This window comes from Lissotriton helveticus, chromosome 4_1, assembly GCF_964261635.1.
Source record: "Lissotriton helveticus chromosome 4_1, aLisHel1.1, whole genome shotgun sequence".
Lineage (NCBI taxonomy): Eukaryota > Metazoa > Chordata > Amphibia > Caudata > Salamandridae > Lissotriton > Lissotriton helveticus.
This window is the reverse complement of record NC_136063.1, coordinates 2,814,074-2,886,162: the sequence shown is the minus strand read 5'-3', so window position 1 is coordinate 2,886,162 and position 72,089 is coordinate 2,814,074. Positions and strand designations below refer to the sequence as shown.

The following is a 72,089-nucleotide window of genomic DNA, read 5'->3' as shown; positions in this document are numbered from 1 at the left end:
TCATTTATCGGATAGGGTCTGCACGGTACCTCAGCACGTTTGACTTGACGTCTGGGTACTGGCAGATCGCCTTGACTGATGGGGCAAACGAGAGGTCAGCATTCTCCACACCAGATGGGCATTTCCAGTTCCGTGTTATGCCCTTTGGGATGAAGAATGCCCCTGCCACCTTTCGGAGGTTGGTCAACCAGGTTTTGGTTGGACTGGATGAGTTCAGTGCTGCCTACCTGGATGACATCGCAGTGTTCAGTGTCACTTGGGAGGAACATCTGCGCCACCTCTGGGAAGTGTTGAAAGCTTTTCAGGTCCTGAAAGCTGCCATGTGCACGGCGCCCGTGCTCCTGGCACCCAACTTCTCCTAAGAGTTCATCGTTCAGACAGATGCTTCATATCATGGTGTGGGGGCTGTTCTATCACAGGTTACTGAAGAGGGCTTTGACCAACCTGTAGCCTTTATCAGTAGGAGATTACTTCCACAGAAACAGAGGTGGAGTGCTATTGAGCGTGAGGCATTTGCTGTGGTCTGGGCACTGAAGAAGCTGAGGCCATACCTGTTTGGGACTCACTTCCAGGTTCAGACAGACCAAAGGCCCCTCAGATGGCTGATGCAGATGAAGGGCGAGAATCCAAAGCTGTTGAGGTGGTCCATCTCCCTACAGGGTATGGACTTCACGGTGGAACACTGCCCTGGTACAGAACACGGTAAAAAGCTGATGGTCTGTCCAGATTTGTCCGCCTTAGTAATGTGAACTCCCAGGAGGTAGGGTAGTTCTCCCCACATTTCGGCTGGAGGGGACACGTGGGGACACGTGTTAGACCTGGCACTATTGGCGTGGGTCTCCCTTCCATGTTTTCTGTTGCCTCATGTGTTTTTGCTGGTGTTAGACGCTCAGAGCACTGTGCCACTGCCAACCAGTGCCACAGTGCAAGTGCTCCCTACTGTAAATTGATGTATTGATTAGTGGTTCCCTGATTGGATGTTTGGTTTACTTGTCAAACCCTAGTACAGTGCACTGAGTGTGCCCAGGTCGTGTAAATCCAAATTCTGCTAGTGAGCTTGCAGCACTGGTTGTGCCACCCACAGAAGCAGCCTTGTAAAATGTGTCCGAGGTCTGCCATTGCAGTGTGTTGGACCTGGGCCTCTTGGCAGGGTCATCCCTAAACTTTTTGCCTTCCTCCAATACTCTCTCTGACCTGTTTTTGTTGGTTTAATGACTCTGGACACTTTACCACTGCTGACCAGTGCTAAAGTGCATATGCTCTCCCTACTGTAAAGTGTACATGTGATTGATGTCCATGATTGGTTCATTGGATTTACTGTTAGTCCCCAGTAAAGTGCACCAGGAGTGCCAGGGCTTGTAAATGCCAATACTGCTAGTGGGCCTGTAGTGCTGGTTGCGCCACCCACAGAAGCAGCCTTTTAAAATGTGTCTAGGGTCTGCCATTGCAGAACCTGCGTGCAGTCTGGTACTGTCATGCTGGCTGGGCAAGTGCACACACTTGCCAGCCCCTAAACCTTCCCTTAACTTCATATTAGTCACCCCTATGGTAGGCCCAAGGGCAGGGTGCATTGTAAGTGTAAGATAGGACATGCTCTGATGTGTGTGGCATGTCCTAATAGTGAATTACTGCCAAATTCGTTTTTCACTATTGTAAGGCTACCAGTTCCCTTTAGGCCAGATGGGCTGCTGGAATTATTACACTCTATAATCCCAGCAGGCTCAGGGAACATGGTAGAATTTAATGTTTAGTATGCCTGAACTCAGAATAATAAAATACTTCTTTTAGTAAAGTTTATTTTAATATCCTGTGTTTGCAAATGCTACTTTTAGAAAGTTAGCATTTGCTTGCCTAACCATTTCAGCCCGCCTCTGCTCTTGTGTGTATCTGACTGTCTGAGTTGTGTGAGTGACAGGGCTGGGAGTTGACCGGTAGTGAATAGCAGGATGACACCTTAGTGGGAGATGGGAGTTTCCCCTGAATGATGCATCAGGCTGTGCTCTGCCTCCACAATGCTGGCTCCGCCCCCCTGGGGAGCGACTGATGACTCAGCCTGCACCTGGCCCAGGAAGGACCGAAGCTTGTCAACAAAGTGCTCCTGGCTACCCCTGTCCTCACAATGCTGGCTCCGCCCCCCTGGGGAGCGGCTGATGTGCCTGCCCTCACACTGAATGCAGAAGCAGAAGTACCCACCACAAGTGCTCAGGGACTGGAGCAGTTATGCAGAGGCCCCCCTGGCCTGCTAGAACAAAAGAAACTGGGTATAAAAGTAGGAGCCCTGCTCCTTGTAAATTAGATCCTGTTTGCGCTACAGAAGAAACTCTGCCCGAAGAGAAGGACCTGGAAGGACTACAAGGAGGAGTGCTGTCTCTGGCCTGTGTCTGGTGCCTTGCTGCCAAAGGAGAGGAAAGAAAAGACTACAAGAGACTTTTGCTTTATTGAAACTTTGTGCCAAACTCTGCTGAAAGATCTCCAAGGGCTTGCCTGTGAACTTGCCCCCTGACCAGCGCCCCAGGAACAGTGGGCGCTACCCCTCTGAAGAAAAGCTGCTGCTGGCGTGTGCTGTGTGTCTTTACAGCGCCAAGGAAAGGAGAGTTGAGAGCGCTGTGCCTGCCGCCACGCTCTCTGACAGTTTGTGCAGCTGTGCCCCTTCCCCGACCACCGTGACTGTGGCCTGTTCGTGTGCCAGCCGCAAAGTAAGGATCAGCCCCGCGCTGGTTCGAGCGCCGTGACTGTCCGCGCTGAGCCGCCCTTGCAACGGAAAGGGAGGACCTGCCCGGTCTGAGCATCGCCGCCTGTGTGACCCCCGAGGTACAGGCTGCTCCGCAAAGACCGGCACTGCCAAGATTGTGCCCTTCGTAACTTGGGCGCTGAGACCCCCTGGCCCCCGCAGCTGGAAGTGACTCGCTGCTGAGCCGTGCCTGAATTGTGCCTCGCGCTCCGTGGAGTGCATCCCCCTCAGCCCCGCCTGCCTGCAGCTTCCCTCTTCAGTGTGAGCGAACCTGACCCCGGAGAATCCTGCCCCGCATCTGCACCGCCATCCCGGGTGCCCTGTGACCTGCGCTGAGACTCGCAGGCCGCCGCACCCTCCAGGAAGACAACGCGACGTGGGACAGATCCCCGGACAGCCGTCCGCTCCAAGACCTTCGAGAACCCCAAGGTACAGTGACTTTGCACCACACCGTGTGAGCTTGGGCGCCCCGGGAACCTCGCCGCTGCTATCAGCTTGCAGCGCGAGCCGCCCCGGAGTCAGAGGCTCGCTCTGCTCCTGGCCCCCGAGGCCCCGCCTGACGCTCTCTGTGGCCCGCGCCCCCTCCCCTAGAGTCAAGCCCGAAGGGTGACTCAGAGCAAGAGCGGAGACGGCGGAAAGCGCCTAGAGGCCCTGCAAAACACTGAACCTTGTTCAAAACCCGGGCACAAGGCCCACAAGACTGCATTTATTCAAGAACTGTGCCTTTTCATAAAGAGTAACTGGAACCTGCATCTAAAGTAACCAAGACTGTATTTACAAGCCTGCTTGAAATTTATATAAAGAGTATATATTTTTACAAAATACAGTTTGGTGTCATTGTGTGGTGGGTTGGTGTTGATGGTGTAATATTGCAAATGTTTAACCCCAAGTGCCCCAGAGATTAGCCTAAGACTGCTTAAGCCACACTACCTAGAGGGTAAGCAGAGGTTGTCTTGAAGGTAACCCTCAGCCCTGACGGGGAAGAGAGAGTCCCTGCTTGTCGCCAGTGCTGCACTGCGCCAACTAGAGACTCCCCCTTCCTACATTGGCAGCAGCGAGAGGATAGCGGATTTACGTTTGCAGTGTCTTTACCTTAACTACTGACCATTGCACAGTGATGACAGTCCAGTAACTAAGCCACAGACTTTTTGTTGATTTATGTTTTGCGAGAAGAGATCTCCATGTGTTTTTGAAGTCATGCCTGTGTCAGTGAAAATGGAAGAGGCAGCATCCATTTCTTCTATTGACTGTGATTGGGAGAAACTAGAAAACTACACTGGGAAACAGCTCAGGAGCTTCTGCAAAAATGTGAACATTTCCATGACCGGACTCTCCAGAAGGGAGCAGTTCCAAAAGGCGCTGAGGGCCTGGGTCAAGGCAAGGAATGCCCCTGGAAAGGATTTTGAATTTGAGGATGCAGAACAGCAGCTGGAGGGACCCCTGACTCCAGAGTGTAGGGGTGCAACCTCCCCATTGGGTAGCAGTGTTTCTGGCCAAGGTCTGTCGCCAGAGGAGCTGGCGGACAGACAGGCAACCCGAGATCATGAATTGAAGTTGGCAGAGCTGGAAATAAATGGGCAACTGGAGCTAGAATCTAGGAAGTTAGCCCTGGAAGTAATGAAAATGGAGCTTGCGCATGACTTAAGAATGAGGAAACTTGACTTGGAGCTCGAGGGGCTTGAGGCCAGGAGGGCTTCAGCCCAGCAACAAGAAATATGTGTAGCTCAGAGATTGAGCTTTGCTGAGTTGGAGGTGGAGTCCAGCTCAGATGGTGGCAGCAACATTCAGGTATCTAGTGCAGACAGCATAGCGCGCGCACCTAGAGATATGGCACCTGACTTGGAGGGGGTTAACATACACCAGGAGGTTCAAGGGCATGAGGTAGCTCCAGTAGTGCGCAGCGTCCCTGAAGGGAATAGGGTAGCTGGCGTAGGAGTTCATGGTCCTAGTGGAGGGAGGGTTTCCCCCATGGTTGAGGTCCTGGTGGGTGAGTGTAAGGACCGCCCAGAAGAGTGTGGGTTGTGTGACAGAGACAGTCCTCTACTGTCTGGCCAGTCTCAGAAGGATGGTGTGGAGTATGTGTGTGAGGCGCTGGATGGTGAGGTGAAGGATAATTTGGTTAACCCTGCTAGGGGGCTGTGTAATCCAATTGTGGGAGAGCATACTTTAAGTCCCAGTTTTCCAGAGCTATGCCAACACCTGTTTGAGAGTGAGTTCTCTGACCCCAGGGAGCTCATATTGGAGGCAGACCTTGTGGTGGATTCCAGAGGGTCTGGAGAGGCATTGGGGTGTGATCCTGTGGGGGGTGGCTCAGGTATCTTCTAGCCCAGAGTGGTGGAAGTGGCGCAGAGTAGCCCAGCTAGGTCCTGTAGTAGTGAGAGGGGTGTAGGGCCTCACGTCCTGTCCTTAAGGGGAAGGAGTGAGAATGGGTTTTGTCCCGGTAGTGCCCAACCTCAGTCTCAGAGCCTGGATGGTTCTTTAAGGGAACACCAGGTGGGGAGCCTAGGCTGTCCGGATGAGTCACCCGCTGAAGGGGATCCCCCAGTGGCTAGAGAACGTAGAGGCCCTGTAAGCAGAGCTCCAGTAGTTCTGGTGTCTGGCAGTACCGCTCCAGTTGGGAGGGTGCAGAAGTCCAGAAAGAGGGGCGAGAGGGGGAAAGAGTCCCCAGTGGAAGAACCAGTGGGTCAGGGGCCAGCCAGCAGGGCTGTGTCCCCAGTGAATGACCATGGTGACACCACTTCTGTCCTGGGGGATCTTCCCACCCTGTCAGAGAGACAGGGGTTGGGAGATCTGCGCCAGGCAGACTGTCGCACGACACATGAGCTATGTGCCACCCTCAGGGGGGGCATGCGTGCTCCCCGGGAAGTCCTGGTGCGCCAGGCAATGGTTCAACTGCAGGGTTGGGTCCCTGAGTTGGAGAGCCAGGTTCAGGTGTTGTCTGACCTGGAGGGTGGGACCACTGTAATCAGTGTCCTGACCCATGACACTTCTAGGGGTACCACTCAAGTTGGGAGTGGGCAGTACTCTGGAAGGGGGTGCAGAGGGAGGGAGTCCTCGCCTCTGACCCCGGGTCAACTTGAGGGTTTAGACCCTAGGGTTAAGGGCCAGGTGCAGGGTGTCCCCCCTGACCTGGTGCCCCAGTTGCAGGATAGCACCCCTGAACTGGTGGGCGAATTGTGCAGGTCACCTGCCACAGGTGCCCTGACAATTCTGGAAGGGGGTACCACTCCAGGTGGGAGGGTACAGAGCCCCAAGGAGGAGGACCGGGTGTGGGAGAGGCCACCCCAGTCTTTGGTACAGCCGCCAGGTACAGACCTGGGACTGGTGGGTCAGGGCCAGGATGACATACCTGACCTGACAGGAGGGAGAGTGGACAGAGGGTGCCAAGCACCTGGGGCTACTGCCCCCCGCTCTCTGAGGCCACAGAGGTTTGGGAGCCCTGAGAGGCATGAGGCCTGGGTCTCAGCCCTGACTACTGTCAGTGGCCGCTATGACTTGATGTCTGTCTGTTGGGACACACCTGGGAGCAAGTTAAGGTTAGAGGCTGCACAGGTGGTGTCCACAGAGGAAGAGAAGGGTGCCCCATGGATTAGCTGGGTGGACCCTGAGAGTATGGACAGAGGATTTGAAATAGGTTCAGTTTGGCGTAGAACTGGAATGTGCCCCTGCTGTTGCGGGCCAGGTCCATGTTCTATCGCCCTAAGCAGGGAAGCCCATCACAGTGGTGATTGGTCTACCCTGCGTTTTGGCTGGAAGGGGGTTGTGTTGGACCTGGGCCTCTTGGCAGGGTCATCCCTAAACTTTTTGCCTTCCTCCAATACTCTCTCTGACCTGTTTTTGTTGGTTTAATGACTCTGGACACTTTACCACTGCTGACCAGTGCTAAAGTGCATATGCTCTCCCTACTGTAAAGTGTACATGTGATTGATGTCCATGATTGGTTCATTGGATTTACTGTTAGTCCCCAGTAAAGTGCACCAGGAGTGCCAGGGCTTGTAAATGCCAATACTGCTAGTGGGCCTGCAGCGCTGGTTGCGCCACCCACAGAAGCAGCCTTAAAATGTGTCTAGGGTCTGCCATTGCAGAACCTGCGTGCAGTCTGGTACTGTCATGCTGGCTGGCCAAGTGCACACACTTGCCAGCCCCTAAACCTTCCCTTAACTTCATATTAGTCACCCCTATGGTAGGCCCAAGGGCAGGGTGCATTGTAAGTGTAAGGTAGGACATGCTCTGATGTGTGTGGCATGTCCTAATAGTGAATTACTGCCAAATTCGTTTTTCACTATTGTAAGGCTACCAGTTCCCTTTAGGCCAGATGGGCTGCTGGAATTATTACACTCTATAATCCCAGCAGGCTCAGGGAACATGGTAGAATTTAATGTTTAGTATGCCTGAACTCAGAATAATAAAATACTTCTTTTAGTAAAGTTTATTTTAATATCCTGTGTTTGCAAATGCTACTTTTAGAAAGTTAGCATTTGCTTGCCTAACCATTTCAGCCCGCCTCTGCTCTTGTGTGTATCTGACTGTCTGAGTTGTGTGAGTGACAGGGCTGGGAGTTGACCGGTAGTGAATAGCAGGATGACACCTTAGTGGGAGATGGGAGTTTCCCCTGAATGATGCATCAGGCTGTGCTCTGCCTCCACAATGCTGGCTCCGCCCCCCTGGGGAGCGACTGATGACTCAGCCTGCACCTGGCCCAGGAAGGACCGAAGCTTGTCAACAAAGTGCTCCTGGCTACCCCTGTCCTCACAATGCTGGCTCCGCCCCCCTGGGGAGCGGCTGATGTGCCTGCCCTCACACTGAATGCAGAAGCAGAAGTACCCACCACAAGTGCTCAGGGACTGGAGCAGTTATGCAGAGGCCCCCCTGGCCTGCTAGAACAAAAGAAACTGGGTATAAAAGTAGGAGCCCTGCTCCTTGTAAATTAGATCCTGTTTGCGCTACAGAAGAAACTCTGCCCGAAGAGAAGGACCTGGAAGGACTACAAGGAGGAGTGCTGTCTCTGGCCTGTGTCTGGTGACTTGCTGCCAAAGGAGAGGAAAGAAAAGACTACAAGAGACTTTTGCTTTATTGAAACTTTGTGCCAAACTCTGCTGAAAGATCTCCAAGGGCTTGCCTGTGAACTTGCCCCCTGACCAGCGCCCCAGGAACAGTGGGCGCTACCCCTCTGAAGAAAAGCTGCTGCTGGCGTGTGCTGTGTGTCTTTACAGCGCCAAGGAAAGGAGAGTTGAGAGCGCTGTGCCTGCCGCCACGCTCTCTGACAGTTTGTGCAGCTGTGCCCCTTCCCCGACCACCGTGACTGTGGCCTGTTCGTGTGCCAGCCGCAAAGTAAGGATCAGCCCCGCGCTGGTTCGAGCGCCGTGACTGTCCGCGCTGAGCCGCCCTTGCAACGGAAAGGGAGGACCTGCCCGGTCTGAGCATCGCCGCCTGTGTGACCCCCGAGGTACAGGCTGCTCCGCAAAGACCGGCACTGCCAAGATTGTGCCCTTCGTAACTTGGGCGCTGAGACCCCCTGGCCCCCGCAGCTGGAAGTGACTCGCTGCTGAGCCGTGCCTGAATTGTGCCTCGCGCTCCGTGGAGTGCATCCCCCTCAGCCCCGCATTGCCTGCAGCTTCCCTCTTCAGTGTGAGCGAACCTGACCCCGGAGAATCCTGCCCCGCATCTGCACCGCCATCCCGGGTGCCCTGTGACCTGCGCTGAGACTCGCAGGCCGCCGCACCCTCCAGGAAGACAACGCGACGTGGGACAGATCCCCGGACAGCCGTCCGCTCCAAGACCTTCGAGAACCCCAAGGTACAGTGACTTTGCACCACACCGTGTGAGCTTGGGCGCCCCGGGAACCTCGCCGCTGCTATCAGCTTGCAGCGCGAGCCGCCCCGGAGTCAGAGGCTCGCTCTGCTCCTGGCCCCCGAGGCCCCGCCTGACGCTCTCTGTGGCCCGCGCCCCCTCCCCTAGAGTCAAGCCCGAAGGGTGACTCAGAGCAAGAGCGGAGACGGCGGAAAGCGCCTAGAGGCCCTGCAAAACACTGAACCTTGTTCAAAACCCGGGCACAAGGCCCACAAGACTGCATTTATTCAAGAACTGTGCCTTTTCATAAAGAGTAACTGGAACCTGCATCTAAAGTAACCAAGACTGTATTTACAAGCCTGCTTGAAATTTATATAAAGAGTATATATTTTTACAAAATACAGTTTGGTGTCATTGTGTGGTGGGTTGGTGTTGATGGTGTAATATTGCAAATGTTTAACCCCAAGTGCCCCAGAGATTAGCCTAAGACTGCTTAAGCCACACTACCTAGAGGGTAAGCAGAGGTTGTCTTGAAGGTAACCCTCAGCCCTGACGGGGAAGAGAGAGTCCCTGCTTGTCGCCAGTGCTGCACTGCGCCAACTAGAGACTCCCCCTTCCTACACAGAGCCTGCATGTAGTCTGGTACTGTCATGCGGACTGGGCAAGTGCACCCACTTGTCAGTCCCTAAGCCTTCCCTTACCTTCAAGTTAGTCACCCCTACGGTAGGCCCACGGGCAGGGTGCATTGTAAGTATAAGGGAGGACAAGCCCTGATGTGTGTGGCATGTCCTAATAGTGAATTACAGCCATTTCGTTTTTCACTATTGCAAGGCTACCTGTTCTCCATAGGCCAGAATTATTACATTCTATAATCCTAATAGGCTCAGAGAACACGGTAGAAATTTGAGTTTAGTATGCCTAAACTCAGAATAATAAAATACATCTTTTAGTAAAGTTTATTTTAATATTTTGTGTTTGCAAATACCACTTTTACGAAGTAGGTATTTGCTTGCCTAACCTTTCAAGCCCGCCTCTGCTAGGATGTGTATCTGCTGTCTGGTTTCTGTGAGTGGCAGGGCTGGGGAATTCCAACGGGCACAGCTAGGTAGCCCGGTGGTGAATAGAGAGATTTACATCCAGTTGGGTGGGAGGAGTGCACCTGGGCTCTGAATGGGACTGTGCCTTTCCACCACAATGCTGGCTCCACCTCCTGTGGAGTGTCTGATGTCTCTAGCCTGCTCCTTGAATAGAAAGTCAGAATCATGAGGGTGAGGGTGAGTGAGGGTGAGTGAGGGTGTGTGAGGGTGGGTGAGGGTGAGTGGGTGTGAGGGTGTGTGAGGGTGAGGAGGTGTGAGGGGGTGAGGGGGTGAGGGTGTGAGGGTGTGTGAGGGTGTGTGAGGGTGTGAGGGCGAGGAGGTGTGAGGATGAGGGTGTATGAGGGTGAGTGAGGGTGTGTGAGGGTGAGGGTGTGAGGGTGTGTGAGGGTGAGGAGGTGAGGCTGAGTGAGGGTGAGAGGGTTGTGAGGGGGTGAGGGTGTGTGAGGGTGTGAGGGTTGTGAGGGTTGTGAGGGTGAGGGGGTGAGGGTGAGTGAGGGTGGGTGAGGGTGGGTGAGGGTGGGTGAGGGTGTGAGGGTGAGGAGGTCTGAGGGTCCGCAGTAAATGGTGGCAGTGCAGACATCATAAGACCGAGAGAAGAGACTGCGTGGTGACTGTTGGTCAGTTTCAGAATCAGGATGGGCAGAGTCAGCACAGTGTGCGAGGGATCAACATGTCTAGAGGCAAAGCAAGCGGATGTAGCATTGCAGCTAGCAAGTCGAGTGTTTTAAAATTGTGTCCCTAGAGAGATAGCAACACAGCAACAGCATTTGAGGAGCAAGGCTACTGTACACAAGCACGGTAGGCTTTCACTTTCGTCCAGAATAAAAAAACGAGAAAGGTGCAGAGAACGCCGAACAAAACACGGCTTCCCGTGAAATGGATGCAAAAGAACCCAAGCTCTCAGGATTGCTGTGGCGGGGAGTGGGAGTGCAAACCTTTGAAGTCCGATGGGGGGCGGTGAAGCGGGAGAGCATAACTTATGAAGTCTGATGGGGGGTGGGTTAGCGGGAGCACATACCTTTGAAGTCTGATGGGGGTGGGGTAGCGCGGGAGCGCATTCCTTTGAAGTCTGATGGGGGAGCGGATTCCTTTGAAGTCTGATGAGGGGCAGGAGCGGATTCCTTTGAAGTCTGATAGGGGGGAGATGGAGCGGATTCCTTTGAAGTCTGATGGGGGGCGGGAGCGGATTCCTTTGAAGTCTGATGGGGGGTGGGGGAGCGGGAGCGGATTCCTTTGAAGTCTGATGGGGAGGCGGGAGCGGATTCCTTTGAAGTCTGATGGGGCGGGGGAGCTGGAGCGGATTCCTTTGAAGTCTGATAGGGGCGGGGAGCGGGGTGGATTCCTTTGAAGTCTGATGGGAGGGCGTGGGAGTGGGAGCGGATTCCTTTGAAGTCTGATGCAGGGGTGGGGGTGGGGGAGCGGGAGCGGATTCCTTTGAAGTCTGATGTGGGGGCGGGGGAGCGGGAGCGGATTCCTTTGAAGTCTGATGGGGGGGCGTGAGAGCGGGAGCAGATTACTTTGAAGTCTGATGGGGTGGGGGAGCGGGAGCGGATTCCTTTGAAGTCTGATGGGGGGCGGGGGAGCGGGAGCGGATTCCTTTGAAGTCTGATGGGGGCCGGGGAGGGGGAGCGGGAGCGCATTCCTTTAAAGTCTGATGGGGGGCGGGGGAGCGGGAGCGGATTCCTTTGAAGTCTGATGCCAAGGCACAGACAAATGGTGGTGTGTGATTTGGCTGGCGATGTGCACGCGCATCAGATCAAAGGAAGGGTGGGAGGGACATTGGCGAGCGAGGGGTGAGGGGGTGTGCAGTCTGGTGAGCTGAAGTGGCAGCAGAGGTGGAATGCGGCGCGCGCGCACGAGCGCGTGGTTGTGCTCACATGCACTGTGTCCGATCCGCAGTTTTGTTAGACTATTTAGGTCGCCTACTATAATCTCGCCAACAAGCATTGCTAAAGCAATGCCTTAGGCTCGAACTAATCAGCCCACAGCTGGACCTAAGTCAGCGGCTTATCGTTCGCTGCCCGAAAGCTCGTTTTACCAATCTGACACCAGAGTTTATATATGTATGATCTCTCTGCTGCAAGGAAAGGGCCGTCTGACGGGTTTGCCAGAAAGGATCATGATCATATTTCAGACAATAAAAACCTGACATTAATTTGTGCAAAAATGTGTGCAGGGGCTCAAAAATTTTCTTCAGAGCCAGCCGATGCGCACTACTCATGTATGGACAGATTTCTCCGTCAGTGACTGATATGCATTGCTACTGGGGTTATTTTTAGTGTGTGGGCAGCAGAAAATGGCATTTCAAAAAAGGAAAAATGCTGCAATAGAACTACAGCTGCAAAACAAGGAAGTCTAAACTCTGACAGGATTTGCTGCACAATAAAATTGTTCATTATTAAAAATATAACTCTTCTATACTCAAATTTACACATTAATACCAGCAAAAAGCGCATACATCCTGTCAATAAATGCTATTGATGTGTAAACGGGGGGTAATTTAGCATCATCATCTATTAATGGACTGTAATGTGAGTACTAGGACATCGCAATTCGAAATCTTCCTTTTATCTCGTGTCGTGCAATCGCCGCTCCCGATTATCTCTTGTTCCCCAATCCATCCCAAACCCATCAATTGATATTTCAGAGCCCATGTATTTCACAAACGGCTCAGTAGCACTGCTGATAAAGGTGTGTTTACAGGTAATAATACGGCAGAATGAATTTGAAAAGCAAAACAGAAAATGTTTAGGTCTTTATTTACATTTAATTGGTAGGGTTAGGGGGTATAAAATATAAGCGGGGCAAAGCCCCATAGCCCTAAGGGACGAACCGCCCCTGCCGGATTGTCTCACCCATCTCCCCACCCTAGACCAAGAACACCTCCCTCTTGCCATGAGGGACCATTATATAGCAGCTCCATGCCGGCCTCCCTCACACTCACTAAGTCAACCCCTCATCAACAAACCAGATGCAGTCCAGAATGACCTTACAATTATAGACCTATACCAAACCTCCATCTCCATGCCAAAGCCATTGAAAATTGTGTGCTCTCACAAGTCAAAAACACATAGAAAAAGGTAACCTGCACAACACCTTCCAATCTGGGTTCAGGAAAGGCTGAAGTTCAGAGACTGCAATACTGAACACCAAAGACAACCTACATAGATCTCTGGTCGAAGGCCAGGCCTGCCTCCTAGTCCTCTTGGACCTCTCGTCTGCGTTTGATACGGATAACCATGGTATCCCCTTAAACACCCTCTCTCAGCGGGCAGGAATCCATGGAACTGTCCTTCAGTGGTTTGCTTCTTTCCTGAACCAGCGATCACAGCTAATCAAGCTAAACAACTCCTCCTCAAAACCAACTCCACTCTCAGAAGGAGGGTCAGCCGTGTCTCTTGCCCTATTAAACCACTCTTTGGAGCCTCTTGCAAGATTACTGAAACAAGCTAGAATTGCCTATAATCTCTATGCAGATGACACCCAACTATATATTAAAATATCGTCAGGTAAAGACATCCAGCACCTAAACAGCATGCTCTCCACAATTTATCCGTACTGACTAACAATCCTTTTAAGCTCAACGCCAGCAAAACCAAACTCCTGTTCATCAACCGAAAGAAAAGTTATTTCCCGTAGATATTTGGCTCAATAAACTCACTGCATTAAACTGCTAACTATCCCTTTCCAACTCCTTCAAATCTCTGGGGATTACACTTGACAAAAACCTGAACATGAAAAAGCATATTAATGCCACTGCTAAAAATGCCTTCTACACGTTGTAACACCTTAAAAAAAAAATCAAACCCTTCATTTCCATCGAAGACCTAAAGACTGTTGCGCAATCCATAGTCCTCTCCAAGCTGGACTACAGGACCGCAATGATCACAGGTGTCACAAAAACACGTTTAGCCCCTTTGAAAGCTACACTCAATGCAGTGGCCAGACTACTGTCGGGGGAGAGTCGCTTTGACCACATTACTCTCAAGAATCGCAACTGGCTACCAATAGAGGCAAGATGTATATTCAAAACTGCCTGTATAAGCCATCAAGTTCTCTACACAGTTTACCTTGCAAACAAAGTATCAAAAGCCGAACAAAACAGACTTCTTCGAAGCTCCAACAGGTTTCTCCCGATTCAACCCAAATTTAAGAAAGAAAAATCCTGCACGCGCTCCTTCTCGTAAACGCGCCCGGATTCATTAACTTGCTGCCTTAGGATTTGCGTGAAAATCACTCATTCCCTCATTTCAGGAAAAACTTAAACTTCTGCTTGTAAATAAATACCTATCCCCCCCCCCCTAACATCCTCATTGACATAATGCGCTTACCCCACATCCTACATGTACATTTGAGCATCACTACCTCGGGCAAAAACTGTGCCCCTACTCTCCCCATCCTCGTAACTCCCTACAATACCTACCTCTGAAATATATTGTTTACATATCCCTCTGTCTATTGTATACTCCTTTTTAGGTCTCGCCTGTCGATGCGCATGCGCATCGAGCTTGCGAGACTATTGGGGCTTAAACAGTCTTTAACCAACTTGCAAGGAATCGTGGCGATTCCTTGCAGTGCCCGTGAAATTCAAGCTTAATGTGCATGTGCATTGAGCTTAAAAGTGCGTGCACATGCCCCCAGCCGCCTGCTTGCATGTATTTTCCCTCAGCCGCACTCCTCCCACACCCCCGCTCCGCCCCCTCCCCTGCCTGCCGTGTCGCGTTTCTTCAGTTCCCTTAGCCGCACTCCAGGCCCCTGCTGCTTTCACACCCTCATGCCGCTCTCCCCGCTCCGCCCCCTCCCCTGCCCGCCGTGTCGCATTTCTCCTCCCCCTCCCCACAGCAATGCCCTCCGTCTTGTTTTACCCGTTTCTTCTTTTCTCTATCTGTCCCGCGTCCCTTTCTCTCTTTGCCTCGCAGCGTTTTTTTTTTTGCTTCTGATGCCCGTATGTTTCTTTACAGTATCTCAAGCATGCCAAAAGTTCTTTTGATTTAAACATAAAAAACGACCATGTCTAGAACTTAAAGAGCAAGAGATTAGTGCCTTTCGTTTTTAAACTCTGATTTCCTCAAACAAACATGAGCCCGCGTCCCTTTCTCTCTTTGCCTCGCAGCGTCTTTTTTTTGCTTCTGATGACCGTATTTTTGTGCAGGCAACCGAGGGGTTCATTCATGGCTGGCCGGTGGCCGGCCGTACTTTCAGTTTCCTGCTTCTCCAGCTCCTTCCTCTCTGCTGGAAACAGACAAAAGGCGCCAGTGGTGCACAACATAGACGGAGCCATCCGGCTTAATGATTGCTTTGGAATTCCATGTGTTAACAGTAAACAGACCAGAGGCGCCAGGAGAGCACAAGCCACACAGAGTTGCACCCCCACCTCCCCCTCTCGCCTTAGTCAAACGAGGTGTTTGTAACCAAGGCTGCGTCTTCTTTGGTGCGTTTATAATGTACATGGGATGTTTGGGTTCATGCTGGGTAGCGCTGCAGCCATTGACTCTCCCCCAGCCCTACCCTCCTTTGGCTTCTATAACGCACTGTTGTAGTACTGTTAAGGTGGGCTAAAATACAGGCACTTTCTTCTAAACTAAACATATGTTTGTCGTAATCTCTTTGTTTTAAAGTGCAAACAATGTTTTAAAATGCTGCCGCTGTTAGTTACACGAGGTGTTTGTAACCGAGGACGCTTCTCCACATGATCGCCTGCCTCTCGCACACATGTGAGTGCGTTTCAACTATGTTTTATTAGTACCGTGCTGTGTGTTGGCTTTTTCATATGTTGTCATGGGTCTATATTTTTATAATAATGGCAGCGCTTTAGGCAACGCCACCTGCAGATAATTACCCGGACGTCTGCTGAGGCAATCAGCAGCGCTGCTCTCGAAGAATAACACGGGGGTCCATAGCAGTGCCACGCGACCGGTCCGGCGCGCTCTCCTCCCTGCTACCGGGGGCCAAGACAGGCAGGGATATCCTTAAATTGCACAGCCAACGAAACTCCAGGGAAAATGTGGTAAGGGGATAAACAAGGGCACGGCGAAAACATGGCAACAGTCACCGCATGCAAAACTCAATTGCTGTTTAATTTCCTACCCCACCACCATACACGCATACAACCACTCACACATACAACCACTCGCACATACAACCACTCACACATACAACCACTCACACATACAACCACTCACACATACAACCACTCACACATACAACCACTCACACATACAACCACCCACACATACAACCACCCACACATACAACCACCCACACAACCACCCACACAACCACCCACACAACAACCACTCACACATACAACCACTCAAACAACTACACACACAACCGCACACACAAACACACACATCTGTCGCACACACATCTCACACACGCAACGCCACTCACACACGCAACGCCACTCACACACGCAACGCCACTCACACACGCAACGCCACTCACACACGCAACGCCACTCACACACGCCACTCATCCACGCAACGCCACTCATCCACGCAACACCACTCATCCACGCAACGCCACTCATCCACGCAACGCCACTCATCCACGCAACGCCACTCATCCACGCAACGCCACTCATCCATTTGAAAAACGAAAAATGTCAAACTCTTCTATTGCGAGACCTATTGCATTTTCAATGCTTGTCTATATTGTTACTGTGTATTTATTTACTCTTTATGAAACTCATATCATTGCTGCTATTTCATTAACATATCCCACTGTATATCGTTTCATTTTTTTTATACTGCACTATGCATTTTTATTGACTCTTTATGTAACTTGTGTAATTGCTGTTGTGCTAAATCTGTAAAGCGCTCTGATACCTTCAGGTCCTGTTTGTGCAAAAGAAATGTCGATAATACATGAAATAAATAAATAAAAAGAGGCAGTTCTGGTCCTCGAATGAAGAAGCTCTAGCCCTACAGAGACATAGCCCCATTGGCCCAGAATAAAGCAGCTCCTCTGGGACTACAATATCGACAATCACATCATAAAAGGAAGCAGTCGTGGTCCTGAAATGAAGCAGCAATGTTTCTATGAATAGTTTGTTATTTATTAGTTTTGCTCGTATAGTGTTTTCACAAAAATAAAAGAATGTGTTTAGAACAGAATGGATATTTTTCTTTGCCTGTGACTAACATTTCTGAATTGTTTCCAGCAACAATAACTAGCAAAATTAAAGCTGAAAGACAGGAGGTTGGCTATGCACAGGTGCTCGGTGCCTTACAATGCCTCAGATTCAAAGAACCCTATAATCCTATCGTAGACAATAGGACGCATAAGGGGGTACGGTTCCCTCACGCACAGCACTGCAGGTACATGACATATGCACACCTCCAAGAATGTTTATCTGCTCTCCTTTTGTAAAATGTAAGATGAATTTAAGAATTTCATTTTGGCATATGTTTTCCTCATTCCGGGGTAATGCCACATTTAGCAGGAGCCTGTCCTAATGTGTCCTAGGCAGGCACTGCCTCTCACAGATGCAGTCAGCTGAAACCTCTGGTCTGCACTGCGAGTTCTCTCTCAAACAGTTTGAAGTGTTTGAATGGAGATCTTGGTAAAGACATTATCACATTATGCACACGATAAAGTATCTTTCCAACACGTCTTATGCAAACCCCAGCATGCACTCGGACAAAACCCTTACCCACTTTCTCAATATGGGAGTATGCCAAAGCATGAGATTGCAGAAACCCTGATGTCAGGTTCTTTCCACACAAATCACATGTCAGAGGACACACTCCCTTGGAGAGTCTGAGGAACAAACAACACTCACCCTCTGCGCTCTCGGCTCACGCATCCCTTGCCACAGCCTGCGCAGTTACACGCGTGCTCACAGACCTAGTGTTTCAGAGTTGGTTGTGTCTAAGTGGGTCTTCTGATGTAAAGTGAGTGCTTTCCTGCGGTGAAAGCCCTTCCTGCACTGGTCACATGCATACAGTCTCTCCCCTGTGTGGGTTCTGTGATGTATGATCAGCTGTGACTTGTGGTTAAAAGCTTTGCCACAAAGGGAACACAAATATGACCTATGAACGGCGTGGACTTCCTGATGGATGGTGAGGAGGGAGCTTGTAGTAAAAGTTTCCTTGCATTCGCGACACGTGAATCCCTTCTGGCCTCTGTGGTACCTCTTCTGATGCATGGTCAGAAGTGAGCTGCGAATGAAACCTTCCTCGCAGTCTGTGCACTTGTACGGCCGCTCGCCGGTGTGCAGTCTGCGGTGAACAATCAGATCAGAGTTCCGAATAAAGCTTTTCTCACACTCCACACACTTGAAGGGCCTCTCTCCGGTGTGCTTTCTCTGGTGAAGAACCAATTCAGTCTTCTGGTTGAATCTTTTGCCACACTCAGCACATGTGTGCGGTTTTGCTCCGGTGTGGATTCGTTTGTGAATGTTGAGGTATGCATTGGTTTTGAAGTTCTTCCCACACTCGCTGCATATGTAGGTGCACGGATACGGCTCTGGGGAGATTAATAATCTGACATCGCTGCCACATCCAGCCATCTCATCGGCTCCATCTCTGGCTGCATTTTCATCACACAGTTCTTGGTCATTTGCAAAGCTGGCCTCCACCGGTGGTGAACACGGCTTTGCTTTTGCAATTTGAGACTGTGGTCTTTCAGTCTGGTCCCCAAGATGGCCGAGGGATCCATTCTCTGTTGAAATACAAGAAAGATCACACATTAATTCATGTATTGATACTGTATCGTTCACAGCATATCCTGACGCTATGTCCTCCGTTACCAAAGATGTGTGACTCATTTACTGCAGCACCATGGAAGAGACAAAGTGTCAGAAGCAGCAGGGACCATGAGTGGTGGGCCCTCCATCCTTCAGTATGCACACGATCTAGAATCGCCCCCCACACAACTACAGTCAGGCTCAGCACAAACACACACCCTCATAGGACTTGAAGTGACACCCCCCTTCTATGGAGGGCACCTCTTATGGGCTTAAAACCCACTCCCATCCCTAGACAGGGATAAAATAGGTGAACGAGGTCATGGGACTAAAAAGCCCACTCCCATCCCTAGACAGGGATAAAATATCTGAAAAAGAAATGGGACTAAAACCCACTCCTATCCGTTAGGCAGGGATAACCATGCCAGAAACAAGGGGATAAGGGACTGAAACCCACTCCTATCCATTAGGCAGGGATAACCATGCCAGAAACAAGGGGATAAGGGACTGAAACCCTCTCCTATCCGTTAGGCAGGGATAACCATGCCAGAAACAAGGGGATAAGGGACTGAAACCCACTCCTATCCGTTAGGCAGGGATAACCATGCCAGAAACAAGGGGATAAGGGACTGAAACCCTCTCCTATCCGTTAGGCAGGGATAACCATGTCAGAAACAAGGGGATAAGGGACTGAAACCCACTCCTATCCGTTAGGCAGGGATAACCATGCCAGAAACAAGGGGATAAGGGACTGAAACCCACTCCTATCCGTTAGGCAGGGATACCCATGCCAGAAACAAGGGGATAAGGGACTGAAACCCACTCCTATCCGTTAGGCAGGGATAACCATGCCAGAAACAAGGGGATGAGGGACTGAAACCCACTCCTATCCGTTAGGCAGGGATAACCATGCCAGAAACAAGGGGATGAGGGACTGAAACCCACTCCTATCCGTTAGGCAGGGATAACCATGCCAGAAACAAGGGGATAAGGGACTGAAACCCACTCCTATCCGTTAGGCCGGGATAACCATGCCAGAAACAAGGGGATAGGGGACTAAAACCCACTCCTATCCATTAAGCAGGGATAACCATGCCAGAAACAAGGGGATAGGGGACTGAAACCCACTCCTATCCGTTAAGCCGGGATAACCATGCCAGAAACAAGGGGATAGGGGACTAAAACCCACTCCTATCCGTTAAGCAGGGATAACCATGCCAGAAACAAGGGGAAAGGGGACTAAAACCCACTCCTATCCGTTAGGCCGGGATAACCATGCCAGAAACAAGGGGATAAGGGACTGAAACCCACTCCAATCCGTTAGGCCGGGATAACCATGCCAGAAACAAGGGGATAGGGGACTAAAACCCACTCCTATCCGTTAAGCAGGGATAACCATGCCAGAAACAAGGGGATAGGGGACTGAAACCCACTCCTATCCGTTAGGCCGGGATAACCATGCCAGAAACAAGGGGATAGGGGACTGAAACCCACTCCTATCCGTTAAGCAGGGATAACCATGCCAGAAACAAGGGGATAAGGGACTGAAACCCACTCCTATCCGTTAGGCAGGGATAACCATGCCAGAAACAAGGGGATAAGGGACTGAAACCCTCTCCTATCCGTTAGGCAGCGATAACCATGCCAGAAACAAGGGGATGAGGGACTGAAACCCACTCCTATCCGTTAGGCAGGGATAACCATGCCAGAAACAAGGGGATGAGGGACTGAAACCCACTCCTATCCGTTAGGCAGGGATAACCATGCCAGAAACAAGGGGATAAGGGACTGAAACCCACTCCTATCCGTTAAGCAGGGATAACCATGCCAGAAACAAGGAGATAGGGGACTGAAACCCACTCCTATCCGTTAAGCCGGGATAACCATGCCAGAAACAAGGGGATAGGGGACTAAAACCCACTCCTATCCGTTAAGCAGGGATAACCATGCCAGAAACAAGGGGAAAGGGGACTAAAACCCACTCCTATCCGTTAGGCCGGGATAACCATGCCAGAAACAAGGGGATAGGGGACTAAAACCCACTCCTATCCGTTAAGCAGGGATAACCATGCCAGAAACAAGGGGATAGGGGACTGAAACCCACTCCTATCCGTTAGGCAGGGATAACCATGCCAGAAACAAGGGGATAAGGGACTGAAACCCACTCCTATACGTTAGGCCGGGATAACCATGCCAGAAACAAGGGGATAGGGGACTAAACCCCACTCCTATCCGTTAAGCAGGGATAACCATGCCAGAAACAAGGGGATAGGGGACTGAAACCCACTCCTATCCGTTAGGCCGGGATAACCATGCCAGAAACAAGGGGATAGGGGACTGAAACCCACTCCTATCCGTTAGGCAGGGATAACCATGCCAGAAACAAGGGGATAAGGGACTGAAACCCACTCCTATCCGTTAGGCCGGGATAACCATGCCAGAAACAAGGGGATAGGGGACTAAAACCCACTCCTATCCATTAAGCAGGGATAACCATGCCAGAAACAAGGGGATAGGGGACTAAAACCCACTCCTATCCGTTAGGCCGGGATAACCATGCCAGAAACAAGGGGATAGGGGACTAAAACCCACTCCTATCCGTTAAGCAGGGATAACCATGCCAGAAACAAGGGGATAAGGGACTGAAACCCACTCCCATGCCAACAAAACATATATGAGGAAAGCATTAAGCGATGTTGACAAATAGCAATAACACACTGTAAATGCATAGATTATTTTTCCTAAAACATTTTAGCATTACATACAAAAGACATGACACTGAAAATGCATACATTACTTTTTCCTGTAAAATAAAACATTTTTGAATTCAACACTGCACGGTGCGCCTGTCAACGCGATGATAATAAAGACGAGGCATTTCAAGGAACCAAAGATTACTTTTTAGGAGCTCCAGGAAACTTGTGACAGGAACGAACATTTCTGGAAAGTCGAACCCACAGAAGATGATGGATCGTCTCTAATTTAAAAATGTAAAAGATGAATTGCAACTTGAGACATTAGATGGCAGCGTAACCTTGTGAAAGGCACTGAAATAATAAAACTCAGTTCCTGTTAAAATGACATCGTCGCTCCAATAAACCTCTTGCCAGCCATAAATAAAGAATACATTACAAACTTTTACACCGTGAATACAATGTATTCTCCTCACCAGATGGCTTCCAATCGGCAGTCAAAACAAAATGTGGCAAGATGCAGTCACAGTTTTCATTTTGCTTACATCACTCGCTTCTTTAAATCTTTGATACAGGGTTGACAGTAAGGAGGCAAACTGATGGCAATGTTTACCACACTTGTAGAACAACTCGAGTGTGCCCTCAACAAAATCCTGAAACAGTCACGGTGAGGTTATTTAATACATTGCTCGCTTCTTCAAACTTCAAGAAGTCTTAAAAATCACTTCCAGAGCCCATGCAGCTGTACAGCCATAAATTTAAAACTGAATGCCTTTCGCCAAAAAGTACATTTTAACCCCGCACTGGTGGGCAAAAACACAAACAGCCACTGATTACCTTCTTTTCTTATGCACTGTATACGTTTCTTGTTGCAGCATTGGCTTTCTTGTGGCTTAGAAGACTGTAAATGTAGTAAGTTCTTAACTCCAGATCGTCGCCATAAATGTAGTGGGCTGGTCCCACATGTTCAGGAGTCATGCGTAGACGCTGTAGACGTGGCCAGGTAGAAGTAGATATAGTTTATTAAGTTCTTAGATGTAGATACAATAAGCCCCACCAGGAGCAGCCTCCTAGATGTTCAGCCCATCCTCAACTGACCACACTCACACCAGGCACCGAGCACTCCACTCACACTAACATTCTAACCGGACACTCACACTGGCTGAGCAGCTGGATGGAGAGGAGTAAATGAACATAAGTACAACCTGAGGATACTACAGCTTTCTTGACAAAGGTTTCAACTAAAGTGAGGGAGAACACAAAGGCAACTCTTTTTTTTATCCTGTTATGGCCTTGATCTGTCTCAGGCCAGACACTTCCAGTGCAACGTACCACACCGATGACACCAAAACTCTAGATGAATTCTTGCAGGAATTAAATTCAGAAAACGAAAAACATTCCAGCAACTACTCACTACCAAACATAAAATGACATTCTTATTGGTGCACACTTTTAAGCAAGCCACAGAGATGACATAACGGAAGTCATCAACACAAGGAACCTTGATACTCTGTATTATGTTGAGTCTACGCGAAAGTTGTTAAGGTTTTAATATATAAATAATAAATAAATTAATCTATATGTATACCTTGATGCGCTTTTCATTAGAGACGCATCAGTCATCACAGCATCCTGGCATAACTTAGTAGAACTTCTCTTCGGACACTTACCCTTTTGTTCCACACCCTGCTGCAGCCTTCCACATGATTGGCCAGAGTTCAGCATCCATGTTAAACATCTGTTATTCAGCGCCTTGAGACCCTAGCTAGGATGATACGTGCGCTATACAAATACACATGTTATGTTATGTTACCCAAGCAAAACCAACCTCATCCATACATCCTGCATTCCACACTCCTACAGCACATTTATTGACACAGAAACAAACAAAATGTAAGAAACTGTTCTAATTGTCTTCAACAAACGTAACTGCTCATCACAGAACAAAACCAATCAACAAACTCCTAACAGGCCCGTCTCACTACCATCACTACACTGGTACCCACGGGGTGAGCACCTTTCACCGGGGATAGAATAATTTCACCATCGTTTCTCCATGGATAGCATCATTTCACCATGGCTAGCACAGTTTCTCCAGGGCTAGCATAGTTTCTCCAGGGCTAGCATAATTTCACACAGCTAACATAATCCAATTGGGATTACCATTGTTTCCCTGAGGCTAGCATCATGTCAGGAATCAGGAAACTAAACAGAACTCTACCATTCAGATTGTAGGTGGATTGCAAAAAGGAGGTGTAAAATCAGCTAATCAGCTGGTTACTGGAGACAAAAACTTATCTAGGAGATCCTTATGGCAAACATGGTCTCTTAAAATGGGGCCTAACTTGACTGAAGGTTACTGTTCCAGTGACTCATTTGTTGAGGCTCGAGAGCAGCGTGAAGTGCGGGCGCAGCCTGACTAGTGGCGCACTCCACTGAAGTGTCCTCATGGAGTAGCAGCTTTCCTTGACATGGCGCGACTAGAGTGGTGTTCAGGGTTAGCTTGCGTAGCGCATGTGCGGTGGATAGCATAGGGATTAGTGCCTTGTCTTGCAGCGTGTCTGAAAAGTCACGCAAGTCTTCTCCTGGATTTATAAATTCAGTCCGAAGTCCTGTCATAGAATACTCTCCCATCAGGCAATAAATAGAGTGAAGTGAAAATACTTACCAGAAAGTTCCAGGGACCCCTTGTTGCTCCAGTCACGTAAGTATTCTCAGAGAAAGAATGACAGACTTGAGCGACATGTTAAGCATTTGAGCGAATTCTAATTACTTGAGCAGGTCCATTTTATGCAACAAGAACTTGTGAGACGTCTAATGTCATTACCGTACATCTATTCTTAGCATAAGGAATAAGAAAACTCTCCCAGAACTCAGACTAGGTTCTGACTCTCTAGAACAGAAGAGGCGCAAAGGCTGTTAAAAGGGTCAGGCACATATTTAATAATAAAAAGAGCGTATCAGAAGTTTCTAGTGCCCAAGTTAGAAGTGAGTTCATGTTTTTTGCTTGCTTCACAGTGCACAGTGCACAAATGATCTCTTTGAAAAAGATAGCACCACAAGGAGCCTGATAAGGAGACTTGTGGCAGCCCCAAGCATTAGACGAGCCAGTCTCTTCTTTAGCTCTCCTTCCCCTTTCCCCCCTTGGAGTCTCCTTTAATCTCATTAAGTCATTACAGAGATTTGAGGGGTTTTGAGAGGGTTATTGGGTAGAATCGTCATTCTGCTCCACTGAAGACTGGCATTTAAAAGATACGCTTCTGACATCTTTTCATCAGATCTAGTGCGGAAAATTGAATTTTGCCTTGTTATATGTGCCTACGTGTTCCCCATTCTATGTTATATGTGCATGATCGATTTAAGACGCAATTATAGTTGTGTCCAACTCTAGTATGCCAGTATCCAGTTCTCGTGAAAGCAACGAGTATTAGGCCTATGTTGCCACGTTTTACATTATGCACGTTAATTCACCGCATTGTCCCCGTTTCTAGGCCTCAAAAGGGCCCGGACACCAGATTCAAGCTCCAGTCTCCTGAACCCACTCCGAGGAGCGATGCAGCCCCCACCTGCATCCCTGACCCTTCACTTACTTCCTGCCGCGCAGCGCGGTGCCCGGCCTGGCTCTGCCTGCCAAGAATATGTTATGCCTCCAGTCATCAGTTCAGCTCTCCGTCTTCACATTCCTAAGCTAACGAACCGCATAAACAGCTTCAGCTATAGTCTAGTCTTTCTGTCTCCATGCAAGAGAATTACTGTATTAATATTCATAGAAGATTCATAGCACACGCAATACACGAAGAATATATGCATGCACCAGCCTTTGTGTCCAGTAGCCTTTGCTCTGATAACTTTTAGATTCTATCAACATGTACTCCAAACACCAGATACCAGATATGTTATAGGCACATGTCGTCCTGACACCGCAGACTTTAGTCTCCTCTTCTAGTGCAGAAGTCATAGCCCCCAGTTCTCCCCGGTAACACGTCATTGCCCGTTTGCGCGCACCACTAGGTTAAAGGTCCCAGCTACTCAGGTAGCCCCCTCCATGTTTCCGCCCACTTTATGACACTTCTGTGACGTTCACATCACATGTCTACGTACACGCCCTGTGCACGCCTTCTTTTCACGCCCATGTGTTCTTATCTTACGTTTGTCATAAGTTACGCCTACTGTATGTAATGTAATAGAAATGTCTTACTATATATATGTTGAATTGTGATGAAACGGGTGCAGCTGCCTTCCTTCCTATTTTATTCCAGGCTGTCCCGTTCCAGTCCCTTCCCCTTTGCCTGAATAAAGCCTGTTCAACTCGGATACATCGGATCCTGCCTCTTATTTATTGAGCTATCTGTTATTGTTAATATATTCAAAAATAGTACCGGTAATTAATTATTTATTTACCACATAAATGGCGCCCGAACAGGCACGTGCCCCTTCCTCACGCGCTGGCGATGTACGCAGGTCCCCTGACCCTCTGCAGCCGTGACGGAACTCTACTGCGCACCGGCAGATATTTCTGCTTCAAGTCTCCCTCAGGCCCACGGAGGAGACGGAGACTGCGGTCCGGCATCCAGACGAAGCGGTGTGGAATGCGGTTCGTCCCGACCAGAGCCCAAGCCGAGAGTCAAGGTCCGAAGTATCCGGAGGCCCACCTGTTTCTGAAGTTCGAAGTTCGTAGTCCGACGTCGTAGCAGTCCAGTCCAGTCCGAGGCCTTCCAGTTTCCGCTTCCCGGTGAGTACCGTCGCGGGGGAAGTATCTAGACAGGATCATTAGTTTGTTCCTGGTCCGTTGGGTTTGGGTACACAGATCCAGTCCGAAGTATTCACCTAGGTGGGTATGGTATGACGTGTCTCTTTATGGGACCGGTATGTTCTGTACTGTTTTAGCAGTGCATCCAGTAATTCTAGTAAGTTTCGTTCTCGAGAAATTCATGTGTTCTGTTTTCAGTGTACCAGGTAGTATTTCTGTTCGAACTGTTATTAATGTATTTCTATGTCGTGGTATGAGTGATTTGTTTGCCATATTATTACTGTGATTATCGTGTATTGTGTTCCAAGTGTATTACCGAAATGCCTCTGTTCTCGAAATTACGTCAGTTAAAGACCAGAAAAGGGTTACTCGAAGAAGCAGTTCCTGTCCCTCCTAGGGACAGTCCAGGACATTTTATGTATCACAAGCATGGCTTAGATGCCATAATATATCTAGACTTATGGGCGGACTATACCAAGGAACTAGAAGAGAAATATAGATGGCCCGTATCAGGTACATGGGATGCCGAGTGCATCATGAGAGTAGAAGAAGCATTATGGAAAAAGAAAGCCAGACAGTCCCAGAAAGATGCCATCGAGTTATGGCGCAAAGAATCTCATAAAAGAACCGAAAAAGAATTCAGAAAAACAGAATTAAGTAGGGAATCCTCAGAAAGAGCCCAAGAAAGGGAATTAATAGAAGAAGGTGAACGAGTTAGAGCAGAACAGTCAGACAGACAGAGAAATGCCCTTATTAAAGGTATGTATCCTCTTCTTGCCGAGGGCTTGCCGAAGGCAACCCCGGAAGCACCCTGTAATTTACCGCCACCATTGGTCCCGATTAAGCTACGTCATAAACCGACCGCAGCTGACATATTTCTTTCGTCCTATTTGGACGACACCGTCCCAGCCTATGCAAATCCTGTTCCGCCTGCTCCCGTTAATAATGTAATTCCTGTCCCGCCAACTACTGTTCCCGGGGGTCAAGTTCATATTCCAGCACCCCCGGACCAGCCCACAGTAAATGTACCCGTTTTACCAGTCACTCTGCCAGCCCGTACAGTATTAACTGACGATTCCAGCTCAGGAGGGGCTGAAGGAGGTGCTCCTATCACCCCGCCTCAAGTTAGACGACTGACGCTGCATGACGTAGCGTTACAGTGTACGCCAAAAGTGGCGACATACACAGATCTCAAGCGACTTCTTACTGACTGTATATATGATCCAGTTACAGGCGAAGATCACATGATCTTATATTCAGTACGTTTAAGACGGGTGGCCAGCTTTTTGATCACCCTGCCTGATATGAAGGAACATCTAAACAGAATATATTGTTTTATCCGTACAGGAGAGAATCCAGGAAGTATTCACGAAGCTATGTCACAAAGGAAAGCCGAGGTTCAACTTATGATTTTAAAGTTCTTGATTAACTGTTTAATAAGAGAACAAGATTATCCAGATAAAGACCAAGACGAGATGAAAGTCCTGACCAGGTGGGGTGACAATATAGCCGATGGAAAACACAAGACACAAGGTAGTGTAGAGAGTATGTACAAGAAAATTCGTAAGGAAATAATACGTATACACCAGAAAGAGGAAGCAAAACGAGCAACCGAGAAAGAGAATGACTCTTCCAGTGAAGAGGTAGACAGCGAGAATCCCTCCAGAATAGCGTATGTAGGTAGAACTAGACTTTCCGACCGACATTCACGCCTAGATTACAAGAAAGCTTTTCCTCCTCCAGTACCAGAACAGTGTTCTCTTGAGCAAGTATTCCAAGCCACCGATCACATTCTGAAATTACGAATAGGGTATAGCGAGTTTAGTACAATGCATGAACAAGAACTAGCCCGATCAGCAGTCCGATGGACTAGTGATTCTATCACATTTCCAGATGAAATAGTGGCCCAAATGTTCCTGAAACTGCCCCCAGCCGAGCAACGTCTGGTGGGCACATATATGATTCAACACCTCATTACACTGTATGAGGAACAGCATTCTGATCCAGGTCCGCTACATGATGTACTGAACGAGTTACTCCAAAACTAATGGAAGGGTATAGGTACCGATTTAATTAGTGTCATATTAGAACAGCGCCACAAGTACCGAACGTTTCTGAATCCACATTTTGTTCATGTCTCATCCCCAGAAAATAAATCATTCTACATAGACAGACAGAATCCGTTACGAGAAGTACATCCAGTTAAGGTAGAGGGGGGTGGTCTAGAACGAGTATTTGTTTACACCCCTATCACGAAAATAGAACTCCTGGAAATGAAAAAATTAATTCCCTGTCACGATAAAGATCCAGCAGGGTTTCACCGTGAATTAAAGGACATGCTCCGTATGGGAGAATACACGTATCCTGATATCATTAAAATGTTAAAGGTCCTGTTGCCTGCGGGCATATATGAAAAACTCAAAGAAAAAGAATGGGAGGTGGGAGAGAAAAAGATAGATTGGACAGCATTAGAAACTGAAGATAATACACGAGTACCAGGTACCGGTCTTGGGGATAAAGCTAAAGCTTTGCCCGAATTGTTAATACAAGTTTTGCCAAGATTACTAGCCACGAAAAAGGAAGATTGGGATGCCATCTCAGCCTGTAAACAGAAACAAGAAGAAGATACTAGTGATTTTTATTCTAGATTTGAGAAATGTTTCATTATTAATAGTGGTCTGAAAACAAGTAGTGAGTCGTATCCCCATCTTTTTGTTACCAAACTAGTCGAAAATTCAAGTCCACAAGTTAAAAATAGAGTATTGAAAGTCGAAAGTACTTGGCAAGCTAATACTCCGTCACAAATGCTCCAGATGCTCCAGTATCACCAGAACAGAATCAGGGAAGAGCAGGAACACGAAAAGAGACGTATGAAAGACACGAAAATGAAAGTATTAGTTGCACAATCTGTTCCACAAGACAGTCAGAAGAGGGGTCCAAATCAAGCCAGTCATCCGACAGCTCCCGCTAAAGGGACATGCAATTACTGTAAACAGCCAGGTCATTATATAAACGAATGTGCAGTTCTGAAACACAACATAGCTACTGGTAAGACAAAAGAGAGACCACGTCCGCATAGACAAGAACAAGTTTCACAGACTTCCCAGCCACCGCAGAATGCACAACAGACAGCTACAGTACCGCAGCCTATCGCTGCAACACAACACGTTACACAGCAGATGTACCAGTATGCACAGTCAGAGTATCCAGATTATCAGCCGTATTCATGAAACAGCCTAGAGAGGGAGGTAGGCTTGCCTCTCATCGAGATTCCTGTAGATCAAGAGGGTCCCTATGTACACAGTCAAGTATTAGGGAAAGACAGAAAGTTTCTGATTGATACAGGGGCAAGTAGGACTACCATCAGTCATGACGAGGTTCCAGGGGCTCCGCTCTCAGGCTCTAGAAATGTTTCCCTTGGATTTTCAGGAAAGCCTATTGTTAATGAAATATCGAAACCAGTTACTCTAGAAGTCGGTCCATTGTCCCGAACTACAGACTTGTTACTCACGAAATCATGTCCAGAAAATGTATTAGGCATTAGGACCCTGAAAGAATTAGGAGCAGTAATATGCTGCTCCCCAGAAGGGGTGCGATTGTTCCTGAGAGATTTTAAAGGTCATTATGTATTACGTGATTTTGATCCAAGATTATTGAATGTACCGCAGCATTTATGGGCGCAAGGTCCAACTGATGTAGGTTGTATGCATATCACACCCCATCGTGTTACCCTGAAGCCAGGTGTTGTATTACCACGAATTCGACAGTACAAATTGCCACCTGAGGCTGTAGCAGCCTTATCTAAAATTATTGACGAGCTTATTGTTCAAGGAGTGGTTGTAGAGACTGACTCCAATATATGTAATTCTCCTATCATTCCGATTCTGAAACGTACTGATCCAAATGCATCTCCAGTTTATCGATTAGTGATTGACCTTCGAGAACTTAATAAATGTATCATACCCCAGTACCCAGTGGTTCCAGATATTTCTTCCCTATTGACAGCAATTGATTCTGAAGCTACGTTCTTTACAGTTATCGATCTCAAGAACGCATTCTTTAGTGTCCCCATTCATCCAGACAGCCAGTTCCTTTTCGGATTCTGTTTAAATGGAAAAAGCTATAAATTTACACGAGCTCCTCAAGGTTTCACAGAAAGTCCTAGTATTTATAGTCAAGCACTTAAAAGACAACTAGACAATATTCACATGCCAACTGACACTGCCCTGCTCCAGTATGTCGATGATCTACTGATCACAGCCCGTTCTGAACGTGACTGCGAACGTGCGTCACTTACAGTCTTGTATTTCTTGGCCGAGATGGGGCACAAGGTGTCCCCTTCCAAATTGCAATTCTGTGTCCAGCAAGTGGTCTACTTGGGACACTTACTGTCCAAGAGGGGTAGGCAGTTGACACCTGACCGTATCCAGTTAATAGCACGTCTTCCACAGCCCAAGACACAGAAGGAGGTACGAGCTTTTATCGGCCTCACTTCTTACTGCAGACAATGGATTCCTCAATATGCATTTTTAGCCAAGCCACTGATACAGTTAACGACACAGGAGGCAGCGATATCGACTGTCCTCCCTTGGACCCAGGAACATACACTTGTTTTCAATGAATTAAAGAAAGCTTTATGTAATGCACCTGTTCTAGCAACACCGAACTACAGTAAGCCTTTTACACTTTTTGTTACTGAACGTGATGGTACTGCATTATCTGTTCTCACACAAGATCAAGCAGGACAATACAAGCCCTGTGCTTATTTTTCTAGCACATTAGACCCAGTAGCCCAGGCTCTGCCTGCGTGCCTCAAGTCAGTTGCAGCCACAGCACTAGCTATCAGACAAAGTGATTCCATAGTGTTAGGACATTCCCTGACAGTACAAGTTCCACACTCCGTGGAAGTTCTTTTAAACCGAACACAGACCCAGCACTTGACAATTTATGAACTGACACTGTTTCAGCCACACATAGAAATCAGACGCTGCAACATTTTAAATCCAGCTACATTGTTACCGTCAGTTACTTCAAATCCTGCCACACATGACTGTGTGGAAGTTGTTAACACTACGACAAAACCAAGACAAGACTTGACAGACATTGCATTACCTAATCCCGACCTGACACTTTATGTGGATGGTTCATGTATAAGAACAAGTACAGGAGAACTAGTAGCCGCGTATGCAGTGACTACTGAAACTGAAGTTATAGAAACACATCGTATTGACACCCTGTCTGCTCAAGCAGCAGAGCTTGTCGCTCTGACCCAAGTCTGCATACGTGCCAAGAACCTGAAAGTTAATATATACACAGATTCACGTTATGCATTCGGAGTCGTACACGACTTTGGAGTACTCTGGCAAGAAAGAGGTTTTATGACTTCTCATGGAACCAAGATTCAGCATGCCCCCCTCATTCAAGCTCTGTTGGATGCAATACATTTACCGACAGCTATCGCCATCATGAAGTGCAAGGCACATACGAAAGTCACTGACATCATTTCCCAGGGTAACGATCTAGCAGATCGAACAGCCAAGCTTACAGCCCAGACTCCAGACATTCCAGTTAACACGACACCGACACACATTCCAGATCAGACTACTTGTATGACCGTTAAGGACCCTACACAAGATGTGATAGATATACAGTTACATGCCACTCCAGAAGAAATCAAGAATTGGTCTGAACAAGGAGGGGTCCAGACAGATCAAGGATGGTTGACGAAGGGAAAAGCCACATGGTTTCTCCCCGACTCTATGGTTCAAGTCATTATTAACACCGCACATAGTCCAGCACACTTAGGAGAAAAAGCCATGTTAGACAGTATCCAGAACCTCTGGTTCAACAAGCATTTACGAGCAGCAGCCAAACAGAAAGTGCGTACCTGCATGATCTGTTGTCAGTTCAATCAAGGTAAAGGTATCCCGGTGGAACAAGGTGGATTCCATCCTCCTGACCACCCTTTTGAAGTCCTCCAGATGGATTATATTCAGATGGAGCGATGTCGAGGTTTCAAGTATGTTCTCGTAGTTGTATGCGCTTTGTCCAGGTGGACAGAAGCATATCCAGTTCTAGATTACACAGCTGCGACCACTGCCAGGCAGTTGGTTCGTGAGTATTTCCCCCGCTATGGATTACCTAGGGTCGTGTATTCAGATAACGGCCAGCCATTCTCATCCGAGCTCATGAAACAAGTTTCCCTTCTGTTAGGGTACCAGTGGAAGTTCCATTGTGTACGCCATCCTGAAGCAGCCGGTCTCGTAGAGAGACATAACCAGACTCTGAAAATCCGCATCGCCAAAGTATGCGCAGAGAAAGGCGTAGATTGGATGGTAGCACTGCCAGTCGCCCTTTTTTATATGAGAATGGTAGCTCATTCCCGTTCAGGTCTATCTCCATATGAGATAGTGTTTGGTCGACCCCCAAATATGTGGGGTACACCTAGACCAAGTACAATTACCGATGTTGACAGTAATATGCTGACAGATTATTTGGCCGCCTTGATGTCTGCACTACAATCTTGTCGTTCACAGGTTGCCGCTGCATTTCCAGACAACACCGAAGTGAAACCGCACGAGGTCGTTCCAGGTGACTTCGTCCTTGTGAGAAATTTTGATCGTTCAAGTCCGCTGGAGCCCCGTTGGAAGGAGCCCCGCCTTGTTCTTCTCACCACCCGGACAGCAGTGAAAGTCGAAAACAGAAAAGGGTGGCTACACGTGAGCCACGTCAAGAAATTCCATGGACTTAAAGCAAAAACTTTTCTCAAAGGCTGCCCCGTTCTCAAGGACTGCCCAGACACTGAATCTAAACTTCCCCTGTTAGAGAAACCTCCGCAGCAGGAGTATAAAACAAAGTTGAGGTCTAGTAAGTCAGCCAGTTTAATTGTCTAAGTCCCTCTCGGGTGAAACGGTTAGACAGGTTCCTGACATGTATGAGATAGACCCACACAGTGAGAGAGTTAGTCAAAACTCTAAGAGAATACGTTATCAAAAGAATCTTCGAAGTAGATGTATTATTACTCTTGTATTTCTGATATTTCTGAGTCTTATGGTTACCTGCATAAGTTATGCCTTACATTTATGTTTTCCTATTTCACATGTACATATGTTTTCTAATGTTACAGTAGAGCACACATTTAGTGACCTGCCTCCTCACGAGTTATCATATCGTCTTGCTATGCGTAATAATACTTTTATCCGAATGCTGCACTATTCACACCAGACCAGCAATGCCACTAATTGTTGGGTGTGTGGTCGACTCCCCCCTTTCCAGACATCGAAGGGAGTTCTGCCACTCTTTCCCTATCCATTTTCACACAATGGTTCGTGTGGAGCATGGTCCACGTTAACGTCATCCTCAAATGATATGTCCCTTCTGAATAGAACATGTTTCCCAGACAAGCAAAGTCTTTCCCATAGAACAGGGTTAGATCTAGAAAATGAAGTATATGATTTAGGTAATTATTCCTCGAATTTCATGGTTCTGAATGTTCAGTCCGAGACTACTCCAGATTTGCCTGCTATTTCAGTTCTACCAGTTAAAGGCGAATTATGTGTCAGAAAGAATGGTTCTGCACATGTAGGACATAGTGATTGTACTACTATGGTCGAGTATAGTGACAGTGGGAAATCCATTTTCAAAGCCTCACGTCATTCTTATTTTGTGTGTGGTCAGACCGCATATGTACGTCTGCCCCTAGATTGGGATGGAACATGTTATATTGCCTTCCTACTGCCACCAGTTTTCCTAGCCCCATCCGATTATCACAGAAACACACATCTAGTACACGTTAGACATAGAAGGGAGACTGAGTCCCCAATTGTCGATCAAACTGAAACTGCCTTAGAACAATATCAAGACTTCAATAAAGGTTTCTTTTTCTTCATAGGTCCTGTCCAGAATAGTAAGTTAATACGTAGGCTAACCAGAACCCTTGAAGCAGTAGTGAATGAGACTACTTCCGCTCTAGGTAACTTGACTGAAGAGCAATCTGCTATTAGATTTGTCGTGCTCCAAAATCGTCTCGTCCTTGACGTCATACTGGCCGATAGGGGAGGAGCTTGTAGAGTCATCGGATCTAGTTGCTGCATTTTCATTCCTAATAACGCGCCGTCTGTTTATTCAGCTATAACCAGACTTCATAAAATTGCCCATCAGTTACACCAGAATCCAGGCACCTGGACATGGTCCGGTTGGCTCTGGAGTATAATATCTGCCTGGGGATGGAAAGTATTGTCATTACTGGGTATAGCAGTAATGATCATATTCAGTTGCTGCCTCTGTTTACAATGTGGCCCTGCGATTTGCGGCTTGTGTGCTACCTCTTGTATTCCTAGTCCTAAGTCCCGTTCCAAGACAATTCGAGACGAGCAAATGATGCTATATGAACAGATAGATGGAATCATGAATATTGATGTTTCCTGAGGGAAACGTAGGGCACAAGGAGGGAATGAGGAAAATTGAATTTTGCCTTGTTATATGTGCCTACGTGTTCCCCATCCTATGTTATATGTGCATGATCGATATGCACATATCCCCCTATGATCGATTTAAGACGCAATTATAGTTGTGTCCAACTCTAGTATGCCAGTATCCAGTTCTCGTGAAAGCAACGAGTATTAGGCCTATGTTGCCACGTTTTACATTATGCACGTTAATTCACCGCATTGTCCCCGTTTCTAGGCCTCAAAAGGGGCCCGGACACCAGATTCAAGCTCCAGTCTCCTGAACCCACTCCGAGGAGCGATGCAGCCCCCACCTGCATCCCTGACCCTTCACTTACTTCCTGCCGCGCAGCGCGGTGCCCGGCCTGGCTCTGCCTGCCTGTCTGCCAAGAATATGTTATGCCTCCAGTTATCAGTTCAGCTCTCCGTCTTCACATTCCTAAGCTAACGAACCGCATAAACAGCTTCAGCTATAGTCTAGTCTTTCTGTCTCCATGCAAGAGAATTACTGTATTAATATTCATAGAAGATTCATAGCACACGCAATACACGAAGAATATATGCATGCACCAGCCTTTGTGTCCAGTAGCCTTTGCTCTGATAACTTTTAGATTCTATCAACATGTACTCCAAACACCAGATACCAGATATGTTATAGGCACATGTCGTCCTGACACCGCAGACTTTAGTCTCCTCTTCTAGTGCAGAAGTCATAGCCCCCAGTTCTCCCCGGTAACACGTCATTGCCCGTTTGCGCGCACCACTAGGTTAAAGGTCCCAGCTACTCAGGTAGCCCCCTCCATGTTTCCGCCCACTTTATGACACTTCTGTGACGTTCACATCACATGTCTACGTACACGCCCTGTGCACGCCTTCTTTTCACGCCCATGTGTTCTTATCTTACGTTTGTCATAAGTTACGCCTACTGTATGTAATGTAATAGAAATGTCTTACTATGTATATGTTGAATTGTGATGAAACGGGTGCAGCTGCCTTCCTTCCTATTTTATTCCAGGCTGTCCCGTTCCAGTCCCTTCCCCTTTGCCTGAATAAAGCCTGTTCAACTCAGATACATCGGATCCTGCCTCTTATTTATTGAGCTATCTGTTATTGTTAATATATTCAAAAATAGTACCGGTAATTAATTATTTATTTACCACACTAGCACTGTCTTACCTTTCTACCACTTCTCCTATCACACCCCTTTCCCCCTTGGCTCCTGCTGGTCTGCGTACACCTTCAACCACCCTACAGGAGGTACGCACGTCCTCCTTCCCTAGGCCAAGCTACAGTCCCCTACGTATGGATTATCTGACTTTACTGCAGAACAAACTCGCTGCTCTTTCATACGTCAAAAATTCTCCAAAAATGATCTGGAAAACTCAACCCCATCTCCAAACCCCAGTGGGTTACTAACCACCTATCTCATACCGACATCCACTCCCTTCTGCTGGCTTATACCTCTACTTACAGGGTTTCACCATCATCGCCCGTTACTATCAAGACTATTCCCTCCAACCCACTTAGAGAACCAAGTCGCAACTACAGAACCTTAAACGAGTACAACCTACTTCAAGCTCCCATTAGTCATTGACCCACAATCACCTCATGCTCAACCCCCCTTAACACCCCTTACAAGAATGACTCAAACAACTCACTGCTCTCAACTGCGCCCCACACGTGATCGATTCCACTAGATATAAAACTGGACAAATACCTGAATATGCAGGAGCATATCAATGCCACCACCAACTAAATGTAAAACCTTTCTGGCCCTGGATGACTTTCTGCTAGTAGTCCAATCCCTGGTCATCTCCCGCTTGGATTACGGGAGCGCTACTCTGGCAAGTCTACCCAAAGTAAGGCCGGCAGGGCCCGACTGGGAACCAGACCAGCCCTGGCAAAGTGCCTGGACGACGCCCTTTTGCCAGAAACTAGGACAATCTTCAAAAAATAATTAAACAAGCTTCTGTTGAATGGACTCCTTCACTAGTTATACTTAATCACTGTGCGAGATCACTCACCCTGCAGACTCCTTCTGGACCATGGATCGTCCACGCCGCTGTGGTTTTCTGCATCTGTTTGTTGTGTTTGTATTGCTCCCTGCACTTTCCTTCATGCTTTTTTTGAGTTATATGTGACCGGACTGCTTTATGTACAGCGCTCTGATACCCTGATGGGTCACGTTCGCACTTAATAAAACTCCGCAAATAAATAAATAAGGCTAGCATCGTTTCACAAGGTCTACTGTTATTTACCAGGGTGAGCATCATTTTACCAGAACTTTGCATTATTCCACCAGGGATGATATCATTTCACCAGGACTATCATTATTAACCAGGGTGAGCATCTTTTCACCAAGGCTAGCATCATTTCACCAGGACTAGCACTGTTTCATCAGGACTAGCATCGTTTCACCAGGACTAGCACTGTTTCATTGTGTATCATTTACTTACCATCATTTTACCAGGTCTATCATTATTTACCTGGGCGAGCATAATTTCACCAGGGCTAGTATCATTTCACCAGGTCTACCATAACTTTACCAGGAATATCATTATTTACCAAGGTGAGTTTCATTTCCTCAGCACTAGCAGAATTTCCTCGGAGCAAGTATTGTTTCACCAGGGCTGGCATCATTTCACTAGGGGTGGCAACGTTTCACCAGGGCCGGCAACGTTTCACCAGGGATGGCAAAGTTTCACCAGGGATGGCAGCGTTTCACTAGGGATGGCAATGTTTCACCAGGGATGGCAACGTTTCACCAGGGATGGCAACGTTTCACCAGGGATGGCAACGTTTCACCAGGGATGGCAACGTTTCACCAGGGATGGCAACGTTTCACCAGGGATGGCATTGTTTCACCAGGGATGGCATCGTTTCACCAGGGATGGCAATGTTTCACCAGGGATGGCAACGTTTCACCAGGGATGGCAACGTTTCACCAGGGATGGCATTGTTTCACCAGGGATGGCATCATTTCACCAGGTATGGCAACGTTTCACCAGGGATGGCAACGTTTCACCAGGGATGGCAACGTTTCACCAGGGATGGCAACGTTTTACCAGGGATGGCAACATTTCACCAGGGTTGGCAACGTTTCTCCACAGCTGGCAACGTTTCACTAGGGATGGCAATGTTTCACCAGGGATGGCATGGTTTCACCAGGGATGGCAACGTTTCACCAGGGATGGCAACGCTTCACCAGGGATGGCAACTTTTCACCAGGGATGGCAACCTTTCACCAGGGATGGCAAAGTTTCACCAGGAATGGCAAAGTTTCACCAGGTCTAGCATCACTTTGCCAGGTCTATAATTTTTAACTAGGATTTTCAATAGGGCTAGCATTGTTTCTAGTATTGCTTCACCAGGGCTAGCATAAGTTCACCATGCCCAGCTCTACAACACACCAAACCATTCACCCGTCAGTGGAAATGCTCCAAACAACAATTCTTTTCAAACACTTCCCTATTGACCAGCCATCGCCATCGCCAGCCCTCGGGCACTGGGCGTCCGATCCCCAACTTTAACCAACAGTAGCTCTTTACTATACAAGCTGCAGTTAAAAAACTAGTGCATGAATGAATTCTAATTCTCTAACCAACTTGCTGCAAACTCTGGAATACTAAATAAATCCCAGCAACATCAGCAGATGATGACCGACAAAACCCAGATATCCATCACTTCAGGCCGTCTAAAGCGATCTACTGTAAGGCATCCATTTAAGACGATGCTGGTAACTACAAGGCACTCTCAACACTAACAGAGGCAGTACCACACCCTGCCCTGACATTGAGAAAAGTAACATGAATCTCTTACAGGATAAAGTAAGCAAGATGAAACCGTACAAATGATAGGAAAAAATTACATTTCTCAAACCTCTCCACTTGATATCTCAGCCCGTGCCCGAAATACAAATTCAATTTAATTTTTAACTAAGTGACCTCCCCCTCCCACAAATTCAGTGCCCACTCTACCCATTATGGGCTATTTTTCCTGTCCGTATGCTGCCATATCCCTTCCCACTCACTCTCCATTGTCAGTGTACTCACTCAGCTCCTCCGTTCACCTCCTGGTATCACCTCGCTCTCCCTGGCAGTCCCGCCTTCCCACCATTGTCAGCATGCTCACTCAACACCTTCCATTATCAGCTCGCTCTCCCAGCTGCACCCGCTTGCTCTGCATTGTCAGCGTGCTCACTTAGCACCTTCGATCACCCTGTTGTCACCTGTGCACTAATTGAATAACATTTTTTAAAGGAGCGGGTCCTACAGGGAACCCAAATCCCCACCCTCATGCTCAACCTGCTCCCTTATGGGCTCTGGGACCGCGTCTCCAAGTCCTGTAATGCCTGTAGCAACATTTTCTTTCATGCTGAGGGCGGTCAATCAACTTTCTCGGTACCACAGTGCTGACAAGGCTCAAGGGAAAAATGATTTTTGGGACAATCACAGACATATTTTGAATTTCCGGAAAAACGCTGGAGAGATGCATTAGGGAGACCGAAAATAAGTGTGTCACAGTGGTCAATGTGTGCCAAGACAACAACGCCAACCACAGCTTTATCAGCAGATTCAAGTAACTAACGAGGGTGGGACCCTTGAGTGATGCCAGACTCATATCAATACTTTCTAGCTTGATCTGAAGGGCTTTAGGGACACCAAAAGTGAGAAGTTGCTGAAAAAAAGCAGCAACCTTTTTGATGCTGACCCTCTGGCGTCAATACTGCTAGATAGTGAATTAGAGTCACGGCCACACCAGGATCTAACAGAATCAGGAAGGCCGATGTCCACTGTCCAACCTCAAGCTCATGTGAATGACAGCCAATAAAGCAGCCCGGTCCCACGTAAAGGATTACATCTATCCTGGTAGGTATCAAGCAGATTGTTCAATTCAATGTAGGTGTACAGACAGCTATTTACCCCTTTTTCCAAGATTTTAACTGGGTATGTATTAGAAGTTGGGTTCCTGGTTGACTGGGATATGAGGCCTGGCAAAGCAGTAACCTCAATGCTAGTCAAGGTAAGGCACAAGTAAACCCTAAATAATCCTGTGATCACTCTCCGATAACTTGGCAAGGATCGGTCAGGCTTAACACAGAGGCAATGAGTAAAGTATTAGTGCAACACTTCAAACAGTAAAACTGAAAATACCTCACAAAAGGAGGCGTTTCTTACTAATTGGTTGCTGCACACGGCCGGGCTCGGCTCCGCTGTGGTGTTCCTGGCCGGGCTTGGCTCCGCCGACCCCTGTTCTTCGCTGTGGTGCTCCTGGCCGGGCTTGGCTCCGCCGGGGGCCGTGGAAGACTACAACTCCCAGCAGCCTCATTGCGGCAAGGACGCTGCACTCGCAATCAGGAAGCGCCTGGAGGCGCATAAAGGACCCCTCGCCCCCTCGTCCCGCGGGAAGCGCGCGGGCGCGCCCGGGACAAGGACGGGGCCGTCTGTGGCCGTCAGGGGCCAGAAGAGGCCGGGCCGGGCCACGGACTTTGGCTTTTTCCCCAGGATTCAGGACTAACTGTAAGAAATACCATTATTTTATGGTTCTTAATTGAAGTTTGCTTCTTGGCCTTAAATACTATATAGAACTTTCATTCCCCTCAGCATAGACACTGCTGGTCATCTCTATTTGCGTTTAGTATCTCTGGTCCTAACATGTCAAAGTCCAGAGTAGCTAAACCGGCAGCCGTTAATGATACAAGGACTATAGATAACTATCTTGTTAAGGTAGTTAATAAAATAAATAAAGAAAGGCGATTATCATTAAACAGGACAAGCCCAGAAGAGATAGGGTTGAGCTCGCCCACTTCCCCATTGCCTCACCCAGATATTAGTGTGAATAACCCTAACGTCAATGTCACCAGTGATGTATCCATCACGATGACACCAGATGAACGGGTAATTACAACTGATTCTATTCTTAGTCTGAGCCCAACACCCTCCCCAGTACAATCACCTGCCCACTCTCTGGTCCGGAGAATGGTGCGGGCATGTAGGAAGGTCCCTGTTAAAAGGGCGGTGGTCCGGAAGTCAAAAAAGGCTGGTACTCCTCCTATTACATCACATAGCGGTGGAAGTACATTAAAACCCACAAATAACGCCGAGGAAAATATTTTACATCCTGACCAGATAGAGCTTCTGGCATCCATCTTTGAGTTGAAACTAGAAGCAATGGTTAGACCACTGGTGACTAAATTAGAGCAGGTCGTCCAAGAGGTCTCTAGACTAGGGGGCCTTTTAGATTCTCATATGGCTCGGTCTCATACATCCACGAGCCCCCCCTCTGGCCCCTTTATTTTTACTGGAAATACTATAGCCGGGGCTACCGTACCTGCTCCTGTTGGTACAGTTGGTACATCTACTAGTACCAGGGATACAGGGTTAGCGGTCACTGTACAGAACCCTCGAGCCTCCCGTTCACAGAAAATTCCATCGTCTACTCTACCTTCGGGGGGAACACCAATAGTACAACCAATAGTACAACCATTAGTACAACCATCAGTACTGCCAGCTACATTACATACTGCTGGCCAGAAGTCTGTAGCTGGGGGAGAAATGGGCGGGAGAAGTAGGCCTAGGAGGAATAACCCAGTAAACCTGCCACCGGAGTGTGTTCCATACACAGTGGTACTAACAAACGTTCCTGAGGTTGACTCTTGTCTGACTGACTCTAGGCTAGAAACCCATGCAGCCTTAAAAAACAAAACACTTGCATGGTTAAACAGGAATTGTGGGTTTCCTTTCGCATTTTCAAATGATATAATATCTACTCGCAGAGTCAGTTGGATTGGCAACAGAAGAAAGGGATCAAAAGGAGATTGTATCATTGTAAATTTTAAGCATCCCCAACATGTGGCAACAGTTCTCCTCAGAGCAGCATCTTTACTAATTGAGGAAAACTCTGTATGTGCTAGACCCCTGGGCTTTTTCTATAATCATTTGGATAATACGAAATGTCCAACACCGCTCCAACATAGGTATCCAGTAAATGGGCACAGATGGGAGGAGGCAGGTCGTGTTCCAAATGTTTTAAATGTTTCAAATGTCCAACAATGTCAAAGCACTGGGGATAGGTACTGTTACCAGTTAGCAAATAGGCAATGTGATTATACTTTACCGTTATACAATCGTTACACAGCATTATCTTCTTTAGAGGAAAACGATTGACTGCCTATTACCAAGGGGAGCACTGACCAATCACCGGTACTGTCATTAAAAATTGCTACATGGAATGTTGCGGGTATTAAGAATAAAATTGGAAATGCTGATTGGTTAAAGACATTGAAATCTTTTGACATCATTGCCCTACAAGAGACATGGAATCAATTTAATAGTTTTTCTTTGGATGGCTACAGCCACTTTTGGAACCCTGCAATTGGTAGTGCTGCAGGAAGAGCTAAGGGAGGATTATTAACCCTTTTCAAACTGGACGTAAAAGGCAAACTAGTGGAGTGTTTTTCGGGATGTGAAAATTGTTTGATTGTTGAACTTTCCACTCAGATAAGGCCAAGATTCTTTTTGTTAATTTTTATAATTCTAATTCAAATGAATGTACCAATCACAATTTGGAAGTACTGGATACATTTCTGTCAGTCTATAGCGCAAATGGAAATACTTTTGAATTAATATTATTAGGGGACTTTAATATTCACCCTTGCACCCTGCCATGTACGAGTCAGGATGATGAAGGTCCTCCCCTCTCCTTACCAACCCACATGGAACACCCTAGGCGAGGAGAGTTACTTGAAATCTTTCTTGCAAGATGGAATCTATATGAGACAGGCTGTGGGAAAGGTACAAGTAGGTCCCCTACCTTTAAAGGAAATGATGATGGCACCATCATAGACTATATTTTTATGTCTTCTTTTTTGTTGAAAAATGTCATAACTTATTATACAGAGGTATCAGTGTTTAGTGATCATAATCCTGTTTTACTTGAAGTGAGGCACACAGACCTACTTTCATTAATAACGGTGACAAACAGAGGGGGACTTAATGTTGCCGTTAAAGATCAAAAGCGTAGGTTAAAATGGACAAAAATAATCCCGGATACATTTCTTCCAGAGGTTTTGTCTAAAGTGGAGGATGAAGTTGCAGTATGCTTAGCGAATCGAAATGAGAATAACGAGGTTATATTGGCGTTCGACAACATCTGCTTAGAAATAAACCATAGTTTACAGATTGGTTCTAGGCAGAAGCCACTCTTGGGAAAAAGATGGTTCGATAAAAGATGCATGAAGGCGCATGGGGAGTTACTTAAAGCACTGAACACCATGCCTAAAAATCGTGTTGACATAACTAAAGCAAGGACTCCATATAAAAAAGCTATCTTTGAAAGAAAAAGGGATTTGAAAGATACAGCATGGGACCAACTTCTCGACCCTGGAACATTAAAAAACAGTGGCTTATTTTGGAAAATCATAAATCAGCCACTTTTTTCCGAGGATGAGAATACTCCCCTGGACGCGAATATCCCAGACGAGGGCTGGATCAATCACTTTGAACAGATTGTGGAAAAGTAAATTATGCCATGTTCTGTGTCCCTACGTGTCCTCCATCATATGTTATGTGTGCATGATTAATATGCATATGTCATTCCCCATGTTCGATTAAAGACGCAATTATAGTTGTGTCCACCTCTAGTATACCAGTTTCCCGTTCTCGTGAATACTACGAATATCAGGCCTATGTAAAGCTACGTTGCCACGTTTCTCAGTGTGCACGTTATTCCATTGTAAAGTCCCCGTTTCAAGGCCTCAAAAGGGCCCGGACACCAGATTCAGCTCCTGTCTCCTGAAGCCCTCGCTGAGGAGCGATACAGCCCCCACCTGTATCCTCGACCCTTCACTTACTTCCTGCCTTGCAGTGCCCGGCTCAGCCTAGCTCTGCCTCTGAGTCTGCCAAGAGTATGTTATGATTCCAGTTATCAGTCCAGCCCTCCTTCTCTGCATTCCTAAGCTACTGAACTGCATCAATAGTTTCCGTCATTGTCTAGCCTCTACGTCTCCATGTAAGAGAAATACTGCATTTAATGGTCATTTAATATTCTTCATCACGCACTACATGTAGAATAATGCATGCACCAGTCTTAGAGTCTGTTAGCTTTTACCCCGATAACTTTTGGATTCTATCAACATGTTCTCTAAACATCAGATACTAGATACTACTTAGGTACATGTCGCCCTGACTCTCCAGACTTCAGTCTCTGCTCCTAGCACAGAGTTCATAGCCCCAGCTTCTCCTAGTAACACGTCATTGCCAGTTTGCGCGCACCATCAGGTTAGAGGTCCCGGCTCCTTAGGTAGCCCCCTCCATTGTTTCCGCCCCATTCATGACATATTCTGTTACGTTTGCATCACATGTCTATGTATACGCCCTGTTACACCTCTTTTCACCCTTATCTTTCGCGACTGCTACGCGTCACGCCTATTGCTCCACCCACTGCTACGCCTATTGCAATGTAATGCTATGTGTTTGCGTTATGTATATATGCTCATGTACTGTTATTAAATACCACGCTAGCCTTCTTGTCCAGATCCTGACCCCGGCAGCGCTGCCAGGGCTTGCCATCCTATTCCTGTGCAGGTTGTCCTGTTCCTGTCCTTATGCTGTATTAAACCTGCAAAACTCCTACTACCTCGAATCTTGACTCTTATTTATTGAGCTATCTGTTATTCATTTACTTATTCAAAAATAGAGGTATTATTTATTTATTTACCACATAATGGCGCCCGAACAGGGACTTGCCCTTTCCCCACGCGCCGGTGAAGCCACGCCGGCCCCCTGACCCTCTGCAGCCGTGACGGAACCATACCGTGCACGTGCAGATATTTCTGCTTCAAGTATCCCTCAGGCCCACGGAGGAGACGGAGGAGGCGGTCCAGCATCCAGACGAGGCGGTGGAGGAACGCGGCGAGTCCCGACCAGAGCCCAAGCCGAGAGTCCAAGGTCCGAGGTATCCGGAGGTCCACCCGTAACTGAAGTCCGAAGTTCGTCGTCCGTCGTCGAAGCAGTCCAGTCCAGTCCGAGGCCTTCCGTGCTTGCTGCCCGGTGAGTACCGTTACTGGGGTAGTATCTAGACAGGGTCAATTTAATTGACTCTGGTCCGTGGGTTGGTGGTACACAGATCCACAAACGAAGTGTCCACTTCGGTGGATGCGGGTCCTGACGTGTCTCTTTATGAGACCGGTAAGTTTCGTACTGTTTTAGCAGTGCATCTAGTTTCTGTTCTAGTCAGTTCTGTTCTCGAGAAAATTCATGTATTCTGTGTTCCGTATTCCAGGTAGTATTCTGTTCGAACTGTTATTCTAAATGTTCTTCATGTATTTTGATGTTGTGGTATGAGTGTGAAGTAATTATCGTGTTTATTGTGTAATTACGTATTGTGTCTCAGTTACAGTTCAGTCATGCCCTTGTTTTCTAAGTTACGTCAGTTAAAAACTAGAAAGGGTCTGCTGGAAGCAGCAGTTCCAGTCCCGCCTAGGGACAGTCCAGGTCATTTTATGTATCAGAAACATGGCATAAGTGCCATATTATATCTAGATTTATGGGTAGAGTATACCAAAGAGTTAGAGGAAAAGTATAGATGGCCCGTATCAGGTACGTGGGATGCCGAGTGCATCATGCGAGTAGAAGAGGCATTATGGAAAAAGAAAGCCAGACAGTCACAGAAAGATGCCATCGAGTTATGGCGCAAAGAATCTCATAAAAGAACCGAAAAAGAAATCAGAAAGTCAGAATTAAGTAGAGAATCCTTAGAACGAGCCCAAGAAAGGGAATTAATCGAGATAGGTGAACGAGTCAAAACCGAACAGACAGACAGACAGAGGAACGCCCTCATTAAGGGTATGTATCCTCTTCTTGCCGAGGGCTTGCCAAAAGCGACCCCAGAGGCATCCAGTAATTTCCCGCCACCATTAGTTCCGACCAAGCTACGTCACAAACCGACCGCAGCTGATATTTTCATCTCGTCCTATTTGGACGACACCGTCCCAGAATATGCAAATCCCGCTCCGCCAGTCCCTGTAAATCAGGCACTTCCCGCTCCTCCAGACACCGGAGTACCTGTTACGGTACCCCCGGTCCAGCCCGCCATACAAGTCCAGCCTGCATTTCCATTTCCCACTCTGCCAGGACGAAGAGCATCAGTAGACGATTCTAGTTTAGGGGCCGCAGGAGGAGGTCCTCCTCAGACCCCGCCGCCACACAAGCGTTTAACGTTAGTCGAATTACATGCTCAAGCGTCACAGCGCACGCCCAGATATCAGTCTGTTGCAGAAATAAGGAAAGCCCTTAATGAATGCGGCTATGATCCAGTCCCAGGCGAGGATAATATGGTTTTATATTCATTACGCGTAAGAAAGGTGGCCGAGTATCTAGTCACCCTACCAAATATGAAAGAAGATCTAGACAGAATATATAGTTTCATCCGTACAGGGGATGATCCAGAAAGCATTGGCGAAGTCATGTCTCAAAGGAAAGCTGAGATCCAGCTCATGATACTAAAGTTTTTGATTAATTGTTTAATAAGAGAACAAGATTACCCGTCCAAAGATCAAGTCGAAATGAGAACCCTGACAAAGTGGAGTGATAATATAGCCGAGGGTAAGCACAAGACCATCAGTGCTATGGAAAGTATGTACAAGAAAATCCGTAAAGAAATAATAAAGTTACACGAACAGCGTAAAGCAGCACAAGTAAGCGAGAAAGAAAGTAACTCTGATCCTGAAGAGGTAGACGACGAGAATCCCGCCAGAATAGCGTATGTAGGAAAATCTAGATTTCCAGATCGCCATTTACGCCCAGAACACAAGTCAACTTTCCATCATCCAGCACCAGAACAAGGTTCTCTAGAACAAGTGTTTCAAGCTACCGATCACATTCTGAAATCACGGATCGGTTACAGTGAGTTAAGTACTATGCATGAACAAGAACTAGCCCGATCAGCAGTCCGATGGATTACTGATTCTACCACTTTTCCAGACGAAATAGTGGCACAAATGTTTCTGAAACTGCCCCCAGCCGAGCAGCGACTGGTGGGTATGTATATGATCCAGCACCTCATTACATTGTATGAGGGTCAGCACTCTGATCCAGGCCCGTTACATGATATCCTGAACGAGTTACTCCAGTATAGATGGAAAGGTCTAGGTACCGATTTAATTAGTGTCATTCTAGAACAGCGTCACAAATATAGAACGTTTTTGAACCCGCATTTTGTTCATGTCTCACCCCCAGAAAGTAAACCATTTTACATGGAGAGACAGAATCCGTTACGAGAAGTCCACCCAGTTAGAGGAACGGGTGGCGAACTAGAACGAGTGTTTGTTTACACCCCGATCACAAAGATGGAACTCTTAGAGATGAAAAAATTAATTCCCTGTCATGATAAAGATCCAGCAGGGTTCCATCGAGAATTAAAAGACATGCTCCGTATGGGAGAATACACGTATCCAGATATAATTAAAATGTTAAAGGTTCTGCTGCCCGCAGGGGTGTATGAAAAGCTCAAGGAAAAAGAATGGGAGGTGGGAGAGAAAAAGATCGATTGGGCAGTTCTAGAAGCTGAAGATAAGGCACGAGTACCAGGTACCGGTCTTGGAGCGAAATGTAAAGAATTACCTGAATTATTGATTCAAGTTTTACCCAGATTGTTAACAACGAAAAAGGAAGACTGGGATGCAATCTCAGCCTGTAAACAGAAACAAGACGAAGACATTAGTGATTTTTATTCTAGATTTGAGAAATGTTTTAGCATCAACAGTGGCCTCAAGACAAGTAGTGAGTCATACCCTCACCTTTTTGTTACTAAATTAGTCGAGAATTCGAGTCCACCAATTAAAAATCGAGTTTTGAAAGTCGAAAGTACCTGGCAAGCTAATACCCCGTCCCAGATGTTACAGATGCTCCAATACCACCAGAATAGAATCAGGGAAGAACAAGAACACGAGAGAAAGCGTATGAAAGACACGAAAATGAAAGTACTAGTTGCACAATCTGTCCCACAAGACAGTCAGAAGAGGGGTCCGAATCAAGCCAGTCATCCTGCAGCTCCCGTTAAAGGGAACTGCAATTATTGTAAACAGCCAGGTCATTTTATAAACGAGTGTGCAGTTCTGAAACACAACATAGCTACTGGTAAGACTAAAGAAAGACCACGTCCACCTAGACAAGAACAAGTTTCACAGACTCCTCAGCCACAGAATGCACCACAGACAGTTACAGCACCGCAGCCCATCGCTGCAACACAGCATGTTACACAGCAGATGTACCAGTATGCACAGTCCGAGTATCCAGAGTATCAGCCGTATTCATGAAACAGCCTAGAGAGGGAGGTAGGCTTGCCTCTCATCGAGATACCTGTAGATCAAGAAGGTCCCTATGTTCACAGTCAAGTATTAGGGAAAGACAGAAAGTTTTTGATTGATACAGGGGCAAGTAGGACCACAATTAGCCACGCCGAAGTTCCAGGGGCTCCGCTCTCAGGCTCAAGAAATGTTTCCCTTGGATTTTCAGGAAAACCCATTGTAAATGAAATATCAAAGCCAGTTACTCTAGAAGTAGGTCCATTGTCCCGTACTACTGATCTGTTACTTACTAAGTCATGTCCAGAAAATCTATTAGGCATTAAAACACTGAAAGAATTAGGTGCAGTTATATGCTGTTCCCCAGAGGGAATACGTCTGTTCCTGCGTGACTTTAAGGGTCACTATGTATTACGAGATTTTGATCCCAGATTGTCCAATGTCCCGCAGCATCTATGGGCGCAAGGTCCAACTGATGTAGGTTACATGCAAATCACACCCCATCGTGTGACTCTCAAGCCAGGTGTAGTGTTACCACGAATCAGACAGTACAGATTGCCACCTGAGGCTGTAACAGCCTTATCCAAAATTATTGACGAGCTCATCGCTCAAGGAGTGGTTGTAGAAACTGACTCCAATGTATGTAATTCTCCGATCATTCCAATCATGAAACGTACTGATCCAAATGCACCCCCAGTATATCGTTTAGTGATTGATCTCCGAGAACGTAATAAATGTATTATTCCTCAGTACCCAGTTGTCCCAGATATCTCTTCCCTATTAACAGCCATTGATTCCGAAGCCATGTTCTTTACTGTAATCGACCTCAAGAATGCGTTTTTCAGTGTTCCCATTCATCCAGACAGCCAGTTTCTTTTCGGATTCTGTTTAAATGGAAGGAGCTATATGTTCACACGAGCTCCTCAAGGTTTCACAGAAAGTCCTAGTATTTACAGTCAAGCACTTAAGAGACAACTAGACAATATTCACATGCCAACTGACACTGCCCTGCTCCAGTATGTCGATGATCTCCTGATCACAGCCCGTTCTGAACGTGCTTGCGAGCGAGCCTCACTTACAGTATTGTATTTCCTTGCCGAGATGGGGCACAAGGTGTCCCCTTCTAAGCTTCAATTCTGTGTCCAGCAAGTGGTCTACTTAGGACACTTACTGTCCAAGAGGGGTAGGCAGTTGACACCTGACCGTATTCAGTTAATAGCGAGTCTTCCTCAGCCCAAGACCCAGAAGGAGGTACGTGCTTTTATCGGCCTTACTTCTTATTGCCGACAATGGATTCCTCAGTATGCATTTCTAGCCAAGCCACTGATACAGTTAACGACACAGGAGGCAGCCGTATCGACTGTCCTCCCTTGGACATCTGAACATACACTTAGCTTCAATGAGTTAAAGAAAGCCCTATGTCAAGCTCCAGTTCTAGCTACACCAAACTACAGTAAGCCTTTTACACTTTTCGTCACAGAACGTGAAGGTACAGCATTATCTGTTCTCACACAAGATCAAGCAGGACAATACAAGCCATGTGCCTATTTTTCGAGCACATTAGATCCTGTAGCCCAGGCTCTGCCTGCGTGCCTCAAGTCAGTTGCAGCCACAGCACTAGCTATCAGACAAAGTGATTCCATAGTATTAGGACACTCCCTGACAGTACAAGTTCCACACTCCGTGGAAGTTCTTTTAAATCGAACACAGACCCAGCACTTGACAATTGCACGTTTAACAGGTTATGAATTGACACTGTTTCAGCCACACATAGAAATCAGACGCTGCAACGTTCTCAATCCTGCTACACTGTTACCATCAGCTAATCCAAATCCTGCCACACACGATTGTGTGGAAGTAGTCAACATTACGACAAAGCCAAGACAAGACCTGACCGATATTCCGTTACCAGACCCTGACCTGACACTTTATGTGGATGGTTCATGCATGAGAACAAGTACAGGAGAACTAGTCGCTGCGTATGCAGTGACTACTGACACTGAAGTTATTGAAACACACCGTATTGACACCCTGTCCGCTCAAGCAGCAGAGCTAGTTGCTCTGACACAAGCCTGCATACACGCCAAGAACCTGAAAGTTAATGTTTACACAGATTCACGCTACGCATTTGGAGTCGTACACAACTTTGGAGTGCTCTGGCAGGAGAGAGGTTTCATGACTTCTCATGGAACCAAGATTCAGCATGGTCTCCTTATTCAAGCTCTGTTAGATGCAATACATTTACCGACATCCATTGCTATCATGAAATGCAAAGCACATACGAAAGTTACTGACATTATTTCCCAGGGTAATGATCTAGCAGATCGCACAGCCAAGCTTACAGCTCAGACTCCAGACATTCCAGCTAACATGACACACACTCTAGATCCGACTACATGTATGACAATTAAGGACCCTACTCAAGATGTCATAGATATCCAGTTACATGCTACTCCCGAAGAAATCAAGAAATGGTCCGAACAAGGAGGGGTCCAGACAGATCAAGGATGGGTGACGAATGGAAAAGCCACATGGTTTCTCCCCGACTCTATGGTTCAAGTCATTATCAATACCGCACATAGTCCAGCACATTTAGGAGAAAAAGCCATGTTAGACAGTATCCAGAACATTTGGTTCAACAAGCATTTACGAGCTGCAGCCAAGCAGAAAGTCCGTACCTGTATGATATGTTGTCAGTTTAATCCAGGTAAAAGTGTCCCGGTGGAACAAGGTGGATTCCAACCTCCTGACCACCCTTTTGAAGTCCTCCAGATGGATTATATTCAGATGGAGCGATGTCGAGGTTTCAAGTATGTCCTTGTAGTTGTATGCGCTTTGTCCAGGTGGACAGAAGCATATCCAGTCCCAGATTACACAGCCGCGACCACTGCCAAGCAGTTGGTTCGTGAGTTCTTCCCCCGTTATGGACTCCCTAGAGTCGTATATTCTGACAACGGCCAGCCATTCTCATCCGAGCTAATGAAACACGTGTCCCTTTTGTTAGGGTACCAGTGGAAGTTCCATTGTGTACGCCATCCTGAAGCAGCCGGTCTCGTAGAGAGACATAATCAGACCCTGAAAATCCGAATTGCAAAGGTTTGTCAAGAGAAAGGTGTGGACTGGCTAGTAGCTCTGCCAGTCGCTTTGTTCTATATGCGCATGGTCGCACATTCCAGATCAGGTCTGTCCCCGTATGAGGTCGTTTTCGGCCGTCCCCCTAACATGTGGGGTACACCTAGACCTCGAAGTATTACCGATGTTTCAAGTAATATGCTGACAGATTACCTAGCTTCCTTGATGTCTGCCCTCAACTCTTGTCGTTCACAGGTTGCCGCCGCATTTCCAGACAATACTGAGGTGGCACCGCATGAAATCGTTCCCGGATCCATGGTCCTAGTGCGAAATTTCGATCGCTCAAGTCCACTGGAGCCTCGCTGGAAGGAGCCCCGACCCGTACAGCCGTGAAGTTGGAGGGACGCAAAGGCTGGGTGCATCTTTCGCATATTAAAAAATTTTATGGATTGAAGCCAGTCTCAAAGAACATTTCCCAGGATTCTAAAGACTGCCAAAGTACTATTCTTAAGGACTGTCCCGCAAAAGACATTGCTACGAACCCTTCCCAGTTAGAGACAACTCCGCAACAGGAGTATAAGCTCAAGTTAAGGTCTAGTAAAATAAGTCAGCCAGTTTGATTGTCTAAGTCCTCCCCTAGGTGAAACGGTTAGACCGGTTTCTGACATGTATAAAATAGACCCCCATAGTGAGAGAGTTAGTCAAAACTCAATCCGATGTATCGTTTTTCTAAGTTTCATATTATTTCTCAGTATTATGATTTCCTGCACCAGTTATGCATTTTACCTGTATTTTCCAGTTTCTCATGTAAATAAGTCTTCTAATGTTACAGTAGAGCACACGTTTAGTGATCTGCCTCCTCATGAACTCTCTTACCGCCTCGCTATGCGAAATAATTCTTTTATCCGCATGTTACATTATTCACACCAGACCAGCAATGCCACTAATTGTTGGGTGTGTGGTCGACTCCCCCCTTTTCAGACACCGAAGGGAGTTCTGCCACTCTTTCCTTATCCATTTTCACATAATGGTTCGTGTGGAGCATGGTCCACGTTAACGTCATCCTCAACAGATATGTCTTTTCTTAACAGTACATGTTTCCCAGACAAGCAAGGTCTTCCCCACAGAACAGGGTTAGATCTAGAAAATGAAGTGTATAATTTAGGTAATTATTCTTCGAATTTCATGGTCCTGAATGTTCAGTCTGATACTACTCCAGACTTACCTACTATTTCAGTACTACCAGTCAAAGGCGAATTATGTGTTAGAAATAATGGTTCCGTACATGTAGGACATAGTGATTGTACTACTATTGTCAAGTATAGTGACAGTGGGAAATCTATTTTCAAAGCTTCACGTCATTCTTATTTTATTTGTGGTCAGACCGCATATGTTCGTCTGCCCCTCGATTGGGAGGGAACCTGTTACATTGCCTTCCTACTGCCACCGGTTTTTCTAGCCCCACCCGACTACCATAGGAATTCCCACCTAGTACATACTAGACACAAGAGAAACCTCCCGATTGTCGATTATACTGAAACTGCTCTAGAACAATATATAGATATCAATAAAGGTGTCTTCCCTTATTTAGGTACAGTCGTGAATAGTAAACTGATACGTAGATTAACCAGAACACTCGAAGCAGTAGTAATTGAGACTACTTCTGCTCTAAGTAATTTAACCGAAGAACAATCCTTTATGAGAATTGTCGTGCTCCAGAATCGTCTCGTCCTTGACGTCATACTGGCCGATAGGGGCGGGGCATGTAGAGTCATCGGATCTAGTTGCTGCATTTTCATTCCAAATAACGCGCCGTCTGTTTATTCAGCTATAACCAGACTTCATAAAATTGCCCATCTGTTACACCAAAATCCAGGCACCTGGACATGGTCCGGTTGGTTCTGGAATATAGTTTCCGCCTGGGGATGGAAAGTCTTGTCCTTTCTAGGTATTGCAGTAGCGATTATATTCAGCTGCTGCCTCTGTATACAATGTGGCCCTGCGATTTGCGGCATTTGCGCTACATCCTGTATTCCTAGTGTAATTCCTAGTCCCAAGTCCCGTTCTAAATCCCGTTCCAAGAAAATTCGAGACGAGCAAATGATACTGTATGAAATGATAGATGGTATCATGAACATTGATGTTTCCTGATGGAAACGTAGTGACAAGGAGGGAATGTGGAAAAGTAAATTATGCCATGTTCTGTGTCCCTACGTGTCCTCCATCATATGTTATGTGTGCATGATTAATATGCATATGTCATTCCCCATGTTCGATTAAAGACGCAATTATAGTTGTGTCCACCTCTAGTATACCAGTTTCCCGTTCTCGTGAATACTACGAATATCAGGCCTATGTAAAGCTACGTTGCCACGTTTCTCAGTGTGCACGTTATTCCATTGTAAAGTCCCCGTTTCTAGGCCTCAAAAGGGCCCGGACACCAGATTCAGCTCCTGTCTCCTGAAGCCCTCGCTGAGGAGCGATACAGCCCCCACCTGTATCCTCGACCCTTCACTTACTTCCTGCCTCGCAGTGCCCGGCTCAGCCTAGCTCTGCCTCTGAGTCTGCCAAGAGTATGTTATGATTCCAGTTATCAGTCCAGCCCTCCTTCTCTGCATTCCTAAGCTACTGAACTGCATCAATAGTTTCCGTCATTGTCTAGCCTCTACGTCTCCATGTAAGAGAAATACTGCATTTAATGGTCATTTAATATTCTTCATCACGCACTACATGTAGAATAATGCATGCACCAGTCTTAGAGTCTGTTAGCTTTTACCCCGATAACTTTTGGATTCTATCAACATGTTCTCTAAACATCAGATACTAGATACTACTTAGGTACATGTCGCCCTGACTCTCCAGACTTCAGTCTCTGCTCCTAGCACAGAGTTCATAGCCCCAGCTTCTCCTAGTAACACGTCATTGCCAGTTTGCGCGCACCATCAGGTTAGAGGTCCCGGCTCCTTAGGTAGCCCCCTCCATTGTTTCCGCCCCATTCATGACATATTCTGTTACGTTTGCATCACATGTCTATGTATACGCCCTGTTACACCTCTTTTCACCCTTATCTTTCGCGACTGCTACGCGTCACGCCTATTGCTCCACCCACTGCTACGCCTATTGCAATGTAATGCTATGTGTTTGCGTTATGTATATATGCTCATGTACTGTTATTAAATACCACGCTAGCCTTCTTGTCCAGATCCTGACCCCGGCAGCGCTGCCAGGGCTTGCCATCCTATTCCTGTGCAGGTTGTCCTGTTCCTGTCCTTATGCTGTATTAAACCTGCAAAACTCCTACTACCTCGAATCTTGACTCTTATTTATTGAGCTATCTGTTATTCATTTACTTATTCAAAAATAGAGGTATTATTTATTTATTTACCACAAGATCTATGCTGGAATTAGTAGTGCAGATGTCCCCATTGCTACCCCTGAAGTAGAGGCGGGGGAATCACAAAATGCAGAGGTTTTTGCCATCAATTTTGAGGCAATAGAAGTGGAGAGGGCAATAGAGTGGACTCTGAAAAACAAGGCACCGGGCCCTGATGGGGTACCAGGAGATGTCTTCAAATGTGCCCCGAAATTTTGGTCTAAAGTTTTATGTAATGTTTTTAACGCTCTTAAACAGGACAATATCCCGGCCTCTTGGAAAAAATCTATTATCATACCGGTTTTTAAAAAAGGTAACAGGCAAGACCCCTCCTGTTATAGACCGATTTCACTGATTGATTCCTCAGTGAAAATATTGGGCCGGGTTATTTTATCCAAACTGAATGATTGGTTAAATGAGAAAGGGGTTCTATCAAATGTTCAGTATGGTTTTAGACCAAAAAGGAGTACGATAGATCAAGGTCTTAATCTGCACTTATTGGTAGATAAATACACCAGGGCCAAGGAGGGGTCCATGTACCTGGGGTTCATGGACCTCTCGTCTGCTTTCGACCTTGTAAATCGCTCAAAATTGTGGCAAATTTTAATTGAGATGGGTCTGGACAGGGCCCTTGTTAATCTTTTAGCGGACTTGCATACTGATCTCATAGCGTCAGTTAGAGCTACCCCGGAGGGTCGATGTACGAGTCATTTTAAATCCGAAAGGGGGGTCAGGCAGGGGTGCATATTGGCACCCCTCCTATTCACCATCTATATAAACGCCCTAGAACCAGCCCTAAAGGAGGCAACTCTTGACGTCCCTCGTGTGGGTGAACTTGGAATTCCAGTTCTTCTATACGCGGATGACGCCGTTTTGCTTTCACGGACTGGTGTTGGACTCCAACGCCTTCTGGATGCTTTTGAAGACTTCATGGGTTCTTTGGACTTAAAAATAAATGTAAAGAAGTCTCAAATTATGATAATGGGCAAGGGAAATAAAAATAAGTTTTTAAAAACGTTTATATGTGGCAAGCAAGAGCTATGTAGAGTAGCCACCTTTCCATACCTGGGGATTACATTTGACGAGAGAGGTACTTGGGGTCCCCAGTTAAAAAATAGAAATATTTCCCTCGCAAGATCAGCCTCTGCACTACAGGGTTTCGCGATAAAATTGGGAGCCAGGCCAATAGTAACATTGATAAAAATATATAAAGCGAAATGTCTTGCTGTGGCCACTTATGGGAGTGCAATTTGTGGATACTGTTCGCCTGACAGTATCCAGATCACCGAGAATAAATTCTTAAGAGCTGTTCTCTCAGTTCCACAGTCCCCTCCAACATATACAATCCACACTGAATTAGGAGTAGGATATATTACAGACTTGATTAAAGTGGCTCCTGTTCTAACATGGTTAAAGACTTGGTTGAACCAAGAAATCCCCCTCAACCATAGCATACTAAAAGACTGTTTGCAGCTAGATAGAGTCGAAAAAATTCCGTGGCTAGCCTATATCAAAGACAGTCTTGTAAAGTTAGGGAGACCAGAGCTCTTCTTTTCCCCGGCCTCTATAACAACTAGGGATATTGCTCTGATTAAAGGTATGATGGGAGAACTGCTAAGTCTGGAGAGGGAACAAATGGAATTAGAGAAACCAACGGTGAGGGCTAGCATTACTATGAGCACCCAAGCTGGCCCAGAACTGTATCTAATGACTGTGAACAAACCCTATCACCGTTTTCTTTTAACCCGTTTTCGCTTTAATTTGATCCATTTGAACCTCGGACATTTTCCAACTTGGAGTACCCCAGACAATGCAAGGCCGTGTACTTGTGATAATTTTTCGACCCAGAACACATTGCATTTCTTGATGTTCTGTGGACACTACACGGCAGTAAGAACGAAATACCTGATCCCTATTTTAAAAGAGGCAGGGTTTATTCAAGTCAAGCCAGCTCTCCTGTTTTTACAGTTATTGCAGACCCCAAGGATTATGTTCCATGTTGCAAATTTTCTAGTGGGGGCTGTTAGGATAAAGAAGAGGAATATGATTAATAATTCTTCCATCATGGCTCTGTAATTGATGTAATTATATAATGTCTATACCAAAGGAAATGCCTACCTTATGAAATTGTTTTGTGTCATTGTAATCTGTATGTGATTATGACGACTGATTTAACTGACCTCTTTTTATGGTATTTTAACCTATTTTAACATGTATTTATAATAGAAAATATTCTTATACCTCATTTGTAAATATATAGACTGTGTAAATGAATCATGATTTTACTCTGTATTCATTAATTAATTAATTATGTATTTTTTGGTGTGAATACTTGTATTGTGCTATTGTCTTTTTATGATATTGATGTATCGAAATAAAGTATTTTGACTGACTGACTGAGTCCACTCCAGTTTACAAAAATAGAGCTTAAGCTAATAAATAAAATACGACAAGAACTACAAAAATCCTAAACGTAATTGGCTTGTTTATTGTAAAAACCTTTTTGTTAAACAATGCTATCTAGATAACTTGTGTGTACACAATATTGAAGCGGTCCGATCTAGTTAGTGTAAGGGCCGCCGCCTCCTTAGGTTATAAACTTTCTAAAAGTGGCATTTTCTGAAACCTGGAGGTTTATCTTTTCCCAATTGGAATTTACAATTATAAAATGTAATAAAGTAATCCTAATGTTATCCTATGGAAAAGATAGGCCTTGCTGTAATGCAAATCGACTTTGAGAGTTGTTCACTACCAGGACACGCAAAACTTTGAAACGCGTTGGCATGTATTACCCAAGGGGGAAACGAGTCTTTAGTCAAATAAAGATAGCCTCACAGGGGAATCATCCGTGAATATTTGACCCTGTTGGCATGAATTCTCATTCCCTTCAGTTGGCAACCCCCAAATGTGGTCTAAACCTGACAATGAACTGTTGAAGAGGGTTGCTGTTAAAAAGTAGACTGGTCTAATTTTCAAAACTGTTTCTGTTATTTGTGTTTTTGTCACATGAAATTAATCTGTTTTTTCTGTTTAAGTTATTGTGCTATTTTTGCTTTATGTACTGATGTAAGCAAGAGGTGTAATCTTGATCTACTCTAAAATGAATTACCCGAATAACTATAACAAATTGTTAACAGAATTGACATAATAAATTATGTGAATCAATTCATTCAGAAGTTTGGTCTTAGGTTGCTAATAGAAAGCAGCATTAAAATTGCCAGTTAGATAATCTTTTGTATGATGAACTTTCTAAAAGTGCCATTTTCAGAATTGTAATTTAAAATCCGAATTCACCATCAATTAGGATTTTAAATTAGGATTCCAGAGGCACCAGACCTAGAGGTTTTATCTTTTCCCAATTGGAATTTACAATTATAAAATGTAATAGGTAATCCTAATGTTATCCTACGGAAGAGATAGGTCTTGCTGTAATGCAAAACGGCTTTGAGAGTTGTTCACTACCAGGACACGCAAAACTTGAAGGTGTATGTCCTCCCTTTTAAAGGATGCTTGTTTCCGGTCCAGGGAGGACCTGGCTTGGCAGTTCGGGTAGGACTGTTCCCATGAGGTCCAGGGTCAAGACTAATTTGCATATGGCCAGGTCTAAACTGGAGTTGCATGGTGAGCAAAAGAATGATGGATGTAACCCAGATCTCTTGACTGGGGTGAATGTTTTGATTTGTTTTGCGTTCCGTCGGTCAATTCTGTGTCTTTTGCTCCCTTTTGAATACATTGCACCCTGCGCACTGGGTTGTCAAGGGCTACCTTGGGGTGGGTTATATGTAAACAAAAGGGAATCTTTGGGCCTGGCAGGAGGTTTATTTTGTCAAGCCGACATGGCAGTGTACACGGCACACACAGGCTCTGCAGTGGAGGACCTGAGACATGGTTAAAGGGCTACTTAAGCGGGTGGAACAATCGGTGCTGCAGGCCCACGAGCAGCTTTTAATTTACAGCCCCTGGATGCAGGGAGTAACACTTTACTGGGGACTTATAAGTAAATTAAAGATGCCGATTGGGGAGGGACCAATATTACCCTGTTTAGGGTTGAGAGCAAAAGCACTTTAGCAGTGGTAAAGTGCACACATCCTAATACCAACAAAAACGAGGTCAGAAAAGTGGAGGAGGCAGGTAAAACATTGGGGGAATATTACTCTAAGGCTGTCAGAACTATCAATAGGGAACTAAACAAGCCTTTGCAATGCAATCGGTCTCGCCTTTGGGACCTTATATGTATTTAGCTATGCAGCACATTAGTTTGGGCCCCAAAACACCTACTGTTATTTAACATGGATGGAAAGTAAGCACCAAACTGCGTGATACGCCAGGTATGGGAACACATGGAGAGAAATATTGCCTTTCATCAGGAAATGGTTTAGTCCAAAGTTCTGTTTTTTATATAAAAGCAGGGCCTTCGGTGGTCATATCACTGAAAATACAAGATTTGAAAGAAATATTATTGTCTACGGGTGTTCGGGGAAGACAACTTCTATGGACTGGAATCTAGAGAATGCTAAAGTGATTCTGGTATTTTACTGACCTCTGCTGGTCGTTTTCTATCAAGACAGTTAAATAGAGGCAGTTGCCAGAACATTTTTAAAAAACAAAGTCCCACAACAGAAAGCAATTCTGGTAATTTACTCATCTCCGCTGGTCGTTTTCAATTAATACAGTTAAATAAAGCCAGTTGAACATAAAAAAAAAGTCCCTAAGCTGAAACAGGCAAGTGCTAGGACTGATCTCCAGCGCCCACAAAGTACATACACATATAAGTATATCACAAGTATATACTAAAGTATATATATATAAAAGGTCTCGAATGCTCGACCTTAAAATTGGCAAAAGATGTGAGAAGATTTTGAGATGAGTAGTTGGCTTCTTCGGTAGAGGGACCACAAGCGCTTCTCTCAGAATCTGAGGGACTGCAGCAGGAGTTAGAGAGGTTTTGTGCAAATGTAGAACATGAGGAGATACATCTTTAGCCTTTTACAATATTGCTGCCGGGCAACGGTCGTCGGGAGTGGCAGATTTAATAAGACTCATAAAGCACTTACCCTCCTCTAAACTCAAAGACGGAAGGTCTGCAGAGTAGGCAAAGGATGCAAGACATTAGAGAAGTGCGGGCCTTGCCAGTCCAACCCGGCCGTGAAGGAATAAGGATTGCAGCAGCTAATCTTCTGTAGCATCAGTTATGTTCCAGCAGTGCTGCAATGTCTTGTTGTAAGAATATGGTGTATTACCCTGTGCAGTGTTTGTGCTCTGAAATTGTCCTGGACTCATCAGAAGTTTCCCTCTTTTGTTGTGAAAATGACCTCCTTCCTAAACGTGTCCATCATACATTCTGTTAAATCAGTTGTTACTGTTCAGTCACCTCATGCTCTGAATACTCTCAGCCATGCGCTCTGGCTTATTATGTCGTCGGAAATTGAAATGAGTGCTTTCCTGAGGTAATTCAGGGTTGCTGCTCTTCGTTGACCGTGGTGCGATTGTAAGTTACAAAATGAGATCAGATGTGGACGCACTGGCTGACAATTGGAACCAGGCCATGTGACCTGTTCCCTTCACCTGCAATTTTATTATTGGAAGAGTCTTCTCACTATAGGAACTGCTTAACCTCTTCGAGGCTCATGACGAGCTGAGCTCGTCATGAGCCACGGCGCTCCGGTGCTCATGACGAGCTCAGCGCGTCATGAGCCGTGGAACGCTCGCACGAGGGGATAATTCCCCTACTGTGCTGAGCGTTCCACGGCAGGTAATGCACCTGTGACGAGCTCAGCTCGTCATGAGCATGCGGGCGCTGTGCGCGCCCCCTGCCCCCCAGCACAGCGGGGGATTAACCCCCGCAGCGAAGGGGTTAAACAGCAGAAGTTCCCTACTACAGTCAAGGCTAATCATAATTAGGGCTCCCGGTTTTATGGTATTTATTTTTTTAACATTTCTGTCTGTATTCTCCCATATTTATTTTTGGGCCATTTTATCTGTATTTATCCATATTTATTTTGTGATTTGTGTATAAATAAAGTTGTATAACTGTAAATTTCCTTTTTTATTTAACTGATATGCGCGCACTCATACTTTGAGGTCGGTCGTGCTATTTAAGCTGCCAAATATTACATAACAATACATCCACTGGTAAAAACTAGCATTATACCATAAATGCATGTTTACATATGCCGTTATTTTAAGAAATATCATCCTGTTTTTTAATTCTCCATGCTGTCCATCTGCTCAGCTGCTGGCCTCTAATTCAATAAAGAAAGCACGGAGGGTCACTGAAAAAAGAAAAAATATGTATTTTTCCACTTTTAAAAATAAATGCAGACAGAAAACAAATTGTTTTCTGTTTGTATTTATCTGTAAAAATCCGTAAAAACAGAAAAAAGGGAGCCTTAATCATAATATGTGCTTCTTTCCCAGCCGTTTCAGGAATACTTGTGATTTTTCTACCCCCCGTCCACCCCTTCGATCTTCTGGTAGCCTCAGGACAGTGTTAAATATCTTCTAGAGCCACGCACTTTAAACAATTCTGCCTTAAGCAAGTTCAATTAAGAAAAAAGCTGGTCACGGAGAAGGCCGGCAGCGAGAGTGGGTGGGACACGATTTGGCTCAAACCAAAAGAATTTAACACATCCCTCAGAGAACAGACTTCTGTCAAGGATTTTGATTCTAGCCATAAGTTAAAACCAGCTCACGGGATAATATCATTATACCCGGAGGCACAGTAGGAAGAGCAGAAACTGGGTGCAGAACCAGAGCATCGAGACACGTAGAGCCAGACAGCAGCATATGAAGCAGAGTATTTCAGAGGCATCAAAATAAGACAATAATTACCTGTTTGCTTGCAGCGTGCAAATGAGAAAACACAAAACAAACTATATACATATATTATATAAAATAATTATTGAACATATAAGTGGGAACCAGTGCAGCTCTACTATTTCCAAGCCGTATTACATCTGGAAAGGAGAGGAATGGGCTTGGCCGCACACAAGGACTTGAAGCGACACTATCGGTGGGTACCCGGATGCCCAGCTGTCATTTCCAAGACTAAGAGATTTTAATGCCCAAAGGACGTTCACTTGTTCATTGATAAAATCTCAGTTGTAGTTAGGACTATCTCATGGGTACCTGGAAAGGGGTTTTTGGTCCTCTTGTGATACTGGAAGCCACATTCTTCGGTCCCAGGAGATGTTTCTGATCTTTCAATGTCAGACCCGTTGCTCTTGGCTGTCCGCTGCGTCTTGTAACCACGTCCACCTCGAACACGCGGTTTATCATCTGCAGGGGAGTCATCCATCCTTGCGTTCCCATCAGACGGCGTGGCCTTCTTTGGTATCTTGACAGAATTCACAGTCCCAGATCCTGTCCAGGGAAAATAAAACACTGTTAGTACACAGCCAGTCTGTGTCTGTAGATCCATTAAGTCCCACAAAACACTGCCAATGTGAGGAGCAGCTAAGAACGAGGCCAAATATGATTATAATAGAGGTGCAACAAAGCGCAACTCAGCAGGACAGTAAACGCTTCTGAACGCATGACTAGGGAATCCTTGTAGATCTTCTGACCTTTAACCTGCTTAGGAAGTGGTTTCTAAACTCACGAAGAGCTGGGAACCACATATATTGTTGATACTATTAGACTGAGACCTATAATGGCCTGGCTCAAAATTTGGACAAATCCCAAGGCAGAACTATCCAGACAGATTATCCAGGATTGCTTGCTGAAAGAGAAATACCTTCAAATCCCATGGCTGAAATACGTCAAAGATACTCTGGGGGATATTGATGAACAAATGCTATTCTTGGACCCCACCAGGGTGGATATATACTCTAGACATTCTGTACAAAGCCTACTGTTGGATAAATTTAATGGCAGGAGGAGGGAGTTGGATTTAATTAAATCCTCGGCAGTTGCCCACTCCCTTGTCTCTAATCAAGCTGGCATGGAACCGTACCTCTTTTTAATGTACAGTCAGCACGAGAGGTTTTTAATGACTCGTTTTAGGCTCAATTTGTTGCACCATATTTTAGCTTACCCATCAGGCTTTACTCAAACAATTGAGCAGAAGGGTGCCTGCGGCTGCGACAATAGGTCTCCGCAGGACACCCTTCACCTTGTTTTATTGTGTCCTTTTTATAAAACACCGCGCCAAAGGTTTTTGGTGGGTGTTTTGAAGGACTCAAATATTATCCATGCTAAATCTGCCTTATTGTACCTGCAAAGAGCCACTGAAACGCGAACCCTATTTGCTGTTATAAGTTTCCTTAAAATTGCTTTTAAACTGAGAAATACAAGGGGATGATGAATTGGTGGGTTAGGGAGGTATCTGAAATAGTATATGGGGTCCTGCATTACATTTGCTTACAGGTTTTTATCTGTCACAAAAATCCTTCTTTTTTTAATTGGATGTCTTTTTCTCTGTCCTCTTTTTAACAATCGTCATGTTGCTCAGAATGTTCCTTTTTGTGATTATGCATTATGATGATTATGTATTTTTTATGATGGTTTTTAACCTTCGAAACAAATAAATGATTTGATTTGATTTGATTTGAAGTGGTTTCTAAAGGCAGGACCTATTAAATCAGAACAGCTAGAGACACGGATTCCTTTCACCAGGACCCACAACCAAATGATCCCGTTTCCTAGTAAAGACCCACCTTTGAAATGGTGTAATGGCACCACTCCCGAGAGGTCAACAACTGCACATGAATAAACCATCCTTTATAGCTGAAAATCTTCAGTGCTACAGCAACGGGCCAACCATGTCCGATGTTCAAAGCCTTCGGTGTGGATGGATGGCGGCTTTCAAGGCGTTACCGGGCACCGGAGCTGAAAGATCTGCACGGACCCCCAACTTGGAAGCAGGTAGAGGTGGGATCCATCCCACAACACCTATCAGACTGACTATAAGAGCAACTGGTCTCCAAAATCAGGGCGCCCCCTCTATCTCCATTGAGGAAAAAATGCACCTTTGGGCAATGGGTCCCCCAATAGTTTGTGCACCTTTGGGTTTTTGCCCACAAGCATATAAACCTCCATGGGCATGCCAGCAGCGAAGACTTCCTTCCAAAAGCAGGCACTTCCAGGGCACTTTAATTGTGAGGGGGTCGCTGATGCTGCTAGAGGTGTGGCCACAGGCACCAGAGACAAGTACTATGTGGGTAAGGTACTGAAGAACGCCCCTGGCAATTAAGACATACTTGGGTACTGGACACTGAGGGCCGAGCAAAGCTCACCTGGGGCTGGACTGTACTTGCTGGCTGTTTGCATTGCTTTAACCAGCACTTGCAAGCCTTTCTTTTTAAAGGAAACACATCAGCACTGCACAAAGTATAACAGAAATCAGTTTTCGAGATAAGCATTGTGGCTGTAAAATATATACTTAACAAATGTTGCATCCATGGGCAATCAGGCCAGATTATGACGGTCTTTGCATTATCACGACCCCTAGACAGAACTCTATAAACACAAGAATATCATGACCCGTGCGCAGATTCTTATGACCACTAGATAGTGCCTCATGAGGTAATGTGGCATGAAAATACCCCAAATCATTTGCCGCAGGAGTTTCCATCAGGATTGTGGGATTCAACAGCATAGAATGTTGATCCTTGCCTAATATGGATTACAAATGAGAACATAAAAGACAGATTCACAATCGAGTTGGATCTTGGTGGTGAATAAATATTAAGATTAGAGTTATGGCGGGACATTGTAAACTTTTGCTAGAAAAGAGCTGCACACACATTGCCGCAATCCAACAATTCCAAGTCTTGTGTATGACTGGCCATGCCCTTCCAACACGTCTATGTACCCCAAGGCTTTAGTAGATAAAAAGATTCCCATACCTCCATCCGGAGTGTCTTTCTTCTGGAGCGGTGATTTGGTAACAGATCTGCCATCTTCAGGTTCCGATGACCTGAAATACTCCTCAACCAACTGGACTGTGATGTCGATGGATGCGACTCTGTGAAGCCTCAGCCACTCCTGCGCCGCGACAGGCAAGATCTGGATAAACTGCTCCACCACGATGAGTTCCACAATGTCGGCGGGGCTGCGGAGCTCTGGTTTCAACCACTTCGAACACCAGTCGTGCAGCTGGTTGGCTATCACCAATGGGTTTGCACCTTTTGTAAAAGTGAGGCTCCGGAACATTTGTCTATATCTCTCTGCGCTCATTCCTGGAGGTTCCAGAAGTTCTTTCTTCAAGCATGTACTTTCATCACCGGCCCCACGTGCCAAACCTTGACAATCAGTTTGGGTTCTTCTTGGAAGTAATGGAGCCAGGAGGGGGGTCATCTGGTCTTCAGGGGACACAGGACACTTCGGTTTATGGTCAAAAGCCATCCGCGAGGTGTCTTGCTCACTGCTCGGCTCCATCTTGATGCCTCGGACTCGAGCATGGAACTCCTGCTCTTTGGTACTGAGCTGCTACAGGGCTTGTCTCACTCTCCGCTCCCTCATTGGGATCTATCCGCAGGGACACAGTATGGACGCTTCCTCCTCCACCCAGGATGTTGCATCAGGACACACAAAGGCCAGTCCCCCAACATCAGTGACTTATTGCGATTCTGATGCTTCGTTCCCTAAGGAATTCTTCAGCGGGTAGAATCTGCGTCAGGACTGCGGTGTGCAAGGCCCCTGCAAGGAGAGACTGAACGTGAGACATAAAACAATCTGACTCCTCAGATCACTCATGTGTAAGAGAAAAGCAGCCCAGACTGAGGCACTGGACATGTCTACAATCATCCAGAGCATCAGACACAGCACACTTCACTCACCGCAGAGACCGCTGGAGGTCTGTACTTACAGCAGCACACTCACGGCAGAGACCGCTGGAGGTCTGGCCTTACAGCAGCACACTCACCGCAGAGACCGCTGGAGGTCTGGCCTTACAGCAGCACACTCACCGCAGAGACCGCTGGAGGTCTGTACTGACAGCAGCACACTCACGGCAGAGACCGCTGGAGGTCTGGCCTTACAGCAGCACACTCACCGCAGAGACCGCTGGATGTCTGTACTTACAGCAGCACACTCAACTAGGAGACGGCTGGATGTCTGTACTTACAGCAGCACACTCACCGCAGAGACCGCTGGAGGTCTGTACTTACAGCAGCACACTCACCGCAGAGACCGCTGGATGTCTGTACTTACAGCAGCACACTCACCGCAGAGACCGCTGGATGTCTGCACTTACAGCAGCACACTCACCGCAGAGACCGCTGGAGGTCTGTACTTACAGCAGCACACTCACGGCAGAGACCGCTGGAGGTCTGCACTTACAGCAGCACACTCACCGCAGAGACCGCTGGAGGTCTGGCCTTACAGCAGCACACTCACCGCAGAGACCGCTGGAGGTCTGGCCTTACAGCAGCACACTCACCGCAGAGACCGCTGGAGGTCTGGCCTTACAGCAGCACACTCACCGCAGAGACCGCTGGAGGTCTGGCCTTACAGCAGCACACTCACCGCAGAGACCGCTGGAGGTCTGTACTTACAGCAGCACACTCACCGCAGAGACCGCTAGAGGTCTGGCCTTACAGCAGCACACTCACCGCAGAGACCGCTGGAGGTCTGTACTTACAGCAGCACACTCACCGCAGAGACCGCTAGAGGTCTGGCCTTACAGCAGCACACTCACCGCAGAGACCGCTGGAGGTCTGTACTTACAGCAGCACACTCACGGCAGAGACCGCTGGAGGTCTGGCCTTACAGCAGCACACTCACCGCAGAGACCGCTGGAGGTCTGGCCTTACAGGAGCACACTCACCGCAGAGACCGCTGGAGGTCTGTACTTACAGCAGCACACTCACCGCATAGACCGCTGGAGGTCTGGCCTTACAGCAGCACACTCACCGCAGAGACCGCTGGAGGTCTGGCCTTACAGCAGCACACTCACCGCAGAGACCGCTGGAGGTCTGTACTTACAGCAGCACACTCACCGCAGAGACCGCTAGAGGTCTGTACTTACAGCAGCACACTCACCGCAGAGACCGCTGGAGGTCTGGCCTTACAGCAGCACACTCACCGCAGAGACCGCTGGAGGTCTGGCCTTACAGCAGCACACTCACCGCAGAGACCGCTGGAGGTCTGTACTTACAGCAGCACACTCACCGCAGAGACCGCTAGAGGTCTGTACTTACAGCAGCACACTCACCGCAGAGACCGCTGGAGGTCTGGCCTTACAGGAGCACACTCACCGCAGAGACCGCTAGAGGTCTGGCCTTACAGCAGCACACTCACCGCAGAGACCGCTGGAGGTCTGTACTTACAGCAGCACACTCACGGCAGAGACCGCTGGAGGTCTGGCCTTACAGCAGCACACTCACCGCAGAGACCGCTGGAGGTCTGGCCTTACAGGAGCACACTCACCGCAGAGACCGCTGGAGGTCTGTACTTACAGCAGCACACTCACCGCATAGACCGCTGGAGGTCTGGCCTTACAGCAGCACACTCACGGCAGAGACCGCTGGAGGTCTGTACTTACAGCAGCGCTACTGGATGTATGGAGTGGAAAAGGGAACAAGGGAACCTACTCATTTGGAGCCTGGGTATAAAGATTTGAGAAAACAACAACGGCTCCTGTGGATAAATATATAACACTTATGATAAGTATTATGCACAATGGCAATGTGGGTGGTAAGTTGGACGTCAAAGAAAGAAGCTGTCTACACACTTAGTCGGTTTGGTAGTGAATTTGCATAGTTTATATAGACATAAACAAATAGTTTTTACATGATATATAAAATATATACATACATTGTGTAACAAGTGACGATGTCCCCCAAGTGAAAATATCATAGAACCTACAATACTATAGTGGCAAACAAATAACATATAGGAAAGAAGAAGGTTTCTATTTTTTGTTTGGTTTCATCAGAAAGAGGCGACCAAGTAAAGTATATCAAATCAATCTACAACAGTTGGAAAAATAGGCAACTATTGTTCGAGGTCGGTCTCTTTTAACTGTCGACGGCGTTTCGACCCATGGTGGATGTCAGGTCTGCTCAGGACATGTCAATGTGGGGACACCTATGGAGTATAATGTTGGGGAAATGTCAGCTTGTGGGCCAGCGGTGTGAAATGCTTTCTAAGATATAGAGTGGCAGTGTCACTCAAAGCATATATGAGTGTCCCTGAAGGGGGCTTGCGCTGCTAAGTATCGGGAGTGGTGGCACCGTGCAGTAAACTCACAGGGATCCCAGCCAGGAGCAGTGGAATCATGACAAGAAATAATGGTATGAGACTCTCATAACAATTTAAAACGTGAGTGACATATAAAGGATTATGGCTTGAATCAACACTTACCCCCAGATGAGAGTGAGGGAAGCAGGCACGCATGTATAAAGAGCCGGTCCAAGGATCCGGAGTGTAAATGGTCATTGTGTAGCAGGAGAGGCAGGGGACTGTAATATGGAAACAAATACACGGAAGACTGAAGGCGGTGAAACTGGTGACTATAATTAAATAAAACACAGAGACACTGTCAATTCTTACCAGAATGCACACGAGGGCGCTCTCTGCTCATGTGAGCTGTTTTAAAGGATATACTGATTCTTTCCGTAATGGTGTTGAATCATTTCAGACAATGCTGGTGCAGCAAGGAAGAGTCTAGTGTTAGTCTCTTCATTACTTGTGGTCAGGGTTACAATGAGCACGGTCACATGCTCTGATTCAGTTACAGTTGCCTACCTGGCGTCGGCGCAGTAATCTCTCTAGGATAGCCTCCGTGATGAGTCCTCTCCTGCCGGTGCGATGACAATTTATGTCATGCACCTCGTGGTGTTTTATACGGAAATGCTGTCTGTGTGGCCATTTTTTTAGGATGGTGGATAGAAGACAGAGCTCCGAAGCGCTCTGTGGATCTGTGATCTCCTACATGGGGGTTGTTTATTTATTTATTTTTAAAGTTTTATATAGCGGAAACCAGACTCTTGCAAGTATCAGAGCGCTTTAGAGGGAAAGTGGAGTAAATATACGATATATTACGATATAGGATAACAAAAAATAGGTAAGTTATACAAACGTCTAGATCAAGATAGGATGGTGCTAAGCTAGAGCAAAACAACAAAGATAAAGAGAAGGACGAATATGAATGAAGAGAAGCAGGTAATACAGAGCAGTGAGTGGACGTAGAGTTCACGTGAATTGAGCCATGAGGATAGATTTTACTTCTGTTTTGAAGGCGGTAGAGGAAGGGTTCATTCTGGTTTCATTGGGCAAAGCGTTCCATATCCTCTGAGCCATACCAGAGAAGGATCGGTTATACGTTTTTTTCTTGGCAAATCGTTGAGGTTGTAGGAGCAGAGTCTTGGCACTCCCAGTCCTGCCAAGTGTCACGCAACAGGTGTGACGCCCACGCATTTCAGTGCGGTGATCCGCATCACCGCACTGAAATGCATTGTCACGCATTTTTGACCTGTGCAGCCAGGCCGCGTGCCAGCGGCGCTCCTGTGCCCGGGCTCTGTGTTCTGAGAGGTGCTGCCAGCCGCCCGAGTGCCTAACACTAACAGTGAGACGCTCGCTGAGAGCGCGGCGCGCTACAATGTTTCTTGCCAGCAGCTGCCCAGTGTCCGACTGAGAGGCTCCTGACTGTTACCCTGGAAACATAATGCGCAATCAGGGCGGCCGGCGCGGCTAGTAGTCTGCAGGGGGCCGGGCTACCCACAGACTCTGAGTGAGTCGGATACTCTATATGTCAATCACCGCACGTGTGGCGCACACAGGGGCCCGGGGCCGGGTCTGGATATTAATCCGGATGTGCCCGTCGCAAAGTGCCACCACGTCCGGAGGAAGTGGTGCTCGGCGGGGGATTTAGCCAGTGCAGGCTGTGCCCCACCGTTCCTCGCACTCCGCTTTCTTCGTGGAGATACGTCCCTGCCACCTTCCGGGGCTGCTGGAGACTTCTCGTCTTCGCTTGGCTCTCTGTGACACTCAGGTCAGACTGTAATAATTTCAGACTTTAAAAATATTTAATTTTAGAGCTCAACTGACGCATAATGACGATGGTAACCACTACACCGCCAGCTGCTGGTGAGCGTGGATCACACGGAGTAGGCTCAGAATGTAGCCGGCCCTTCTGAGTTTGTGTATTTCATCGAGGGCCCAGCCCGCTGAGGCTCCATGGTATTGCAGGCTACGCATATCAGCGGTGGGAGAGGCACTAGGGGCACGAGGCTGAATGGATTTCTCAAGGAGTGCGAGACTGGAGCCAGTTGCTGCTTCAGGTTGTATCGTAAAAGAAACTCCCCTGACGCTCTCCGAGTTGCGATTTTAGTTGCACTGAAAGGACAAGCATGTAATAAAAGTGCAGTTGCAGCAACTCAAACTAGCATCACGAATAATCATTTAATACAGTCCTCTGTGCAGCTCTCTACTTTGCTCAGCTGAAAGTATGACCGCTGCCGGAGACTCCTCGCGCCGTGGCACACATTTACTTAATGTACAGCTGAGCGTGCATTGGCATTAGCCTTTCGCTCACTGCTTGTATCCTCGGGCTACACCGAAATGATGCCTCTGCAGGCTGGGCACTGGGCAGCGAGGTCAGCTACAGAGGCTCTACATAACTGTTTTATATTCTAGCAGCTGAGATCTTTTACTGTGTGATACGATGACTTTTGGGAGCAAAGCTAAAGTACTGCTTAAGACAACTTATAAAATATGTTAGCAACCTTCCATTGTTCCTGCTTTACAACACTTTGTACAGCTTCTTAGAATTTCCTGTTGTTCAAATGGATATAAATAGTGATATTTATATATTAGCCTCGTCTTCATTGCTTGATTTGGCACGCGAAAAAGTGTCACTCACTCTTGTTGAAATGTCACTCATAATTACACTGAAATTATGAAAACGTCACTCATAGCAATTTGAAACCTTGGCAGCTATGCACTCCTGGAAGGACAGACTGTCAGTGGCGTCTGTAATACCAGTACAAGTGCTTAATTGAGCATACAGTATTGCACTGTGCAATTGTGCAGTAAGCCAGGATTACATTATAGATGTCACTCATGATCTCGGAGAATGTAGTGGACAATGGGGCCTAGTGATGAAATCTATAGCGTGTCCGTATCTGTTGGAGAAGTGGCGTCACATTCCTCCAACATCTGACTAAGTTGTAACCTACAATTGTACAGTTAGAGTTTCAGTGTGGCAACTCTGTATCTATCATGATAATGTCAACATCACATATACACCCATTCCACTAAGTCGTATATCGATTGTCGAGTAGTGCAGCTAGGTAGTACATATACATATACCTACATATACATTAAGCATATCAAACCTTTGTGAACACTGCAATTGCAACTGGCACTAACAGTCATTGGTGTGGCAAGCATGTGTGCATGGTATACACTTTGGACCCCGCACGGAGATCAGTGCAGTTAGGGAATGAATGGTCATATTATGAACTCTGCTGGGACATGGAGTCAGTTGCTCCTGGTCTGTGAGTGGAGCCCCCCCCCCCTGCCCGGGCTCACCGTATGAGCCCGGCTCTCAGCTCCTCTCAGGGTCTCCAGTTCCACCCACTCCGGGCTCTCGCACTGCATGCTGGGATCTGTAGTCCTGTCGGACTCATTAGTGCTGTACTACAAATCCCAGAATGCAAAGTCAGTTCCTGGACATGAGCGCGGGGCGCCCAGAGCTCCACCCGGGGGTAGGGGGGGGGGGTGCCACAACTCCCACCCATCGCGGGGTTGTCTGTATGAGGCTGACCCCCCCCCCTCAAGGCAGACCTCGGTACTTACTGCGGGGCAGCTGCGGCCTCGGTGTCCTCCCTTAGCTGACCTGTGCTGACTCTGCACTCCGTCACCCGGAAGCACAGGGCCTCCGGCCGGAAGTTGTGGCGGCTAGGGTCAGGCGTGGATTCAGACGGCGACGCGAGAGAAGCCGCTCCGCGTCCGCGAGAGCGCGTGGGGTCTGGGAGCGGATGTGACGTCATTGGAAGAGGTTCTGGCTCCGCCCCTCGCGCGCCGTGACCCGCGGCCGCGCGCTCAGGACAGGCGCCCATGTCTCCGGGAGCGGATGTGACGTCAGCGCTGGAGCCGGGTGGCGGGTTCGAGTCCCGCCGCCGCCGCCTGTGATTCTGGGGGGTCAAGTAAAGCGCCACGAAGCCGTCGGGCTCGGCCCGCGCTGTAGATACACAGGAGGAAGAGCCCAAACAACCGCGTGTTTACAGCCGTCATTATTAATATGTGTTATTAAAGCCCCGCTTCTGTCAGTGACTAAACGGGGGTCCTAGCTGTGACTGGAGCCCCCGCTTCAGCTCTGACATTCCAATCAAATGCGCAACTCTCACTTTTATTTATTTTAATTTTATTTTATGCGTTTTTATGTAGCGTGGACTTTCCCCGAAGGTGTCGGAGGCGTCACAGTAGGAACAGAACTGAGCCATGAGCATGGCTGCCATGTGTGACATCCTCATAGTTTCAGTGTCATTATGAGTGACATTTCAACGACTATGAGTGACACTTTCTAGCGAGCAAACTCAAGCATGACGAGACATATAAATAGCAGAAATCCACCCCCCCCTCCTTTAGAATTCACGTGGGATTATTTAAAAACACTGAAAAGTGTGGTGTCATTACACATTCAATTAGGTATCGCATTAATGTTTAATACAGGCTGAGCAATTTATTTGAATTGCACTGCTAAGAGTATTTTTTGTATGATCAGAGCTGGAGTTAAAGATTTAAAAATACTTCAGTTGCTAAAGCTTGCTTTTATTTCCTCTGCAACTGTTATCAGAGGGTTAGCCTTTCAAAGACCCTCTCAATCACTAACGCCGTTCAGCAGTAGGTGGTACAATCCATTCAGAATGCAGCAGCTCGCCTACTCTCTGGAAAAACAAAATATGAGCCCACATCAAAAATCATAAAGGAATATCATTGGCTCACAATCCGGAACAGAATACATTTTAAATCCCTATGTATAGTTTATAAGGCTCTGAATGATCAAGGTCCACATTTCCTGAAAGAGCAACTCCAACACTATAAACCAAGCAGACTGCTACGATCAGCCACCCTCAATCAGCTAATTGTTCCACGGGTTAAAACAGTTTCTTGGGGCGATCGCCGTTTCCTGGTGGCTGCCCCGAAACTGTGGAATACTCTTCCCCAACATATCAGGCAAAGCTCTTCTCT

General features: G+C 46.8%; 1 protein-coding gene across 2 annotated transcripts; it reads right to left on the bottom strand.

Annotated features, from left to right (window-relative positions):
- Positions 1–16,662: 16,662 nt before the first annotated feature.
- LOC144828268 (uncharacterized) lies at positions 16,663–70,861 on the bottom strand. Of its 2 annotated transcripts, XM_078686347.1 has the most exons (5): positions 70,695–70,800; positions 67,257–67,354; positions 63,797–64,589; positions 61,077–61,310; positions 16,663–18,285 (listed from the first exon to the last, which is right to left on the bottom strand). In XM_078686347.1, exons 3-5 carry the CDS (start codon positions 64,326–64,328, stop codon positions 17,462–17,464), a joined length of 1,590 nt encoding a protein of 529 aa, XP_078542473.1. In that variant the 5' UTR covers positions 64,329–64,589; positions 67,257–67,354; positions 70,695–70,800; the 3' UTR covers positions 16,663–17,461. The 2 variants fall into 2 exon arrangements, with proteins under 2 accessions (XP_078542473.1, XP_078542472.1); XM_078686346.1 differs by lacking the exon at positions 67,257–67,354 and having other exon boundaries at positions 70,695–70,861.
- Between the last annotated feature and the right edge of the window lie 1,228 nt (positions 70,862–72,089).

Bases quoted from the DNA above. Each gene is read 5' to 3' on its own strand.
- LOC144828268 (XM_078686346.1), bottom strand. From the start codon at position 64,328: ATGGAGCCGAGCAGTGAGCAAGACACCTCGCGGATGGCTTTTGACCAT. The intron at 61,311-63,796 runs GTATGGGAATCT...TTCCCTGGACAG, and splicing joins GAAAGACACTCCGGATGGAG to GATCTGGGACTGTGAATTCT. The intron at 18,286-61,076 runs GTACCCATGAGA...GTATTTCAACAG, and splicing joins GACCAAAAACCCCTTTCCAG to AGAATGGATCCCTCGGCCAT.